Source organism: Ovis aries, chromosome 3 (assembly GCF_016772045.2).
Source record: "Ovis aries strain OAR_USU_Benz2616 breed Rambouillet chromosome 3, ARS-UI_Ramb_v3.0, whole genome shotgun sequence".
NCBI lineage: Eukaryota > Metazoa > Chordata > Mammalia > Artiodactyla > Bovidae > Ovis > Ovis aries.
In genome coordinates this window covers 21,422,244-21,494,332 of record NC_056056.1, presented here as the reverse complement: position 1 = coordinate 21,494,332, position 72,089 = coordinate 21,422,244, and the positions used below count along the sequence as shown (strand labels likewise).

The 72,089-nt window shown below is 42.2% G+C and overlaps 1 long non-coding RNA gene and 1 other non-coding gene across 3 annotated transcripts; both read left to right on the top strand.

Annotated features, from left to right (window-relative positions):
- Positions 1 to 29,987: 29,987 nt before the first annotated feature.
- Positions 29,988 to 54,136, top strand: LOC121819008 (uncharacterized). 2 transcript variants are annotated; one of them, XR_009600124.1, is made up of 3 exons: positions 29,988 to 30,376; positions 48,452 to 48,554; positions 49,301 to 54,136. It is a non-coding gene; the product is annotated as an uncharacterized LOC121819008 (long non-coding RNA). The 2 variants fall into 2 exon arrangements; XR_006059106.2 differs by lacking the exon at positions 29,988 to 30,376 and adding an exon at positions 45,990 to 46,108.
- TRNAG-GCC (transfer RNA glycine (anticodon GCC)) lies at positions 30,927 to 30,997 on the top strand. The gene has a single exon. It is a non-coding gene; the product is annotated as a tRNA-Gly (tRNA).
- Positions 54,137 to 72,089: the final 17,953 nt, after the last annotated feature.

Genomic DNA, 72,089 nt, shown 5'->3' with positions numbered 1-72,089 from the left:
TTTTCTTCTTTCATCTCTGAACATTAGGATTTACTGGGTTTTCTTGGGAACTATAGGTGACTTCACTCAGTGCTGCAAAGTTGGTCCCTGAACACATGGGATTGAAGGGAAGACAAAGATGCAGATTTTATAATAGCTAAAAATTCAGAGAATACAGTTCAATTCAGTTCAGTCGTTCAGTCATGTCCAACTCTTTGCAACCCGATGGACTGCAGCAAGCCAGGCCTCCCTGTCCATCATCAACTCCCGGAATTTACTCAAACACATGTCCATAGAGTTAGTGACGCCATCCAACCATCTCATCCTCTGTTGTTCCCTTCTCCTCCAGCCTTCCATCTTTCCCAGCAACAGGGTCTTTTCAAATGAGTTTTTCGAATCAGGTGGCCAAAGTATTGGAGCTTCAGTTTCGGCATCAGTCTTTGCAATGAATAGTCAGGGTTAATTGCCTTTAGGATTGATGGGTTGGATCTCCTTGCAATCCAAGGGACTCTCAAGAGTCTTCTCCAACACCACAGCTCAAAAGCATCAGTTCTTTGGCATTCAGTTTTCTTTATAGTCCAGCTATCACATCCATACATGACTGCTGTATACAACTGCTGGAAAAACCACAGCTTTGACTGGATGGACCTTTGTTGGCAAAATAATGTCTCTGCTTTTTAATATGCTGTCTAGGTTGGTCACTGCTTTTCTTCCAAGGAGTAAGCGTCTTTTAATTTCATGGCTGCAGTCACCATCTGTAGTGATTTTGGAGCCCAAGAAAATAAAGTCTCTCACTGTTTCCATTATTTCCCCATCTATTTGCCATGAAGTGATGGGACCAGATGCCATGATCTTAGTTTTCTGAATGTTGAGTTTTAAGCCAGCTTTTTCACTCTTCTCTTTCACTTTCATCAGGAGGCTCTTTAGTTCTTCACTTTCTGCCTTAAGGGTGGTATCATCTGCATATCTGAGGTTATTGATATTTCTCCCAGCAATCTTGATTCCAGCTTGTGTTTCATCCAGGCCAACATTTCACATGATGTACTGTACATAGAAGTTAAATAAGCAGGATGACTATATAAAGCCTTGATGTGCTCCTTTCCCTATTAGGAACCAGTCCATTGTTCCATGTCCAGTTCTAACTGTTGCTTCTTGACTTGTGTTCAGATTCCTCGGGAGGCGGTCAAGTGGTCTGGTATTCCCATCTTTTGAAGAATTTTCCACAGTTTATTGTGATCCACACAGTCAAAGGCTTTGGTGTCGTCAATAAAGCAGAAGTAGATGTTTTTCTGGAACTCTGTTGCTTTTCCGATGATCCAAGGGATGTTGGCAATTTGATCCAATAAATGTTGGCAATTCTTTAGCACCACAATTCAAAGTGTCTCTGTGGCGCAATTGGTTAACATATTTGGCTGTTAACCCAGGGATGTTCCTTAACCTTTCCCCCCTCACAGATCACAGCCTTGTCTTGTCATAGTAAAGAGGCTTGCATAACTCAGTGAAGCTATGAGCCATGCCCTACAGGGCCACCCAAGACGGATGGGTCATAGTGAAGAATTCTGACAAAACATGGTCCCCTGGAGGAGAGAATGGCAAACCACTCCAGTAGTCTTGCTACAAGAATCCCATGAACAGAAGGAATCTATGTTCATTTAAACAGTTCCAAATAGAGTTGGCTTGGGAGAAATGAAAAGTGTCATTCATCCATGGGTTACTGGCTATTGGCTGTGATTGCTTCAGAAGGAATTATTTAGAGAAATCCAAGTGATAATAGCTATGACTTTGGTTATGAATTGAGAATTCTTACTGGGGGCATTTCTGAGTAAGACCAGAAAAAGCTGTTTAGCTGAAACCAAAAGTAAGACTACTTTAGCTTACTACTATTTAATTTTTTTCAACAATTTACATTTTTTATAAAGACAGATTCTGGTTTAACACTTTTAAGGATTATTGAATGGATAATTTTTTTTAGTCACATATCTGGGCACTGTTTGTGCTTAATATGAACATGAATCTTTATATAACCTTTGAGGTAAATACTTTCACACTTTATAGATGAAGAATTTGAGGTCCAGTGATAGTTGATAACTGTTCCAGAGTAAAAAGCCTTGGTGAGTACCTTACTAAGCTGGTGCTCAAACTCAGATCTGAGCTTTCTCCAAAATTATCTGATGTCAGCGTTCTTTCCACTGAACAGACTGCCTTGTCTTAGAGTTTATCTCAAGACAAATCCTGTACAGCTCTGAAATTCAGTGCAGAGGGTTCTTCCCCAAGAGAAGCATCTCAAATGTGTACTTGGGCCACTTCTGTGCTACTTAACACAAGCATTGACAAATCATCCATTCATTCACTATCCAGAGTGTCTGCATGTTCCAGACGCTGGGCTAGGTCCCAGAGATTAATCAGAAATGATTTCTATTTTTCAAGGAGCTCAATCCCTTAAGCTAGATTATATCAAGTATTATTCATTTATTCATTCATTCCTCTGCTTCCTGCCCATGAATGTCCAGTTGCTTCAGCACCCTTTATTTATTGAAAAGTATATCCTCTTTCATTGACTTCCTTTTGCACCTTTGTCAAAAATCAGTCAATTCTCTTTGTATGAGTCTATTTCTGGGTTCTTTGTTCTGTTTTATTGATCTCTGTCATTAATTCTGTGCTGCTTTGAGTATTATAGCTATATTGTAATCCTGCCAATTGGAAAAAGTGATTCCTCCACTTTCCTGGTCTCATTCAAGATTGCTCTAACTATCTTGGTGCTTATTCTTTTACATGTAAATTTTAGAGTAAGTTTATCTATATCTACAAAAACTTTGCTGGAATTTTGATAGGAATTATATTAAACTTCTAGATCAGTTTTGGAAAGTTGATGCTTTTACTAAGTTGAATCTTTCAAACATTTATTCAGCTTTTCTTTGATATGCGGTTGGAGATAGAGGGAGACTGGCTAGAGAGGTCTGCTGGAGTCAGCTATGCTTTCCTGAGGATGCTCTGGACACCCCCAGTCCACGAGGAAAGATGTTGGTAGAAGACGAGCTCAAGCTGCCCATCAGGAATTAAACCACATGAGGGCCACTAACAAGGCTTCCCAGACATGTTCTCCCTGCAGTAGGAAAGGTAGGTGCCAATTCACAGAGGTGCACATGCATTCAGAGGAAGAATCTGCTAGGTTGTGTCCAGTCGGATGATGGAGGCCAAGATGTGTGGGCTTTGGGAGACAATGAGGAGACACTGGGGCTGTTATGCAGGGAGGGGCCCAAGGCAGCTCCATTTCACACTGTGCTGTGGAGAAGGGAGAAGAGGTGGTCAGCAACAGGTCTGGAGGCTGGATCATGAGCCAGGGGTTGTGCTGAGTCCAGGGAAGAGATGAAAGGAGCCAGATACAAGGCAGGGGGAGGAGGTCCCTGTTGCAAAAGAATGAGGCCCCATTTTTTTATATAGGTGTTTGTAAATGAATAAAGGAGAGGGTTGGTCTATTGCAGGTTGAAGAGATTGTCTGGGGTTTCTTACATAGTGGGAGGGAGGATTCAAGAGGAATCCATTAAAACACAGGTATCAAAGAAGTTTGGGGCTTCCCAGGTGGTGATGGTAAAGAATCTGCCTGCCAATACAGGAGCCATAGCAGATGCAGGTTCAATCCCTGGGTAGTGAAATCCCCTGGAGAAGGGAATGGCAACCCACTCCAGTATTCTTGCCTAAGAAATCCCATAGACAGAAGAGCCTGGCAGGCTGCAGTCTATGAGGTAGCAAAGAGTCTGAGTGCTAAGTCTGTAGCCCACCAGGCTTCTCTGTCCATGGGATTCTCCAGGCAAGAATACTGGAGTGGGTAGCCATTCCCTTCACCAAAGGATCTTCCTGACCCAGGGATCAAACCAGCATTTCCTGCATTTCAGGTAGATTCTTTACCATCTGAGCTACCGAGAGAGCCCATTTACTAAGAAAGGTCGATACTTAATGACATGATGGGGATCCAGAGTTAAGAGGCCAGGTTTATTTCAGACAAAAAGAGTGTCATCTCTTATTTTGAGATATAGAGGATGCATAGACAATGGAAAAGTAGGCTTGGAAAAGTATGCATCAAAAGGGATTGAGAGTCCAGGAAAATATTCTACTTCGTCCGTTCTTCCAATGGCAGAATCAGCTTCTTCAAAAGTTCTCCAGAATATTCCAGTCCTGGGATACTCTATTCAGAGGAAGGAAAAAAAAAAAAATCACAAGAGAAATGACTCCCAGTAAACAAGGATGGGCAACTGAACTGAACTGAACTGAAATGAGGATGATTCATTTGTTCTTTTTTTTGTGCGTAAATTCAGTTTGGTTCAGTTCAGTCACTCAGTAGTGTCTGACTCTTTGTGACCCCATGAATCGCAGCACACCAGGCCTCCCTACCATCACCAACTCCCGGAGTTCACTCAGACTCACGTCCATCGAGTTGGTGATGCCATCCAGCCATCTCATCCTCTGTCGTCCCCTTCTCCTCCTGCCCTCAATCCCTCCCAGCATCAGAGTCTTTTCCAATGACTCAATTCTTCACATGAGGTGGCCAAAGGACTGGAGTTTCAGCTTTAGCATCATTCCGTCCAAAGAACACTCAGGGCTGATCTCCTTTAGAATGGACTGGTTGGATCCCCTTGCAGTCCAAGGGACTCTCAGGAGTCTTCTCCAACACCACAGTTCAAAAGCATCAGTTCTTTGGCGGTCAGCTTTTTCACAGTCCAACTCTCACATCCATACATGACCACTAGAAAAACCATAGCCTTCACTAGATGGACCTTTGTTGGCAAAGTAATGTCTCTGCTTTTCAATATGCTATCTAGGTTGGTCATAACTTTTCTTCCAAGGATTAAGAGTCTTAATTTCATGGCTGCAGTCACCATCTGCAGTGATTTTAGAGCCCCCCAAAATAAAGTCGGACATTTTCCCACTGTTTCCCCATCTATTTGCCATGAAGTGATGGGACGAGATGCAATGATCTTCGTTTTCTGAATGTTGAGCTTTAAGACAACTTTTTCACTCTCCTCTGAGGCTTTTTAATTCCTCTTCACTTTCTGCCATAAGGGTGGTGTCATCTGCATATCTGAGGTGATTGATATTTCTCCTGGCAATCTTGATTCCAGCTTGTGCTTCTTCCAGCCCAGCGTTTCTCATGAGGTACTCTGCATAGAAGTTAAATAAGCAGGGTGACAATATACAGCCTTGATGTACTCCTTTTCCTATTTGGAACCAGTCTGTTGTTCCATGTCCAGTTCTAACTGTTGCTTCCTGACCTGCATATAGGTTTCTCAAGAGGCAGGTCAGGTAGTCTGGTATTCCCATCTCTTTCAGAATTTTCTACAGTTTATTGTGATCCACACAGTCAAAGGCTTTGGCATAGTCAATAAAGCAGAAATAGATGTTTTTCTGGAACTCTTTTGCTTTTTCCATGATCCAGCGGATGTTGGCAATTTGATCTTTGGTTCCTCTGCCTTTTCTAAAACAAGCTTGAACATCTGGAAGTTTATAAATTAGCTTACAGTTTGTGACATTAAGAAAATCAATGCCATTTCTCATATTTACACAACATTTGCTTAGCTGAACAATTCTCCCTCAGGGAGTTAATTTCTTTGTGATGGGTTTGATGAGAGACATCATTAATTCAGAAAAGCCTTTCTTTACCTGTCTGATCGCCTCCAATTCATAATTTCATCCAATATTGAAGCCAGAATTCAAGTTTCACTGCCTCTTTCAACAGATGAAGAAAACATAGATCAAGATAGAAGGTTTACCAAAGAAAGCAATGGGGCCAGAGTCTGAATTTCCTGGTTACTGCTCTGATTCTCTTTTATGAGTCTTTGAGTCAGTTAAATGGCTTGTAATGACTCCAATTTAATGTAGTCTTGCCCAGATCAGAGTTGTTAATTCCCTTCAGTGAGTAGGTCCCGGAGTTTTTGGGGTCTGGATAAAAAAAAAATTGAACTAACAGAATCACTGTTGATAGACATCAAGGTTCCAAATAAGACAAATGGGGTAGCATCGTTAAATTAGGAAAGCCATTTAGGGAGTGTAGTTGGGGAAAAGGAGGTGAGGAAGATATAGGATGGCATAGCATGGAGTAGGCAAACAGGTATGGGACTTCATATGGCTTGTGTATACTGTCATCCTCTTTTCTTTTTTTGTTAAATTTTTTGTTTTATATTGGAGTATAGCCAATTAACAATGTTATGTTAGCTTCACATGGGCAGCAAAAGGACTCAACCACACATATTCATGTATTCATTCTCCCTCAAACTGCCTCTCATGCATACATTGAGCAAAGTTTCCTGTGTTACACAGTAGGTTCTAGTTGATTATTATTATTTTTATTTTTAAATCAACACGGTAGACCATGCATGCAAGTCCGCATGCTGCTGCTGCTGCTTAGTCGCTTCAGCTGTGTCTGACTCTGCAGCCTTTTGGACTGTAACCCGCCAGGCTCCTCTGTCCATGGAATTCTCCAGGCAAGAATACTGGAGTGGGTTGCCATGCCCTCCTCCAGAGGCCCTTTCCCACTCAGGGATCGAGCCTTGGTCTCCTGCATTGTAGGCAGATTCTTTACCACTGAGGCAGCAAGGAAGCCCACAAGTCCATGTATGTGACTGCCAATTTTGTTAAAGATAAAAGGAAACAGAAAGCTTAACTCTATAATGCATTAAATATTTCACTCTGAAGACCTGATACCCTATTATTGGCTTCATTTTGGCAGATTTGAACCAGTTATGAGCACTCTGAGAAAATGGGACTGGACCTAACTGCCACAGATTCACCAGGTGACCTTAGGTATTTCCTTTTTCTTCTCTCGGTGAAGGAAATGAAGGTATTAAACAGGTCTCTGGGGACAAATTCATCTCTGGAATGCTGCCATTATTTCTGGACCGGATAGATGGTCAGGCTAGGCGTAACCGGTCAATTTCATTTCCTCTTTCACCTCAGTCCCCAAATAGTTCAGCTTCCCTTTGGGGTGAGTTCCAGGTGTCACAAAAATATTCCCCCTTCTCTCATTCTGATGTTCCTCTGGGAGATGCAGCAGCCGGCATTCCTTCTTTAGATGCTCACTCACTCGATCAGTCACTAAATCACATCTGACTCTTTGTGACACTGTGTGCTGTAACCCACCAGGCTCCTTTGTCCATGGGATTTTCCAGGCAAGAATACTGGAGTGGGTTGCTATTTCTTTCTCCAAGGGATCTTCCTAGCCCAGGGACCAAACATGCATCTCCTGTTTTGGCAGGTGGATTCTTTACCCCTGAGCCACCAGGGAAGTCTTCTTTCTAGCTGCTACCAGGACCCATCTTATTTCCCCATGCTGTTAAAATTCTCAGGGCCAGCCTCCTGAGCCGGGATGAGAAGCGGGTGTAGCAAACATCACACAGAGGTAGTGGCTTGTGCCCTCTCTTGCCTCTGTCCAGTTTGCACAAGATGCTCTTGTCTTGACATCACACTATAGTGAGTGACCTCTGAGGTCTCACCATGAAGGGGACAATTGCACAAGTGGAGCAGTTATGCTGATGGAAACAAAAACGTACTGAGATGAGCCTACAGCCTAGAAGAGAGACAAACTAGTGAGTACAGCAGGGAATTCCACACGTTCCACAGTGGACCAAACATCACAGCACAGCACAAACACAGGAAATTTTCCAGCTTATGCAAATTCAGTTTTCTGTCTTACTCCATTGCCTTCTTCCAAGAATACAAATATGGTGATTTTGAGCTTCTGCTGCACATATTTAATTTATACTATAAAATTTAATAATTTAAAACTTATACAAGGTCCTTATATGAGATACATTTCGTACCACTTAATGTAACTGAAAAAAACTTTAAAAAAGAGATTTGTTTAAACATCATCTTCACAATGAGGCATCTGGAAATGAGTCCTAGCCTGGCACTCCTGAGAGAGCGACTCTGGTCAAGTGGCTCTCTCTCTCTGGACTTCCACTCCCAAATTAAGGAATTGATTTTTATCTTTTATTTGTTCATTAAAATACTGTGAAGTGTCACCCAAGTGCTGGGAAAGAAAAATGAAGTTATTGCCTTCAAAGACAAATAGTTATTGTCACTTATTAAATAATAGACATTGAGTGCAAGCTTGTGTGCCTCTTCTCAATTCATGCAATCAAAACATGGATGGTGTTATGATGTTGCTAGGGCCGTGTCATCAGTAGGCACTAAATAGCATGGAAAGAAGAAAGGTTTTGTCTCCTGGAGGGCCTGTGTTCCATCCTGGTCTAGTCTCTACCAGCAGTGTGACCATGGGCACCATACGTGTACGGCAGCATTTTGTTAGTTGCGAAGTGATGGCCAATGTCAGGGATGATCTGTACGGGAAGAACTTGCTTACAGCAGAGAACAAGTTGACATCTAGAAAACGAATCTCTCCTTGATTGCTCAGGTTCAAGATGGACCCAGATTCTGTAACTAGTTAAATCTTTCGTTGAATAATATTTTTAAAGTTTTGTTTGGACTTTGAATGAGTCAGTGACTTTGGACGAGGTAGTCATAGAAACAAACTACAACTTGGTGCAAAATCTGGGCTCCAGGTGTATGTAAGAAATGTCCCTTAAAGTAGTTCTTTGGAATCTCATTGGAAGACAAAGTAGACATAATGGATTCCAGCTGCAACATTTTCTGATGAAGAAAATGGCATCCAGGAGAAAGTTAATGATTATCTTGGAATCACATAGGCATTTGCCACATCTGGCAACTCCCAGGTCTTCTGGTTTCCAGTTTGGCATCTGTTCGATTATTCTACATTTTCCTGTTGTGTAGCCTTTTCTTTTGTTACTCTGGAGTAGATCTAGAGTGGCCTGTTTTTCTTTAAAAGTGGAAAGTGTTTTTCTGCCTAGATAATTCAGTTAATGTTGAACCTACAAGCAGCTGCCATTTATGGAGCAACTGACATGAAGGTGGAATTCTGCAGGTATTGTCTGATTTAATCCTCACAATTGTAAGACTAGAAACAAGTGCAGTGAAACTCAGTCCTTTGGGTGAGCTCAGAGTGGCAGAGCCTGGAGCCCCTCTGGGACTGGACCGCCTACCCCCTGTAACGTGCCAGCCTCTCTTATACTAGGAAAGTAACTAGCTGAACAGACCCATTCAGGTGTCTAAACACTATTCTCCCTGAGGGCAATAAATGAGTGTCCACAGCCTGCCTTTTCAATCTGAGTCCCAGGCCATCTCACTCTAGATGGGGAAAAGGCCTCTGAAAATATTCTGAACTTTTTCCCTCCCATGCACCTTCCATTCTGAGTCATCTGTATATGCAGTATGATTAGACTATTCATCAAATTCTTAATAAAAAAGTTTTCTGAAAGGGTGCACACCATGAATTATGAAATACTTACTTTCACTTGCCTCATTTAAAAACATGGAGTGCCATGATTAAACACCTCTGCAGTGAACATTTGAGCTTTTCAGAAGAGCAGTCCATTGAGATTTACTGAAGTGTTTGGAGAAAGTTCTAATAATATAGTAGAATGTGGAATCTGCAACTCAGTGCACTGAGCTGATGGAAAAACATTCAGAGGTCTGTGGGTTCTGAAGTTGGAAATGAATTTCACATCTGATGAGTCTCCTCCGTTTCGATATGCCTCATTCTCCCTGTGGGGCCCCATGAATGTCAGGGAGGTAACTGGAGACAGGAGAAGAAGGCCACTTTAGACTAAAAATCCATCTTCCCGGCATCTTCTTGGCCTGAGTTAGGGATTGTTGCCCCAGATTGATGCAGCAACAGGTTGCTTGGGTCCGTATTGGTTACCAAGACAGTGGATGAGTGCATGTGAGCCTGAGCGCTGTGCTCTGCAGGAGCTTAAAGAGTAGATTATTCAGAGAAAAAGTACCAGGATTGGGTGGTAACTGGAAACCTAGTTATAGGAGATGCTTTTGAAGAGCAAGATGGTGCGCCTCCAGGGTTCAAGTTCAAGAATCTGAAAGAGGAGACAATCTGCTAAATCACAGGAGGTAAAATGAGGACTGAAAAGCACGAAGGATGCAAGACCACAAAAGGTAAGCATCAGCATCTAGCTTGGTCCCCACAGTTGGACCCAATAAATATTTGTTCAGTGAATAAACAGATGAACATAAATGGAAGAGGCTTTGGTGTGCAGAGATTGGATTTTGAGTCAAGTAGACTGAGCTTTGATCTACCATTTCTTAGCTGTGGATACTTGGTTGAGTTACTTTCATCTCTTTCAGTGGGTGTTTATTCTTTAAAATGAGGGCGATGGAACTTGCTTCCTGATACTGTTATGTGGATTAAGATTAGACAAAATAAAACACTTTTTGAACCCTGGCTTAAAAGGGCTAAAGAGAAATATTATGATCAAATTAGAGCAGATGTGGCCTGTGTAAGAGGTGTGTAGTCAGGGATGCTTCACAAGTATCGAATGGCTGAAACCCTCTCCACCAATGGCAACACAACATAACTCGTGTGTGATGAGGAATCTATGCCATTCAGAAATGTGATAATATGTTTTGTTTTGTTTTTAAGCAAAAAGTAAGACATGTGGAATTTACCAGGGGAGTGTTCTTTAAAAGCTGGGTTTAAATTTTTTAAAATATGCTTCATTTATTCTTCTATTCATGCTTTAGCCCTAAACAAGATAAAAATCAGTTTTTAGGGGATTTCTTCAGTGTAATGGTTCCTTCCTGAAATGAGGAGTAATACCTTAATCCTTCAACTGCTTAATTGGTGTTCACTATGCTTTTATGAGACCAAATACTACTCTATTTGAATAAGCAGTTTCTGCTTCCTGAGTCAGAGAAGGCAATGGCAACCCACTCCAGTACTCTTCCCTGGAAAATCCCATGGACGGAGGAGCCTGGTAGGCTGCAGTCCATGGGGTCGCTAGGAGTCGGACCCGACTGAGCAACTTCACTTTCACTTTTCACTTTCCACCACTGGAGAAGGAAACAGCAACCCGAATCCCAGGGATGGTGGAGCCTAGTGGGCTGCCGTCTATGGGGTTGCACAGAGTCGGACATAACTGAAGTGACTTAGCGGCAGCAGCAGCAGCAGCTTCCTGACTATGAAATTACAGAAATATAGTGTTAATCCTCACTTGAAAGCAATTACAAGACCATTTCATTTTTCCCATCACCAGCATGTTCAAGTTTAACATGGCAGCCACGATTCTCGATGACTCTACCTCCCAGACCCTAAGGCTTTGACCCTAAACCTCAGAAATTTTTGAAGCTTCCCAATTCTCCTTGATGATTCTGGGAAGCCCTTCCTGACTCTGCCAAACTTCCTTCCTTCTTTTTTGTTGTGTTTACTGAATGGTCTGCTCACTTCTGTTACAGCACAAAGTAATAGTGGTTCTCTTTTACTAGCGCCTAGGATGTAGCAGACACCACCTCACAGGCTCTACATATTATATTGACTCATGACATTCTTTCAACGACCTTGACCAAAGATATTATTATTTTCATTTTACATATCTAAAGCTTCTAGGGCTTAGGAAGTATGCTAATAATCCTCTGTTGAAAGACAGAGGCTGAATGGAGATTTGTCTGGATCCAGAGTTGCTTTCTTCTGCGTTTACATGGCATTGTGTCTCTTTCCACTAGGGAAATGTGAACATTTTTCAGGACGGATATGGAGTGTAATTTACTTCTGTGTCTTCACTGCCTTCAACAGAGCTATACTAGGTGCTCAGGAAATGTCTTTAGCATCATGAAAGATGCTTCTGAAACATATGGCTCCCAGGAAGGCACTGAGCTCAGATGACACGTGCATATAGGGAGGCAAACACACATACACACAGACACAAACACACACACATACCCAGGTACACACGCAGAGAACTACACACAAAAGCAGAAACACAGTGATACAAACAGACACACACACATAGCCTATTTAGGAAACTTTTTCTTAAATGACCTAACATAATGAATGGAGAAAGTCCTTGATTGTCCAAAAAGATCTCCAGTGACTCAGTGACCTGGTTTCTGACCTGTTCCACACCTTCGATGGCCTCAAGTCCCAGCACTGACTGACGAAGCTGCCCAGTCAGCCCACTGTGTCCCCGAGGTTTGATTTTATACAGTAACTGGGAGTTTCCCCCTGAACATTGGTGAGTGTGGCTTCCAGCAAGACCAAAATAGTTTGGTTTGGGTTTAAGGTTGTCCACCCGCTTAGCCACCTTCGGGCCCATAGACAAAAACCAGGACACATAGGACTGAGGTGCAGGATGGAGGGGAAGGGAGAGGAGTGCTCTGTTCAAAGCTTAGCCTTGGACTTCCCTGGTGGTCCAGTGGTTAACACTCTGCATTCCCAGTGCAGAGGGTAAGGGTTCGATCTCTGGTTGGGGAAGATTCTGCATGTGATGGGGCCAAAAACGAAACAACATAAAGCTCAGCCTAGGTCAGGCTTGCACTATAGCTCAGACTGAAGTTCTGTTATAGTGATATAGATTGCTATGTTCTTTCTCAACAAGCTCTAATAGTTTATTAGGTTTTTTCTCAGTCTGGGCCACATGTTTCCTTCCTTCATGAAACTAAGAAAATGAGATTGATACTAGTTGAAATATCAGTTTCCCAGGGCTACTGTAACAAATGACCACAAGCTGAGTGTTTTAAAAGACTGGAAATGAATTCGCTCAGAACTCCAGAGGCCAGAGTATAAGATCAGGGAACCAGCAGGACCTTAGGCTGTGGGAATGCTTGAGGGGACACAGTCCTTGTTGCAGGTGGCCCAGGCAGTCCTTGCCTTGTGCTATATCACTCCCATCTCTGCTGTCAAGGTTACATCACATCCTCCTGATCTTGTGTCTTTCAGGATATATGTAGCTGCGTTTAGGGCCCACCCACATAATGCAGGATGAGGTGCAATGATCCTTTCTTCAAATAAGGCAACATTTGTGGGCCAAGGGTTCAGGATACAGACATATCATTTCGAGGACCACCATGAAGTCAACTTCAGTTGATAGCTGCTTCGCCTGAATCACCTGTAAGCGTCTCCAAAAGATGCATCTCTTGACTCAGGTTAGAAGACATGGAGTCTAGGAATCTGAATTTAGCAAGTTCTCCCTGAATGAATCTCACAATTTGGGAAACTCTGCCTCAATCTTAGACCAGTACAACATTAATTTAAGAAATCTCCAGAATAGTCTTTCTAGAACACAGATCAATAGCATGTCCCTTCTCAGGTTCAATCTTCCACTGCTCCACGTCCCTCTTAACCTCCCTCTGGATGCTCCATATGCAGAGGGTGCTATGGCCATGCAGGACCCCTGAGAGGTGCAACACCTTCTCTTATCTCAAATTCACACTGCCCTGCCCTCTATTCAGAATCTTCCCTCCCCACCTTTAGTTTTGCTTACTCCTCTGTGTGTGTCAGCATCTATTTCAGGTGAGTCCTCCCTGATCACAGGCAAAGATTGGTGGTCTTGCTGTTTAATCTCACCAGCTCTGGGTTCACACCCCATCACAGAAACTAGCACACTGGACTGGGATTTCACAATTATCTTGCTCTTTCTCGTTAGATTGTGGGCTCACTGAGGGCCAGAAGTTGTCTTTCTCCCTTATCTTCCTCCAGTACTTCGCAGAGCGCGTGTGACATCAAATAGGGGTTCAGAATATGTTTACCACAAAAAGAAGAGTGCATGATTGCTCCTTATATCAAATTTCCCTCTCTCTCAAAGTCTTTACCAAATTTTCTTAATGTGTTCATTCCAACAAGAATTTTGTTTAAAGAGAAAAAGCCCAGAGTTTCAGATTGCATTGCATTAAAAACAAAAGTCATGGTGTTATTCCCCGCCCCCCCCGCCCCCATTGGTGGCCTCATATCAATTTCATTTGGAAGGGATTATTTACAAAACACATTTACACGTTCATCTCATATACCAGCCAAATGAGGTAGGCAGGGTGGTTATTAGCATCTTCATTTCACAGATGAGAACATTGACCCAATTAGATCAATTGACTTACCCAGGGTCACCCAAGCATTCAGTGGTGAAACCCACATTATCTGACTCAAAGCCAGCAGAATTTGTACTAGCCAAATCTGGAACTTAAGATGCCTGGCAAAAAGTATACTAGGAAAATGTTACTGGAATTGGGCCGTTCTGCGGTGGGTAGAGAATATGCAGTAGCAGAGATCCTTCTGGATGATGCAAAGGGAAGGACTGATGGTGGACTGGGAGCAAAGTCTCCCTGACCCAGCTACCCAGGGGGCAAAGCTCAGTGCTTCTGTCAAGGTGCAGTGTCTGCTCTGCTGGGTACAGCTCTAGTCAGAGCTCAAGTTAACTCTGGCTGAAGATAAACACCTTTAAATCTCAAAAGGTAAGTCTGAATATCTGGAGTTAAAGAAAGAAGGGACAAGGGCATAGGGCTGGTCTATCCTGAGGTCAGTTTCCCCTCCAGCTAGATGTGGACAAAGCAGGAAGAACCACGCCCATGTGTCTGACCTTTGCAGGCACAGTGACCCACCCACTTGCAGATATGACTCAATGCGTGAGCAATTAGATTAGTGCCGCTCCTTGGGGGAAGTGACAGGGAGTGGGGGGTTTGCAGAGCTTCCCCAAGTCACATTGGGTCCCAGTCTGGTGATTCCTTCAGTTGGAGAAGCCAGGACGATGAGGGTAACATGGCAGGTTCTTCTTCACAACCGTGCATTCGGAAATGATGGAATAGGTTAGGAGACTGGGAAGCAGGGGTTTGATTACTTGCTCCTTGGGGCCTCGCAACAAGCAATATCTTGGTTTGTAGAGCCGTAGTCTGGAAAAAAAGGCCATGGTCAGCCAGGTGACGCTCATGATGACCCATTATTAATGGAATGATGATACTGGAACTTTCGCTTACGTTAATCTTGTACCCCCTCCTTTTTGACATTTTTACTCTTTTTTTGTGTGTGTGTGTCAGTTCAATAATGAACAGGACATTTTGAGTGCAGAAAAGGCAAAATGATAGGATACTGAAAGAGGAACTCCCCAGGTCAGTAGGTGCCCAAAATGCTACTGGAGATCAGTGGAGAAATAACTCCAGAAAGAATGAAGGGATGAAGCCAAAGCAAAAACAATACCCAGCTGTGATTGTGACTGGTGATAGAAGCAAGGTCCGATGCTGTAAAGAGCAATATTGCATAGGAACCTGGAATGTCAGGTCCATGAATCAAGGCAAATTGGAAGTGGTCAAACAGGAGATGGCATGAGTGAACATCGACATTCTAGGAATCAGCAAACTAAAATGGACTGGAATGGGTGAATTTAACTCAGTTCAGTTCAGTTCAGTTGCTCAGTCGTGTCTGACTCTTTGCGACCCCATGAATCGCAGCACGCCAGGCCTCCCTGTTCATCACAAACTCCCGGAGTTCAGTCACATTCAATTCCATCGAGTCCGTGATGCCATCCCGCCATCTCATCCTCTGTCGTCCCCTTCTCCTCCTGCCCCCAAACCCTCCCAACATCAGAGTCTTTTCGAATGAGTCAACTCTTCGCATGAGGTGGCCAAAGTACTGGCGCTTCAGCTTTAGCAACATTCCTTCCAAAGAAATCCCAGGGCTGATCTCCTTCAGAATGGACCGGTTGGATCTCCTTGCAGTCCAAGGGACTCTCAAGAGTCTTCTACACCACAGTTCAAAAGCATCAATACTTCGGCCCTCAGCCTTCTTCACAGTCCAACTCTCACATCCATACATGACCACAGGAAAAATCATAGCCTTGACTAGATGGACCTTAGTCGGCAAAGTAATGTCTCTGCTTTTGAATATGCTATCTAGATTGGCATAAGTTTCCTTCCAAGAAGTAAGCGTCTTTTAATTTCATGGCTGCAGTCACCATCTGCAGTGATTTTGGAGGCCAAACAAAGTCTGACACTGTTTCCACTGTTTCCCCATCTATTTCCCATGAAGTGATGGGACCGGATGCCATGATCTTTGTTTCCTGAATGTTGACCTTTAAGCCAGCTTTTTCGCTCTCTTATTTCACTTTCATCAAGAGGCTTTTTAGCTCCTCTTCACTTTCTCCCATAAAGGTGGTGTCATCTGCATATCTGAGGTGATTGATATTTCTCCTGGAAATCTTGATTCCAGCTTGTGTTTCTTCCAGTCCAGCATTTCTCATGAGGTACTCTGCATATAAGTGAAATAAGCAAGGTGAGAATATACAGCCTTGACGCACTCCTTTTCCTATTTGGAACCAGTCTGTTGTTCCATGTCCAGTTCTAACTGTTGCTTCCTGACCTGCATCCAGATTTCTCAAGAGGCAGGTCAGGTGGTCTGTATGCCCATCTCTTTCAGAATTTTCCACAGTTTATTGTGATCCACACAGTCAAAGGCTTTGGCATAGTCAATAAAGCAGAAATAGTTGTGTTTCTGGAACTTCTCTTGCTTTTTCCATGATCCAGTGGATGTTGGCGACTTGATCTCTGGTTCCTTTGCCTTTTCTAAAACCAGCCTGAACATCAAGGAGTTCACGGTTCACATGTTGCTGGAGCCTGGCTTGGAGAATTTTGAGCATTACTTTACTAGCATGTGAGATGAGTGCAATTGTGTGGTAGTTTGAGCATTCTTTGGCATTGCCTTTCTTTGGGATTGGAATGAAAAGTGACCTTTTCTAGTCCTGTGGCCACTGCTGAGTTTTCCAAATTTGCTGGCATATTGAGTGCAGCACTTTCACAGAATCATCTTTCAGGATTTGAAATAGCTCCACTGGAATTCCATCACCTCCACTAGCTTTGTTCATAGTGATGCTTTCTAAGGCCCTCTTGACTTCACTTTCCAAGATGTCTGGCTCTAGATTAGTGATCATATCATCATGATTCTCTGGGTTGTGAAGATCTTTTTGTACAGTTCTTTCATGTATTCTTGCCACCTCTTTTTAATATCTTCTGCTTCTGTTAGGCCCATACAATTTCTGTCCTTTATCGAGCCCATCTTTGCATGAAACATTCTTTGCATGAAGAGAAGATAAGCGAAAAGCAAAGGAGAAAAGGAAAGATATAAGCATCCGAATGCAGAGTTCCAAAGAATAGCAAGAAGAGATAAGAAAGCCTTCTTCAGTGATCAATACAAAGAAGTAGAGGATAACAACAGAATGGGAAAGACTAGAGATCTCTTCAAGAAAATTAGAGATACAAAGGGAACATTTCATGCAAAGATGGGCTCAATAAAGGCCAGAAATTTAAATCAGATGACCATTATATTTACTACTGCGGGCAGGAATCCCTTAGAAGAAATGGAGTAGCCATCATGGTCAACAGAAGAGTCTGAAATGCAATACTTGGATGCAGTCTCAAAAATGACAGAATGATCTCTGTTCATCTCCAAAGCAAACCATTCAATATCACAGTTATCCAAGTCTATGCCCCAACTAGTAACGCTGAAGAAGCTGAAGTTGAACGGTTTTATGAAGACCTACAAGACCTTTTAGAAATAATACCCCCAAAAGATGTCCTTTTTATTTTAGGGGACTGGAATGCAAACATAGGAAGTAAAGAAACACTTGGAGTAACAGGCAAATTTGGCCTTGGAATGTGGAATGAAGCAGGGCAAAGACTAATAGAGTTTTGCCAAGAAAATGCACTGGTCATAGCAAACACCCTCTTCCAACAACACAAGAGAAGACTCTACACATGGACATCACCAGATGGTCAACACCAAAATCAGATTGATTATATTCTTTTCAGCCAAAGATGGAGAAGCTCTATACCGTCAACAAAAGCAAGACCAGGATCTGACTACGGCTCAGATTATGAACTCCTTATTACCAAATTGAGACTTAAATTGAAGAAAGTAGGAAAACCGCTAGACCATTCAGGTATGACCTAAATCAAATTCCTTATGATTATACAGTAGAAGTGAGAAATAGATTTAAGGGACTAGATCTGATAGATAGAGTGCCTGATGAACTATGGAATGGGGTTTGTGACATTGTACAGGAGACAGGGATCAAGACCATCCCCATGGAAAAGAAATATAAAAAAGCAAAATGGCTGTCTGGGGAGGCCTTACAAATAGCTGTGTAAAGAAGAGAGGTGAAAAGCAAAGGAGAAAAGGAAAGAGAAGCATCTGAATGCAGAGTTCCAGAGAATAGCAAGAAAAGATAAGAAAGCCTTCCTCAGCCACCAATACAAAGAAATAGAGGAAAAGAACAGAATGGGAAAGACTAGAGGTCTCTTCAAGAAAATTAGAGATACTAAGGGAACATTTCATGCAAAGATGGGCTCGATAAAGGACAGAAATGGTCTGGACCTAACAGAAGTAGAAGATATTAAGAAGAGGTGGCAAAAATACACAGAAGAACTGTACAAAAAAGATCTTCACAACCCAGATAATCATGATGGTGGGATCATTAATCTAGAGCCAGACATCCTGGAAAGTGAAGTCAAGTGGGCCTTGGAAAGCATCACTACAAACAAAGCTAGTAGAGGTGATGGAATTCCAGTGGAGCTATTTCAAATCCTGAAAGATGATGCTGTGAAAGTGCTGCACTCAATATGCCAGCAAATTTAGAAAACTCAGCAGTGGCCACAGGACTGGAAGAGTCACTTTTCATTCCAATCCCAAAGAAAGGCAATGCCAAAGAATGCTCAAACTACCACACAATTGCACTCATCTCACACGCTAGTAAAGTAATGCTCAAAATTCTCCAAGCCAGGCTTCAGCAATACATGAACCATGAACTTCCTGATGTTCAAGCTGGTTTTATAAAAGGCAGAGGAACCAGAGATCAAGTCGCCAACATCCACTGGATCATGGAAAAAGCGAGAGAGTTCCAGAAAAACATCTATTTCTGCTTTATCAACTATGCCAAAGCCTTTGACTGTGTGGATCACAATAAACTGTGGAAAATTCTGAGAGAGATGGGAACACCAGACCACCTGACCTGCCTCTTGAGAAATCTGGATGCAGGTCAGGAAGCAGCAGTTAGAACTAGACATGGAACAACAGACTGGTTCCAAATAGGAAAAGGAGTGCGTCAAGGCTGTATATTCTCACCTTGCTTATTTCACTTATATGCAGAGTACATCATGAGAAATGCTGGACTGGAAGAAACACAAGCTGGAATCAAGATTTCCAGGAGAAATATCAATCACCTCAGATATGCAGATGACACCACCCTTATGGCAGAAAGTGAAGAGGAAGTCAAAAGCTTCTTGATGAACGTGAAAGTGGAGAGTGAAAAAGTTGTCTTAAAGCTCAGCATTCAGGAAACGAAGATCACGGCATCTGGTCCTATCACTTCATGGGAAATAGATGGGGAAACAGTGTCAACTTTATTTGTTTGGGCTCCAAAATCACTGCAGATGGTGACTGCAGCCATGAAATTAAAAGACGCTTACTCCTTGGAAGGAAAGTTATGACCAACCTAGATAGCGTATTCAATAGCAGAGACATTACTTTGCTGACTAAGGTCCATCTAGTCAAGGCTATGGTTTTTCCTGTTATCATGTATGGATGTGAGAGTTGGACTGTGAAGAAGGCTGAGCGCTGAAGAATTGATGCTTTTGAACTGTGGTGTTGGAGGAGACTCTTGAGAGTCCCTTGGACTGCAAGGAGATCCAACCAGTCCGTTCTGAAAGAGATCAACCGTGGGATTTCTTTGGAAGGAATGATGCTAAAGCTGAAGCTCCAGTACTTTGGCCACCTCATGCGAAGAGTTGACTCATTCAAAAAGACTGTGATGCTGGGAGGGATTGGGGGCAGGAGGAGAAGGCGACAACAGAGGATGAGATGGCTGGATGGCATCACCGACTCGATGGACGTGAGTCTGAGTGATCTCCGGGAGTTGGTGATGGACAGGGAGGCCTGGCGTGCTGTGATTCATGGGGTCACAAAGAGTCAGACACGACTGAGCGACTGAACTGAACTGAATTTAGAAACAAATATATGTATTAAAGTGGTAAAAATAAGATCATTTATATATTTCTAGTCTTGAGATACAAATCCAGTCTACCGCATATTCTAAGCCAGGGTGGATTACTCTAATCCAGTGACTCTCAAACAACTTTCTATGAATCTGCTTTGATTTGGCTTTGTGAGAATGAATATTCAGAACACAAAATTTCAGTTGCCGCTTCTGGAAAGTCCTTAAGCTCAGAGTGAACAGCCTAGAGTGCTTGTTTCTGGGTGTTAGTTCTCCAGCTGCACAACAGTGAAATTGGGCACAAAAGAGTGTAAAGCCATTTCTCTCCTTGACACTTGACACTTTGTGATTCTTTCAATTTATTTGGTATAGAGGAAAGGGCATGGCAGCTGGAATTGGATAGCCTGATGCTAATTTCTGCATTTTCATTAATTGACCTTCTGACATTGCCTCTGGGCATCTCAGTTTCCCTATCTGTAGAATAGAAACAGTAGTTAACATTTACTTAGTGCTTACTAAAGCTGGGCATTCTAACCATTGAATGTCTAGTAACTCATCTAATACATCAACTTTATGAGGGCAATTATGTTTATTTTCACTATTTTGTAGATGAGGATATTGGGGCAGAAAAGATGAAGTAGTTCACCAAAGGACACACAGCAGCTAAGTGTTATGGCCAGATTATAAACCCTGTCAATGGTCCCTAGAGCCTACACTCTTAAAACACAGGGTATTAGCAACATGTAATAAATGAGCCTTTAGGAAAAAGCCACACCAAGGGCTAGAATCCATCGGTTCAAGAATTCCGTGATTCCAAACTAAAGGGAAGCAGGGAAGTGCTATAGTCCTTTGAGATTTGCTGAGTCAGATTCATCTAGAGGCCTGAATGCAGTGTTGTAGGGAGGATTCAGAGCTGGACATCAGGGATCTGGGATCTGGCCCTGCCCTGGGATCTGGCCCTCCTTAAAATCAAGGAGCTGATCGCTCCCTGCTTCAGATTCCCCATTTGTATGACATGCTATGGTGCCTTCTGGCACTAAGGATTTATTCTGTGTCTATTGCCTATAGGGAGAAATGTTGAAAAATGTGTGTATTTTTGATGGAAACAGTGACATTGCCAGTCACAGCTGAGGGTGCCTTGCTGGAAGGATCTGAAATGACTGAGTAAACCCACAACGGAGGCCAAGACAGCCCACATCTGAAGCCTTGCCCATTTGGATCCTTTGCATCATCAGCTCCCACGCTGTCAGTTTCCATGGAGCCATGGGGACGAGAGGACTTGAGGCAAGTTCAGCTAGTGAAGCTCTGGGTCTGTTGGGAGACCCAGAAGGAGCCTGACAGGTGTCAGCCAGGTAGCCCCAGAGCCTGCAATCCTGGGCACAGCTGCCAGTGGCTTGACAGTGATCTTGCTTTAAAGTCCTCCCTCTATTTAACAAAACTCTCTCCTCTTATTGTTTTAAAAATGCCAAAGGGAGCTTGAAACCTGTATGAGGGGTGAGGGAGAATCACAAAAACAATGTCGTGACTTTGAAGACAGAGATGTTCTGAATAGGACCCCTAATCTACTCAGAGAACTTGGACAGGTGTTTTTTTTTGTTTGTTTTTTTTTTTTTTTTTTTTTTTCTGGACTCCTAGCCCTTTAGAATTAGTGCTTGCTAAGTTGCTTCAGTAGTGTCTGACTCTGCAACCCCATGGACTGTGGCCCACCAGGCTCCTCTGTCCATGGGATTCTCCAGGCAAGACTACTGGAGTGGGTTGCTATGTCCTTCTCCAGGTGTGAGTTAGTAGCCTCTTTTAAATAAATGAACAACTGACCACTCCCCCTCTGTCATACCTGTCAGGCAGGTGTTAGGATGCACATTACTAAGGACCAAAGGAATCCCCTGGAGGTTAATGACTTAGCCCAGGTCACCCAGCATGTAGGCAGAGAGCTGGCCTTCCCAGATTGTCTCTGGGGCCTCATCGACCGCCTTCTGGCTGCCTCCCTGGAGCTGGATAACTCCATTAGGCTGTAACCGTGCATTAAGCCCATCCTCCTTCTCAGGGTCTGAGGGGGCTGATGTGTCACTTGACACAAAGAGCTCTTTCATCAGCTGCCCCCACTGAGGACCACCCAGGACAAAGTCAGTTTCAGCCGCAGCTGGACAAATTTAGGTCAGATCTGCAGAAGAATTTCCTGGCACGACAGTTAGACAATAGGACACGTTCCTGAGCAAAGTTGTAATTTTCATCTTTGGAGGATGAGAAAATCACAGCCAGTTTCTTCTGTGCCAAAGAAGCTGAGGCTTTAACTTTGCAGTCTCTTCAGGTCCCATTATACCACATGGATGCTTAAGGCCCAGGAGACAAAAATCTTGCTGCAAGAAGAAAAGAGATCTCCTGGAGCAGAAAACAGAGGTGGTCGATCTTTGAGGATTTATCAGACCTTTGTAGTGTATCTCACCTGATCGAGGCACCCGGGTTAGCAACAAATGATCTGGAGTCTTCCTCCAGATAGAGATTTGATTCCCGTGATGGGAGATAAACCCCTAAGTGAATAAGGTGATACTGCATACGGATGAGACCAGGAAATTAAAGCAGGAGGAGAAGGGGATGACAGAGGACAAGATGGTTGCATGGCATCACCGATTCAATGAACAGGAGTTTGAGCAAGCTCCAGGAGATGGTGAAGGATGGGGACGTGTGGTGTGCTGCTGTCCGTGGGGTTGCAAAAAGTCAGACATGACTGAGTGACTGAGCAACCTGGAAGGAGAAACTTGGCTTTGCCTTAGCAGGTTGGTCCAGGTCCACATTCTCCACTTCTGAGGAAGTATCTTTGCAATTGTGTCCTGGAGGATAAGAATTAGCAACTGGGTAGATGTACAGAGAAAGAATATTGTCAGCAAAAGAACCAATAAAAATTCAGAGGTTGGAAGTCAAGCAGATCTGGTACAGTGTATTACACTTACTAGCTGACTGCCTCGAGAGCTTGAATTTCTTCATCTGTAAAATGGGACAGTATCAGCACCTATCCATTGGTTTGCTGACAAGATTAAAAGAAAGGAAAAAAAGAAAAAAAAAAGATGCTGAAAAATAAAACAAGACATAGCCCCCACCCTTTGGGAGCTCACAGTACAGATAATGAGGAGATGTGAGCAACTCAATTTAGAAAAAACATTTATGAAATATATGATCAATAATAACCAACATCTGCAGAAAGAAATGGCAACTCACTCCAGTATTCTGGAGAATTCCATGGACAGAGGAGCCTGGTGGACTGTAGTCCACGGGGTTGCAGAGTCAGACACGACTGAGAAACTAACTCACACACACAATAATCAACACCATCAAAGTCCAAAGTGCTGGTCCCTTCAAACATACAGACCTACTGTTATTATAATCTATTGTCCAAATCATAAACCCTTAAGGAGAGTGAACCAATCTCTGCTGGAAAAGCTTTCTTCCCTCTGGAGCCAGTGTTTATATATATTGATAACATACCCCAGTGTCCCCTCCCCTGGTGCAACCCACTCCAATATTCTTTTTTTTTTAATTTTTATTTTTACTTTATTTTACTTTTACAATACTGTATTGGTTTTGCCATACATTGACATGAATCCACCACGGGTGTACGTGCAATCCCAAACATGAACCCCCCTCCCACCTCCCTCCCCACAACATCCCTCTGGGTCATCCCCGTGCACCAGCCCCAAGCATGCTGTATCCTGCATCAGACATAGACTGGTGATTCGATTCTTACATGATAGTATACATGTTTCAATGCCATTCTCCCAAATCATCCCACCCTTTCCCTCTCCCTCTGAGTCCAAAAGTCCGCTATACACATCTGTGTCTCTTTTGCTGCCTTGCATACAGGGTCCTCATTGCCATCTTTCTAAATTCCATATATATGTGTTAGTATACTGTACTGGTGTTTTTCTTTCTGGCTTACTTCACTCTGTATAATCAGCTCCAGTTTCATCCATCTCATCAGAACTGATTCAAATGTATTGTTTTTAACAGCTGAGTCATACTCCATTGTGTATATGTACCACAGCTTTCTTGTCCATTCATCTGCTGATGGACATCTATGTTGTTTCCATGTCCTGGCTATTATAAACAGTGCTGCGATGAACATTGGGGTACATGTGTCTCTTTCAATTCTGGTTTCCTCGGTGTGTATGCCCAGCAGTGGGATTGCTGGGTCATATGGCAGTTCTATTTTCAATTTTTTAAGGAATCTCCACACTGTTTTCCATAGTGGTTGTACTAGTTTGCATTCCCACCAACAGTGTAGGAGTGTTCCCTTTCTCCACACCCTCTCCAGCGTTTATTGCTTGCAGATTTTTGGATCGCAGACATTCTGACTGGTGTGAAGTGGTACCTCATTGTGGTTTTGATTTGCATTTCTCTAATAATGAGTGATGTTGAGCATCTTTTCATGTGTCTGTTAGCCATCCATATGTCTTCTTTGGAGAGATGTCTATTTAGTTCTTTGGCTCATTTTTTGATTGGGTCGTTTATTTTTCTGGAATTGAGCTGCATAAGTTGCTTGTATATTTTTGAGATTAGTTGTTTGTCAGTTGCTTCATTTGCTATTATTTTCTCCCATTCAGAAGGCTGTCTTTTCACCTTGCTTATATTTTCCTTTGTTGTGCAGAAGCTTTTAATTTTAATTAGATCCCATTTGTCTATTTTCGCTTTTACTTCCAGAATTCTGGGGGGTGGATCATAGAGGATCCTGCTGTGATTTATGTCTGAGAGTGTTTTGCCTATGTTCTCCTCTAGGAGTTTTATAGTTTCTGGTCTTACATTTAGATCTTTAATCCATTTTGAGTTTATTTTCATGTGCGGTGTTAGAAAGTGATCTAGTTTCATTCTTTTACAAGTAGATGACCAGTTTTCCCAGCACCACTTGTTAAAGAGATTGTCTTTACTCCATTGTATATTCTTGCCTCCTTTGTCAAAGATAAGGTGTCCATATGTGTGTGGATTTATCTCTGGGCTTTCTATTTTGTTCCATTGGTCTATATTTCTGTCTTTGTGCCAGTACCATACTGTCTTGATGACTGTGGCTTTGTAGTAGAGCCTGAAGTCAGGCAAGTTGATTCCTCCAGTTCCATTCTTCTTTCTCAAGATTGCTTTGGCTATTCAAGGTTTTTTGTATTTCCATACAAATCTTGAAATTATTTGTTCTAGTTCTGTGAAAAATATCACTGGTAGCTTGATAGGGATTGCATTGAATTTGTAAATTGCTTTGGGTAGTATACTCATTTTCACTATATTGATTCTTCCAATCCATGAACATGGTATATTTCTCCATCTATTAGTGTCCTCTTTGATTTCTTTCATCAGTGTTTTATAGTTATATATATATAGGTCTTTAGTTTCTTTAGGTAGATATATTCCTAAGTATTTTATTCTTTTTGTTGCAATGGTGAATGGAATTGTTTCCTTAATTTCTTTTTCTACTTTCTCATTATTCGTGTATAGGAATGCAAGGGATTTCTGTGTGTTGATTTTATATCCTGCAACTTTACTATATTCATTGATGAGCTCTAGTAATTTTCTGGTGGAGTCTTTAGGGTTTTCTATGTAGAGGATCATGTCATCTGCAAACAGTGAGAGTTTTACTTCTTCTTTTCCAATTTGGATTCCTTTTATTTCTTTTTCTGCTCTGATTGCTGTGGCCAAAACTTCCAGAACTATATTGAATAGTAGCGGTGAAAGTGGGCACCCTTGTCTTGTTCCTGACTTTAGGGGAAATGCTTTCAAGTTTTCACCATTGAGGATAATGTTTGCTGTGGGTTTGTCATATATAGCTTTTATTATATTGAGGTATATTCCTTGTATTCTAGCTTTCTGGAGAGTTTTTATCATAAATGGATGTTGAATTTTGTCAAAGGCCTTCTCTGCATCTATTGAGATAATCATATGGCTTTTATTTTTCAATTTGTTAATGTGGTGTATTACATTGATTGATTTGTGGATATTGAAGAATCCTTGCATCCCTGGGATAAAGCCCACTTGGTCATGGTGTATGATCTTTTTAATGTGTTGTTGGATTCTGATTGCTAGAATTTTATTGAGGATTTTTGCATCTATGTTCATCAGTGATATTGGCCTGTAGTTTTCTTTTTTTGTAGTATCTTTGTCAGGTTTTGGTATTAGGGTGATCGTGGCCTCATAGAATGAATTTGGAAGTTTACCTTCCTCTGCAACTTTCTGGAAGAGTTTGAGTAGGATAGGTGTTAGCTCTTCTCGAAATTTTTGGTAGAATTCAGCTGTGAAGCCGTCTGTACCTGGGCTTTTGTTTGCTGGAAGATTTCTGATTACAGTTTCAATTTCCATGCTTGTGATGGGTCTGTTAAGATTTTCTATTTCTTCTTGGTTCAGTTTTGGAAAATTGTACTTTTCTAAGAATTTGTCCATTTCTTCCACATTGTCCATTTTATTGGCATATAATTGCTGATAGTGGTCTCTTATGATCATTTGTATTTCTGTGTTGTCTGTTGTGATCTCTCCATTTTCATTTCTAATTTTATTGATTTGATTTTTCTCTCTTTGCTTCTTGATGAGTCTGGCTAATGGTTTGTCAAATTTATTTATCCTTCAAAGAACCAGCTTTTGGGTTTGTTGATTTTTGCTATGGTCTCTTTTGTTTCTTTTGCATTTATTTCTGCCCTAATTGTTAAGATTTCTTTCCTTCTACTAACTCTGGGGTTCTCCAATTCTTCCTTTTCTAGTTGCTTTAGGTGTAGAGTTAGGTTATTTATTTGACTTTTTCTTGTTTCTTGAGGTATGCCTGTAGTGCTATGAACTTTCCTCTTAGCACTGCTTTTATAGTGTCCCACAGGTTTTGGGTTGTTGTGTTTTCATTTCATTAGTTTCTATGCATATTTTGATTTCTTTTTTGATTTCTTCTGTGATTTGTTGGTTATTCAGAAGTGTGTTGTTCAGCCTCCATATGTTGGAATTTTTAATAGTTTTTCTCCTGTAATTGAGATCTAATCTTAATGCATTATGGTCAGAAAAGATGCTTGGAATAATTTCGATTTTTTTAAATTTATCAAGTTTAGATTTATGGCCCAGGATGTGATCTATCCTGGAGAAGGTTCCATGAGCACTTGAGAAAAAGGCGAAATTCATTATTTTGGGGTGAAATGTCCTATAGATATCAATTAGGTCTAACTGGTCTAATGTATCATTTAAAGTTTGCGTTTCTTTGTTAATTTTCTGCTTAGTTGATCTGTCCATAGGTGTGAGTGGTGTATTAAAGTCTCCCGCTATTATTGTGTTATTGTTAATTTCCCTTTCATACTTGTTAGCATTTGTCTTACATATTGTGGTGCTCCTATATTGGGTGCATATATATATATATATATATTATATATATATAATTGTTATATCTTCTTCTTGGATTGATCCTTTGATCATTATGTAGTGGCCTTCTTTATCTCTTTTCACAGCCTTTGTTTTAAAGTCTATTTTATCAGATATGAGTATTGCCGCTCCTGCTTTCTTTTGGTCTCTATTTGCGTGGAATATCTTTTTCCAGCCCTTCACTTTCAGTCTGTATGCGTCCCTTGTTTTGAGGTGGGTCTCTTGTAAGCAGTGTATAGAGGGGTCTTGTTTTTGTATCCATTTGGCCAATCTTTGTCTTTTGGTTGGGCCCACTCCAGTATTCTTGCCTGGAGAATTCCATGGACAGGAGCTTGGCTGGCTACAGACCATGGGGTCGCTAAGAGTTGGATATGACTAAGTGACTATCACTCACTCACTCCAGTGTTCCCTACACCCAGGAAACACCATGACAATTTTTAAGATATCTATCAGCAAGAGTAAACTAAGAGAAGAAAAGAGATATCAGCCATGAACTCTGATGTTTTCTGTCATAAATAATAAGCACGCACATCTCTGTCTTGGGGACTTTGCTTGGGGGACTATGCTCCTATGGATGATAGCAACTATTTAGTGTTTCATTTTAAAGAATGCTTCTAACCTTTCCAGGCAATTAAAGACTATAGTTCCAGCTGACTGTAGGTTTCTTCCGGGGGCTCTATTTTTTTCACTACTCAAAACAGTGCTTATTTCACCTTTAGATACAAATAATAAAGTTTCATTTGATGGCAGTGTCCAAGAGCTTGCTTGCTGTCATTGCCCGGAGGGTTATATACCAGGGAGGACTGTGAAATCAATTGAAGAATAATCTCCTTGGGGAAGTAGTGCTGCTGTAGAAGGTGGTAAAATTGACTGTTCTATAATAAGGAGCAGAGCTCAGGCAGCATCTGGATGGAGATCTTTTAGCCATAACCTGCTGATATGTCTCTGAAATTGGCATTGGTGCTTTGTCCTACTCATGCTGTGTGTCCGCATATTGTATGAAGGTGTGGGACTGCCTCCATGGTGGGCCACATACTGTCCTCTAACTCTACATCACCCGTGACCTTGACAGCAGCCCTTAAAGGGATGCTTTAGATCATTCCTTTGTTGTTGTTTAGTTGCTAAGTCATATCTGACTCTTTGTGACCCCATGAACTGTAGCCCACTAAGCTCCTCTGTCCATGGGATTTCCCAGGCAAGAATCCTGGAGTGGGTTGCTGTTTCCTTTTCCAGGGGATCTTCTTGACCCAGGGATTGAACCGGTGTCTCCTGCATTGCAGGCAGATTCTTTACTGCTGAATGACCAGGGAAGCATCCTCTGGCTCATTCCTGCTGCTGCTGTTGCTGCCAAGTCGCTTCAGTCGTGTCCGAGTCTGTGCGACCCCATAGACGGCAGCACATCAGGCTCCCCCATCCCTGGGATTCTCCAGGCAAGAACACTGGAATGGGTTGCTCCAATGCATGAAAGTGAAAAGTGAAAGTGAAGTTGCTCAGCCGTGTCCGACTCTTAGCGACCCCACGGACTGCAGCCCACCAGGCTCCTCTGTCCATGGGATTTTCCGGGCAAGAGTACTGGAGTACTGAGCAGTAAATAAATGGAGTCAGAGAGGTTAACTAGACCATAATCACGGGGCTGGTAATGGTGGGAAGAATTCCTAGCCTGTGTTCTTTGCTTCCCCTCATGCCATATAGCGCAAAGTGTTTTGGATAAAGTGTAACAATTCAAATCCACGTAAGGATGATGATCACTTAATAGGTACTATGATTGCCCTGATATTTGATCATTACAAAGATAATTCAATCCTTTTCTGAGAATGGAAATCCTTTCTGACATGCTTAACCATAATTGCCTCTTTACAGGAAAGTTTACTGTGCATTTACACATATCATATACTCTGCCTGACATGACCTTTTCCTTCTACCCCTGCCTTCTGGTAAATTCCTGTATCCTTTTAAAAAATTTCCAGGTATAGGTAATCACTCTAACCTCTGCTCCCAAAGAGCCTGCACCTCCCATGACCCTGAACTGTGTAAATCTCTCTCACCATCTACTCTGAATTTCAGTTCCACCTCAACAGCCAGCCTGCTTGGGGGGCAGGACTGGGGATGGTTCATCTTTGTCTCTACAATCACCAGGTCTGCACACAGTAGGGACTCAGTGCATGCAGTACCACTTGTACTTCAGTGCCTATTGAAGCAGAAAGGGATGGCAGAGAGAGAGAGAGAGGTAGCACCACGTGTATGCCCCCTTCACCCATGTAGATTCAGATAACTTGTTGTTTAGTCGCTAAGTCATGTCCGACTCTTTGTGACCGCATGGATTGCAGCACACTAAGCTTCCCTGTCCTTCACCATCTCCTGGAGTTTGCTCAGATTCATGTCCATTGAGTTGGTGATGCCATCCAAACATCTCATCCTCTGTTACCCCCTTCCTCCTGCACTCAATCTTTCCCTGCATCGGGGTCTTTTCCAATGAGTCAGTTCTTTCCATCATGTGGCCCAAATTATTAGAGCTTCAGCTTCAACATCATTCCATCTTTATTTTCTTGACAATAATAAGCCATTTGGCTTTTGTGATTTACATATGTATTCTTTTTTCTTTTAACAAGGAAAATACAATATCAGTCTGAGACTGTCATCAAAACTTTAAGAAAGAAGTGACTTCAAATTGTTCTGTGTTTTGTTTGGGTGGCCCTGAGATGTGGCATGTTTTTGTGGATTGTTGTGATGTTGGGTTTATCTCTACTCAGCTGCCACCAGGACAGGAAGTGGGAGGTCCCCTGAGGGCTCTGCCCAAGCTTTAGATATAATCTCATCAATGTTAGTGTTGGAAGGTCCCCTTAGAGATTGACTTCATTTCATAGGTGAGGGAGGTTTCCCAGGTGGCGAAGTGATAAAGAATCTGCCTGCAATGCAGGAGATGTGGGTTCAGTCCCTGGGTCAGAGAAGATTCCCTGGAGGAGGAAATGGTAACCCACTCTAGTATTCTTGCCTGGAAAATCATTTGGACAGAGGAGCCTGGCGGGCTACAGTTCACAGGGCTGCCAAGAGTCAGATGCGACTGAGCATGCACACAGGCACACACACATAGGTGTGGAAACAGCTCTGGAGAAATAACTGGCCTGAGATACTTCAGTGAAAATTTTTGGATCCAATCTCAGCATTTCCTATTGAGGAAACTGAGGCCCAAGGAAAATGGATACAGCTTCCAGGTAAGTTCTGGTTAGCACAATGCAATTTGCTTGGTCATCTAAATTGTTAAATATCATTGGAATTTAGTGTGCTGGAGTAAGAATTTCCCATGTCAGTTTCTGAACTATTGGGTCCAGATAAATATAATGTATCTATGAAATTTCATTCAAAACTTTTTTATCGATTCAGAACTAATCCACTCACAAATACAAAAAGCAGCCATGGTAAGAGCTTTTATGGCTGCAACGTGCCGTGTGTTATTGGTGCTATGTGTGATATTCTGGGGCGGGGAGAGGGAGGTGCTTTTGGATAATTTTCTTGAAACTTTGATATGTTCATACTTTTTCCTCAGGGTAAATATACTCTGAAAAAAAATACGTACAGTTTGAAATGATCATGGATTATGGGGCTAGACAATTCTAGATATATGGACTCTAGTAGAACTATTGCCAGAAAAGTCTTATTCCTGGAGCGCTCTTGTCTCATATGTAATGACCACTTACTGAATGGGAGCCATGGGGTTAGATACTGAGCACTGATTTGGAGAAAGATAACAGGAATGGATGGACTTCCCAGGTGGCTCAGTGGTAAAGTATCTGCCTGCCAAGCAGGAGATCCAGGTTTGATCCCTGAGTTGGGAAAATCCCCTGGAGGAGGGCATGACATGGCAACCCACTCTGGTATTCTTGGACAGAGGAGCCTGGGGGGCTATAGTCCATGGAGTCACAAAGAGTTGAATGTGACCTAGCAACTATATAACAACAACAGCCAGGAATGGATACTGCTCAGAGTACTAGAGAGAAGAGAGCATCAGGTGATTGAGACCCACAATGCAACAATACTACAGTAGTAAGTGATGGAAAAACATCAATCTTTTCAGGTTAATTTATAGACTTACAATTTATATTGAAATTCTAGAGTTTTTAAAAGGCAAAGTGTTTCTGAATTTCATCTTTAAAAATTAACAAATAAGAGCAGGGGAGAAATTGGAAAGCAAGGGCAAAATGTAGGATTTTATCATATGCAATAATGTGTTATACAGCTGCAAAATTAAAGAGGAGCTGCACAAAACTGGCTATAAAAGGTAGGGCACAAAAAAGGTATAGCAGTCAAATGACTCCTACTGCATAGAAGATTCTAGTATGTAATCAAGGCTATAATAAACCCAGAAAAGGGATGTGTTATTCAATAAGATAGGCTTAGAAATGTGGCTAAGAATTTTTCTCTAATTACAATGAGTTCTTACCACATGCCATATACTAAAATACATTCCTATTGAATAGTTAGGCCAATGAACATTTATAATTTAATTGATACTGGGCTGGAAAAGAGGAGCCTGGAGGGCTACAGTCCATGGGGTCCAAAGAGTCTGACAGGACTGAGCGACTAAGCGCAGCACAGGACGGGGAAAGAGCTTTTCTATCATCCTTGTTTCGGCTTTGTTTCTCTCCACGTTCACTTTCCTGAAGGCTCAGAGAATCCCAGAACTATCCTCTGAAAAGGAATAGCCTGACTTGGGGTGAAACGAAACACCCATATTCGCAAATAAATGGCATGGGCATTTCCCAGTTGGACATTTTTGTTTTTTAGAAGTTATTCATTACAATTAGCACAAACAGGAAGTACCTCCCCCCGCTGCTCCCCATGTGACTTCCCCCACTTTCAACTACATCTTTCTTCACTTGTGCACATATAAAGAACAAAAGAATTTATGCAGGAAACCAAACACGGACACAATAAGTGACTTCCATCCTCACAGCTCCCCTCCTCCAGCTGGCTGTTGCTATGGGCAACCATTGCCAACAGGTACTCTAGGTTTGGGGCCACATGGTGAGGCTGGCTGCTTGTCACATCATGGCTCCAACAACAGTGTGTGGGCTAAAGAAGGGCACTCACTGTGTGTGTTCTGTGATTAGTCCTTCTCAGTGTGGCCTCTTTGTCAGCCTCAGATCAAAAGAGGATGGCTTTCTTCAGAGAGAGAGGTAAGAATAGCTGAATTCTTAATAAAGCAGAAATTTCATTTCCAGAACTCCCTAAGAGTACCGTCCGTGATTGAGGTGAGGAGGTACCAAACCTAGGATGTCCTGGGCACTGGGCTGAGCAATTAATTGTCTATAGTCATGCCATCATTTCCTCGGGCAAGTTTTGCAAAGCCAGTATGCTTATCCTTGCTCTAGGGGATGGGCCAGTTGCTTACCTAAGAGCCCACAGCAGGGCTGGGACTCAAGGCCTTTCTCTTTTCCAACTCAGAGCTTACTCTTCAGCCAGAGCTCTGTTCCTATGTCTTCAGGGAACAGCTGCAGGGCAGGGTACAGCTGCCTTTGGCTGGAGGGATGCTAAGGGGTTAGCCAGAGGAAGTGCGTCCCTTAGGTGTCTGTGGATGCTCTGCTCTGCCTTTGCTACTCATATGCAGGATGAATCAGGCTCGTTCCTGGACCTCTGTGGCCCTCCAAAGGGGCTGGTTCTAATGAACCTGGCTTTATGGATCTATACAATTCTGCACTGCCCTCTTTCCACCACTTTCCTGGGTGCTTGGTCCCCTGACCCACCTGCATCTCCCACCCCTCACTGCTCATCCAGGGCAGCAATTGAACACTTACGCCAATGTTTCCACTTTCCATTCGTGTAATCATGAGGCAGGAGGGCAGCAGCCTGCCCTTTTACAACCTACTCATCAGTGAAAACAAACAAACAAAACCAGGAAGACTCATATCTCCCAAAGTTGAGCCCAGCTTAAAATAAAATGAGGATAAAATGAGGTCATACCTGTGAATATAATGAGGTGAATGTAAGAACTCAACTCTCGTTGTGTTCTCCACTTTTCTGGGTTCCTTCAAAGTTAAGGCCTATGTTAGGCATATAATATTACAGTATATGTGCATAATGTTCTGTTGAATCAGTAAATGACTAGATGATGTCCACGTGAAACAAAGCCCATTGGCAAACTTAGCTCCCTTTAAGCAGAGCTGGGCGCCCTGGAGCCTGACTCAACAATGTAAATTAGGTCAGTTTTTGTTTCTGTTATTTACAAATGAATTCAATTGTCCTCTCAGTGGATCGTTCTGATTGGTGCCTGCTGAATGGGAAATCAAGTCAGTTAGACACAAAACCTAAGTATTCTGCCCTTCTCAGAATGAGCCACAGATGGAAAAATGATCAAGAACATCCAATGACTGATTGAATGACTTCAACAGAGGACAGGAAGAGCCTGCATATATCTGAGTGGGGGATTTCACATCTCAAAATCTCAGTCTCTTTGTCTGTGAAAGAAGGATGGACTGTAAAAATAATAACAGCAATGCTAAAATAAGTTATAATTTGATGAGTGACTACAAGGTCCTGGACTTTTAACAGAGAATATCATGCTTAAAAATTTTTCTTTTACTTCTTTTTTTCTCCTTTTCCATCTAGAAAGTTATTTTTATATGTCAAATTGGCCCAGATACTTGGTCACATGTTATTCTGGATGTTTCTGTGAAGGATTCTTTTTCTGGATGAGTAACATTTAATTGGAGTAAAGCAGATTGCTCTCTCTCCATAATTAGGTGGGCCTCAACCAATCAGTTGATGGTTTGAATAGCCCAAAGGTCTGATCCCACTGAACAAGAAAAAAAATCCTGCCAAGAAATAGCCTTGGAAATCGAATTCCAGCTCTTCCAAATCTCCAGCCTACTGTCCCACTGCATTAGATTTTGGGCTTTCCAAATCTCCACAGTAGCATAAGCCATTTCCTCAATGTAAATCTCTCTCTCTCTCTCTCTCTCTCTCTCTGCTTTTGGTCTATTTCTCTGGTGAACTCTAATATCCTTTTCTTTATTCTTTATTTTCCAACCCATCTCCTCCCTCCCATACAGATGAGAAAACCGGTTCATGGAAATGATGTAAATTGAGAATGCTCCACTGGCTTGTGAGTAGCCATATGGGGACTGAACTTCAGTTCTGCATGTGTGCTAAGTCATTTCAGTCGTGTCTGACTCTTTGCGACCTTCTGGACTGTAGCCCTCCAGGCTCCTCTGCCCAGGAGATTCTTCAAGCAGAAATATTGGAGTGAATTGCCATGCCCTCCTCCAGGGAATCTTCCTGAGGTCTCCTGCATTTCAGGCGGATTCTTGACTGTCTGAGCCACAGGGAAGCCCGGATTTCAGGTCTATCTCCCTGCAAAGCCTCTACATCTGGCACAACTCCAGTTAGTGAGTCGAGATGTGCTACACAAACAAATGGGTCCTCTTTCAGTGGGTCCTGTGCGCTCAGCACATCTGGCCGTGGTTCTCATCTCTCGTCAAAGCTGCACCTGCAGGAGCCTCCATGAAGCTGTCAAAAGCTCTCACAGATCTCAGAAACCACACAGAGCCTGACAGCAAGTATTTATGCAGATCCTCTGTTGCACTTTGCAAATGAAACAGACATTTTTCTAGTATTCATGAATCATTTCATGGACAAAAGTGCATCCTATGAGTGGATTGAGTCCATATAAGGTGCAGCCAAAGCCTCCTGCCTCTTCAAGCTCTCATCTCTCTCTTTCCTCTCCATCCCCATCTAATTGCCTGAGCTCATCTTTCCATCAACTCTTCCTCTGCTCCTGCCAGCAGTGTGTTGCCTACAAACCATTTTCCACAACATAGACAGGATGCTGTGTTTAAACTGAAAATCTGACTATGTTATTTCCTTCTCCCCCAGGTGAAAACCAACCAACTGTGTGATTTTTCATAGGGTTAAGGACAAGCTTCTTAGTAACCTAAAATCCCCATATCTGTTTTCTGCCCTCATATCATTTCTCACTGACCCCCCCATCTTACCTCATGCTCAAGTCTTTATAGATGGTAGGCATTTCCTCTGTGGTAGTATGTATTATTATTTAAAATATTCAGTGCCACTCCTTATTGGACACCTCTATGTGGGGCATTAAACAAAGCCAGCCCTTGCCCAGGTGGTTTTCTTTGGCCAGTGAAATGAAACAGGAAGTGGCAAGTGGCACTTCTAACCTGTCAAGATGTCCTACAGGCCCTCTTTGTCTTCTGATTCACGTGTTCCAGGCAGGGGTGACTTCTTTAGCCTGGATTCCAGAATAAAGGTGTTGTGTAGAATCAACCCCAAATCAAACTGTGATCATTGTGTGAAGGGGTTTATTGTACACTGTTACAATTTCAGGGTTGCTGGTGATTATCACATAATAGTCTGTGCTGACTAAAGCCTCTCTCATTCCGAATTAGGTGACCCTTGTTTTAGGACTCACTGTGCCATGTACTCTATTTTTATTACCATGCTTATCACATTAAATGGCATTTGATTTTACATACTTGACTTCCCTGTTAGTTTGACAAGCCCTCCAGGGCAAGAGATTGTGTGCTTGTTTACCAGTTTACCTCCAGTGCCCAGAACACAGTGCCATTTGGAACATGTCTAAATGTTTTGAATCAATCTCTTGACCCACAAATCTTGCTTAATACTGATCAGTTGAATTAATAGCCATCGAAGAGATTATTATCAATAACTAAGATCAGAAAGACATGTTGAGTATGCAGTTAAGATCAGAAAGGTAGACATTATAGAAATAAACAGAACTTGGCATTTTCCAGTGGTAATTATGGTGTATAATACTGAGGGAAGAATTCTGTACAGGATATATCAGAGTCAATATGAGACCTTTGGCATTCAGAAGACTTTTCCACTGAACTCCTAAACCATGTGGATTCACTTTTTCTTTACGGTTTCCAAGAAGAAAAGTCATATTCACAACATCCTTGCATTTAAAGGAGGATGAGATTTGATTGTAAGTAAAACATATCATAAAAAGGTATCAATTCTCCTTCAGTTGGGGATTCATAATAACCCCCTGGAAACTTGTCATTCGGCCTTAGCTGTGTCACTCTCTGATATCTGCTGCTAATTCTGTTCTCTTTTTGTACAACTACTTGTTTTAATGTTATCCCAATGCTGGCAGTTTATGTTGCCCATATTGGTAGACAACAGGACATGTAAAATGTGTAAGGAGCATCCACAGGAAGACACACTTTTTGAAACTCAACCCCTACTTAAAATGCAAGAATGGAAAACTGATTCATGAATTCATTAATTGACTTGAAATGAATATTGAGGGGTGCTGGCTGCTGACCAGCTGACCCCATCCCTGTCTCTGGATTCTTTCCATTCTAAGAATTGGCCATTGAAAAGATACCCTGATTTTTTTTTTTTTAACTTGAGTTTTGCCATCTGCTTTCCCATAACAGAAGCCAGTCAGAAACAGGTATATTTTTGAAATTAAGCTCACAAACCTCATTTCACTAGGGTCAAGTCTGCTAAATTGACTCACTCAAGGTCAACAGTGCATTTATCACCAAATCCAGGACTAAGACCAGAGTATCTTCGGTTCTAAGTTTTATTTTCCTCCTTTTCCCCTTCATTTAAAACTATTTTTTGAAGGATTTATTGAAAAGAGTTTCAAGAAGAGTCAAGGAGCTTCTATCAGATTTTTTAGTAGTGGTTGAAATGATTTCTTACTGCCGGCTGAAACAGAATGCACAGAGTGAGAGTTGGGGCAATATGAAGACTGCGGCCACGGAGACAGCACCTCAGATAGTTCTGAGAAACGGTTCCAAAGACGGAGGTAGGGAAGGACAGTACATATGCAATTTTAGAGAAGGGGGAGATCACGAAATAAAGCACATTTTTTAGAAAGTTTCTGTTGGTCTTATGAGCTTTCTGCTAGTCACAAGAAACAGTCATCGCCGTGAAGGATTCTAGTGCTTTTCTACATACGAGCAGATACAAGAACTGGGCTTATAAAATTATTTCCTGAGAATATCCAACTGTCTGAAGACCTGTCCTGACAATTTTCCTGGAGCACAGGGTGCCTCATTTCTGCTCTCCATCTTGAACTCCTTCAGGGGGTGTTGGAGCTCAGCAGCTACAGGAGCACATGGCAAGTCCTTGTAGAGGTAGAGGGCAAGTGCCCATGGCCAGCACCAATTTGTGGCTGACAGTACTAACCTCTAAGTTTATTTGTTTGGATTTCAATACATGGTATATGTACACAACACCAAGAGGTATGGCTCTGGAGCAGTGAGAACCAGACTTGGGCTGATGTCTTGGCTCTCTCTGCATCATTGCATGTTCTCAGATAACTCGCTTAACAAATCAGAGCCTCAGTTTCCAAACCTGCTAAGTGTGTAAAAGCTACCTACCCATTGCGGGGATGAGAAAGCGCCTCTGACACTAACAAGAGACACACAAATGCAAGCTGTTAACAAGTAGAATGCATTTTTATCCACCGGGGGTTCAGATCATTACCATCTTTCTATTCAACTAGGTCAAGTGTAAGCTTAGAATTTCCTGAGTACATTATTTTATTGTTAGGCAAACTGTTAGTATGTGAGCTTTGAAAAAAAATTTTTTTTCTCTCCTCATTAGTTACAGCATGTGATTTCTTAGTAAAAACATTTCCTTTGTGACTTTCATAAAATCACTGTGATATCTTAATAAGGAAATATGTTCAAGTCTACACAAGGCCCCAATTTCCTACCACTTAGGGGTTGCAGAATCTGGTCATAATCACTGGGGCTGTCACCCTAATTGCCCACTCAAGCTTCTGATGGGCAACTCAAAGCCTCTGAAAAATAAAAGAAGACAAAAAGGAGGTTTTGTGAATTTTAGGTTTATATTTATAAAGGCTTTTCCTTCCAATCGACATCATGACAAATTTCAACATAGGCCAGAAAAATATATGGTTGTTTAGACAAAGGTCTAATGCTTTTGTGAAGAAGGAAATGGCAACCCTCTCCAGTATTCTTGCCTAGAGAATCCTCTGAACAGAGGAGCCTGGTGGGCTGCCGTCCATAGGGTCACACAGAGTTGGACACGACTTAAGCGACTTAGCATGCATGCATGCATTGGAGAAGGAAATGGCCACCCACTCCAGTATTCTTGCCTGGAGAATCTCAGGGACAGAGGAGCCTGGTGGGCTGCTGTTTATGGGGTCGCACAGTCAGACACTACTGAAGTGACTCAGCAGCAGCAGCTAGTGCTTTTGACACTTTTGAACGGTGGTGTTGGAGAAGACTCTTGAGAATCCAAGGAACTCTTCAAGGAGATCAAACCAGTTAGTCCTAAAGAAAATCAACCCTGAATATTCATTGGAAGAACTGAGGCTGAAGCTCCAATACTTTGGCCACCTGATGAGCCAATTCACTGGAAAAGTTTCTGATGCTCAGAAAAAATGAAGGCAGGAGGAGAAGGGGACGACAGAGGTTCAGATGGTTGGATGACATCACCAGTTCAATGGGCATGAGTTTGAGCAAGCTCTGGGAGATGGTGGTGGACAGGAAGACCTAATGTGCTGCCGTCCACGTGGTCACAAAGAGTCGGACATGACTGAGCAACTGAACAACAACAACAAGCCAAAGGTCAATTGTGATTGACTGATCGATTCATTCACTCATTTCTTCATTCAGCACACACGTGCCAGATCTGGGATGTACAGATGAACTGGAACGCTTCTGCAATCCAGGTGCTCACAGGATAGTAAGAGGAGGAGATGCACAAGCAAGCGGGTGCAAAGGCGATTCTCTCCTGGAATTCTGTACAAGGACTTGAATAAAATTCTCTCGAGGGGAGGGGAGAAGAAAATAGGTCAAGAAGGCTCCTTAGAAGGCTTTGCAAGCCAAGTAGATGTCTGTGAGACAGGCATACCAGGGCAGAAGCGGGAGTTAGCTGGTCCCCCAGAAAGTAGGACACCTGCCATCGTGGCCATGAGTGTACAGAATAATTGAGGGGATAAGAAACAGATCCTAATGTCTGAGGGGGTGTAGGGTCATAAGGAATGGAAAGGGAGATTAGGCTGGGCAAGAAGAAAAGCTGAAGAAGCAGATGAAGGCCTTCTGGGGAAGTGAAGTGAGAAATGGGAACCCAGAAGGGAGAGTAAGTTGCTTAGGAAGTAAAGTCATGAGACATGTCCCAGGAGAAAGAAGTCCTGGACAACTCTGTAGATGTTCAATTTGACCTACTGTTAGCATAATGGTACTCAGCTGAGAAAGGAAATCCAAGAAGAGACTTTTTGATTTCTATTTTCTTTTGATTCCAAGAAATAAAATCGGTTTCTTATTCATTTATTGGTATGCAAAGACTTTTCTTGGCTGGTAGCTCAGAAGACCATAAAAGAACACTCGACCTTATATAAATTCATTAACAAAAAAAATTGTTGACAGTAGCAGGAAGAAGCATGGGTAAATAGGGGAGAGAGAGAGAAAAAAAAAAAGACAAACATAATCTGTGGAGTTGGATAGACCCAGTTTCAAATCCTAGCTGGACCACAGATGACAATCTAACATCGAGGACAGTTATCTAACGTTTCTCAGTTGTGAGAGCATACCCGGGTTAATGCCATGATAACTCAATATGTTAATAGATACCAATGTGGGAAGTGTTCACGAAACTTTGTGCCTTCTTCCCGCCCTCCCACTCTCCCTTATTCCTGCCATATATGATATATCCCAGATTCCCAAGCTGAAGCTGAAGGATCCTAACTTCCTCCTGCACCTGAGAGCTCTCTCTCCCAGCCTTCCATTAGCAATCCCTGGGGGACAATTGGCATTTACCACCTCCTACAAGATGGGGTTTCCTCTTGCCAGACCTTCCCCAGCTATGTTCTCCCAGGCTGTCTGCACGCTCACTCTCTCTCCAGTTCTCTAATACGTTTAAACTCTGTATTTCCTCTGACTTTTTTTTTTCTTCTTCACCTTATTACACGCTCATATTTCCTCCAATTTAGAAAACACAAATCAAAACAAACCAGCATTTCTAACAGAGGCTTCCGCCTCTCGGCTAGGTTTTTCTCTCTGGCCATTCTGTCTGGAGCAATGCAGCCTTCTTACACGTCCTCCGAGGGTCATCTCACACTCATCCCTAAACTTCTGTAGTGGATTCTTCACTGCACTGAAGATAGATTGGTGTACATCTACCACCTTTCCAGCTCAGACCTGGAAGAAGCATCATCTGGAGTCTTTTAGCCCTGGAGATGGTAAGGAAAGCCATGATACAAAAGGCCAGAAGATAAATTTGAAGGAGCCAGAAGGGGAGGAAGCTGGAGACACCTTCCATGCTAGGCTAAGAAGCCAGGGGAGAATGGACCCAGGAGGATAAAATGGCGACAACTTGGCTCCTACACTTACATGGGAAGTTGGCTAGGATAGTTAACATTTCTGCAATTGGGATGTTTCCTGTAGTATGTTCCGACCCCAGAAAAGATGAGGACCTGTACACTTGAAATAGATGGGGAATTAATCCTCAGTGTATTCATTTAGGTTGTCGACTAAATGATGGTGGCTTAAGAGGAAAGGAATGAAGATGAGACTCGCAGAAAAGCATCTCAGCGTGACTCCCCCGGGGGACACAAAGCACAGGAGAAAGAGGCCCTTCAAGTTTGATTCTAGCCACTCTATGACCCTCACCTATTTTATATCTGAGTAACTTTAGACTCAGAGAAGTTGAGGAACTTTCCCCAGGTCACCCAGCAAGTAAGTGGCAGAGACTGGTGCTTCACCCTCTTTGTCTCTAGGAGACATTTCTCCCCAGCCACGCATCTTCCTTAGAAACTGGGACCTGTTCACACCACATAATCCATGGATTAAATCATTGCCTCTCTTTCTGTGCACCTAAATCATTTCTCCTGATTTTATGAACCATGTTCTTTGTACCATGCCTGAGTTCCCAGGATAAAATTATAAGGAAACATGTCTTGCTCTCCCACCCCAACTCCACCCCATCTGCTGCCCCCAAAGTTACTTGCACACAGTAGGGCTGTAAAACTAAGGACCCACTTCATTTTGTTCTTCTCTCATTTTGGCTGCAGGAACTCTTTTGTGCTGTGAAGTTGGAGGTCTGAGGATGGGTGGTCCAGTCTGTAATCACGGGCTGGGTTCACAGACCTGTGTCAGCTGCCTCCACAAGGCTCATGAGCCCCATAGTCAAAGCCTTTCCCCAACCTCCTCGGGGAGTGAGTTCCTGCCAGTCAGCTCATTTAGACTGTAATAAGAGTCTGTCTGTCTTTTTATCTTGAAAAAAAAAAAAAATGAGTGTCTTTGACAGTCATTCTTCCCTGATGAGATGTCTGATAGGCTGCCTTTCCTAGACAAAAAGTTGCTGTATCACAGTGTTTTACAGATGAGAAGAAAACTGTCAAGATCCAAATAAAGGTGGTGCTCAGACGGTAAAGAATTTGCCTGCAATGTGGGGGAGATCCGAGTTCAATTCCTGCGTCAGGAAGAGCCCCTAAAGAAGGGAATGGAAACCCACTCCAGCATTCTTGCCTGGAGAATTCCACGGACTGAGGAGCCTGGCGGGCTACAGTCCATGGGGTCACAAAGAGTCGGATAGGACTGAGTGACTAACAGTAGTTCTTAGCTCTGCCTCTCTAGTCCTGACATTCCCCTGGAGAGTCCCGCAGAGCGGTATCTCTGGAAAGAAGCAGAGGTGGCTGTAGCCCTCGTGGAGGATGAGAGAACATGCCCACAAGAGCCAGGTAAGGAGGGGCCTTGACTGGGGTAGACCTGCTCCCTAAGACAGAGAAATACAATGCAAAGAGACTACTTCAGTCTCAGACTTGGGTTCAAATCCCGATTCAACTTACTCATTTTGGACACGTCTAAATTTTTCAAGTTTCCCAGGTGGAGCAGTGGTATGAGAGTCAGCCAAGGATACCATGGTTAGAAAGATGCTCTCCCTACTCTCTGAGAGTTTATAGGTAAAGGGAGTTTAAAATACCTGAACTTAAAATCTTGACCCTTTCTTTGTAGAGTATGTTAAATAATGGATTTCCCAGGTTGCCCTGGTGGTAAAGAATCTGCCTGCCAGAGCTGGAGACATAGAAGACATGGTTCAGTCCCTAAGTCGGGAAGATTCCCTGGAGGAGGTCATAGAAACCCACTCCAGCATTCTTGCCTGGAGAAGCCTATGGACAGAAGAGCCTGGAGGGCTACGGTCCACAGAAGTGACTTAGCATGCACGCACTGGGGAGGGTTGGGCTTGGAGGTTGGACTTAGTAGATGCAAGCTATTATATATGGGATGGATAAACAACTAGGCTCTACTGTACAGCACAGGGAATGATACTCAATAGCCTGTGATAAACCGTGAGAGAAAAGAATATAAAAAAGAAGGTGTATATGTGTATAATGAGTCACTTTGCTGTATAGTAGAAATTGACATATCAACTATACTTCAATTTTTTTTTAAATCTGTTTTTATAAATGGGAAACGAAACAATCAATTATGAAGAGCTGACTGTGCCAGGCACACTGGTAGTTCAGTTCAGTTCAGTCACTCAGTCGTGTCCAACTCTTTGCGACCCCATGAATTGCAGCACGCCAGGCCTCCCTGTCTGTCACCAATTCCCAGAGTTCACTCAGACTCGCATTCATCGAGTCAGTGATGCCATCCGGCCATCTCATCCTCGGTCGTCCCCTTCTTCTCCTGCCCCCAATCCCTCCCAGCATCAAAGTCTTTTCCAATGAGTCAACTCTTCCTATGAGTTGGCCAAAGTACTGGAGTTTCAGCTTTAGCATCATTCCTTCCAAAGAAATCCCAGGGTTGATCTCCTTCAGAATGGACTGGTTGGATCTTCTTGCAGTCCAAGGGACTCTCAAGAGTCTTCTCCAACACCACAGTTCAAAAGCATCAATTCTTCAGTGCTCAGCTTTCTTCACAGTCCAACTCTCACATCCATACATGACTACTGGAAAAACCATAGCCTTGACTAGACGGACCTTAGTCAGCAAAGTAATGTCTCTGCTTTTGAATATGCTATCTAGGTTGGTCATAACTTTCCTTCCAAGGAGTAAGCATCTTTTAATTTCATGGCTGCAATCACCATCTGCAGTGATTTTAGAGCCCAAACAAATAAAGTCTGACACTGTTTCCACTGTTTCTCCATCTATTTCCCATGGAGTGATGGGAACAGATGCCATGATCTTCGTTTTCTGAATGTTGAGCTTTAAGACAACTTTTTCACTCTCCTCTTTTACTTTCATCAAGAGGCTTTTTAGTTCCTCTTCACTTTCTGCCATAAGGGTGGTGTCATCTGCATATCTGAGGTGATTGATATTTCTCCCGGAAATCTTGATTCCAGCTTGTGTTTCTTCCAGTCCAGCGTTTCTCATGATGTACTCTGCATAGAAGTTAAATAAGCAGGGTGACAATATACAGCTTTGACATACTCCTTTTCCTATTTGGAACCAGTCTGTTGTTCCATGTCCAGTTCTAACTGCTGCTTCCTAACCTGCATACAGATTTCTCAAGGGGCAGATCAGGTGGTCTGGTATTCCCATCTCTTTCAGAATTTTCCACAGTTTATTGTGATTCACATAGTCAAAGGCTTCGGCATAGTCAATGAAGCAGAAATAGATGTTTTTCTGGAACTTTCTTGCTTTTTCCATGATCCAGCGGATGTTGGCAATTTGATCTCTGGCTCCTCTGCCTTTTCTAAAACCAGCTTGAACATCAGGGAGTTCACTGTTCACGTATTGCTGAAGCGTGGCTTGGAGAATTTTGAGCATTACTTTACCAGCGTGTGAGATGAGTGCAATTGTGCAGTAGTTTGAGCATTCTTTGGCGTTGCCTTTCTTTGGGATTGGAATGAAAAGTGACCTTTTCCAGTCCTGTGGCCACTGCTGAGTTTTCCAAATTTGCTGGTATCCAAATACCACCTCATCTTATCCTTTAAAGCATATTTGTTAGAGATCATTTCCCCTCCTTCTTAGATCATTTATTTTTTAACTACCTTCTACCTCCGTTCTTTTTTCTCCAAGTAGCCTAGAGTTTCACATCCAATATATTTCTATGTTTAATGAATAGGATACATGAAGCCTAAATTTTTTGAGCTCTTCCTAGGGGTCATGTGTTATGTCAGGTATTTCATGTCCTTGAAAGTGGTGAAAAACTCAAAGTCGCTCAGTAGTGTCTGACTCTTTGCAACCCCATGGACTATACAGTTCTTGGAATTCTCCAGGCCAGAATACTGGAGTGGGTAGCCTTTCCCTTCTCCAAGGTTTCTTCCCAACCCAGGGATCAAACCCAGGTCTCCCGCATCACAGGCAGATTCTTTACCAGCTAGCCACAAGGGAAGCCCTTAGCTTATTCTTTAAAAAAACCCCAAACTGTTCTATTCTGCTAAGAACACAACATGAGATCAACCCTCTTAACCTGTTTGTAAATGCACAACACATTGTAGTTGACCGTAGGCTTGAAGTCGTACAGTAGACCTCCAGAGATTCATTTCCCTGAACTGAAACTTCATGCATGTAGGTCAGTAACAGTCACCACACTTTCCCCTCCCCCGCCTCTGACAACCGCCATTCCATTCTTGCATTGTATGTATGTTGCCGTTTCAGACTATTGATATATGTGGAATGATGCCATATCTGTCTCTGTGCAGGTGCACAGGCTCAGTTGTTTAGTCGCATCTGACTCTTTGCGACCCTGCGGACTATAGCCCATTAGGCTTCAGTGTCCTTGGGATTCTCCAGGCGAGAGTATTGGAGTCGGTTGCCATTTCTCCCTTCAGGAGATCTCCCAACCCAGGGATTGAATCTGTATCTCCTGAGTCTCCTGCATTGCAGGCAGATTCTTTACAGCTGAGCCACCAGGGAAGCCCATTTGTCTTCCTACGACTGGCTTATTTCACTTAGTATAATGTCCTCAAGATCCAACCCTCTTGTTGCAAATGGCAGAATTTCCCTCCTTTTAATGGTTGAATCGTATCCCACTGTGTGTGTAAACCACACTTTCTTTATCCTGTCATCCTTTCTTGGGCACTTAGGTTGTTTCCATATCTTGGTTCTTGTGAATAGCGTTGCAATGAATATAGAAGCATTAAAATCTCTCCAAGACCAATTTCTACATCAGGCCTTAAGGCAAATACAGTCTCCACTGGCAGAGGACAAATGCCAGAAAGATTCCGTCTCCAAACTAGAGTTACCCAACCAGCAATGGCCAGGTCAGATTCACACTCAAGTCCGGCTACCTCTGCAGACTTAGCCCTTTACACGAGATCAAGTTATTCCCTTTTATTTTCTTATTGTCTCTTCTGGGACATATAAAGTCTTTAATATTTCATCATTCTTGATTAAAGTTACAATTTTATAAATCACATCAGTCAATCTTTATTAAAATCTTCTGAAAAATTCCAGTTTGTGATACTGAATCAGTATTGAAATTTCCAGCAGTATTTTTTCTTTAATTATGCTAATTGCTATTTCTAAGCATAATTAGCATTTTGAATTATTTAGTGTAATTACATCAAACAACATGTTTAATTTGTCATGTCAAGTACAATAATTAGTAATAATTCTTGAAAGGATGTCATTACAAGTTTGAGGTATTTATAAGGTATAATTATGTCAAATGTGATAATACTCAAAAGTAATACTAAAATTTATAAAGAAATGTTGCTGCAACTATTTGGAAAGTTTAATATTGTGGTCATTTTATATATTTTTGTGCTTCAACAAAATTCAAATCTGTCTCGAATTAGTGATTTGTTTATCAGTTAAGGAAATAAAATTAGATCCTGGATTATATCTGAACTCATATGCAATCCAACAAGTGCCCTTTCTGTGCCCCTCTCCCCCTTTTTTATTTCCAGAGTGAATAGTAATAATTTTGCATATAAATAGTTATACTTAAAAAATGATTCTGGGAAAATAAGGACAATTCAGAAACAAATGAATTTGCTCCAAATATGGAAATTTCAGGCTCAAATAAGAGGTAAGTTAGATTAAATGACCCAACCATTTCATGGTTGTGTGGCTTGCCAAATTACTGACAGATTTAATTTTCAATAACTTTGCTATAAGATGAGGATAATGTGTATTATTGTAGAGGGGAAATGAGATGATGCTAAATTGCTTTGTGGTTATAGTTTGTCAACAAATGCATGCGTTTACATCATTATCTGGATATTCCAGACCCAATCTAGAACAGCAGCAGGGAAATAAAAAAAAGCTATAAGTAGTTCAAATTCTGTCATCAGAGAGGTGAGCTGGGTGGTTCTGTACAAGTCATTTTATCTCTCTGGGTTTTCATTTCCCTATCTAAAAAATAAGGAAAATAATATAAATTTCAGTAAGGGGAAATCAAAAGTATGGTTGGGTTAAGCCAGGGTTGATTGAATGAGTTAATAAATGAATAAGCTTTGGAATGGTATCCAAAATAAGAGTTAGTGAATAGTAATAGAGAATATTCAGGATTTGAACTCAATCAAAAATGATTAAGCTATTCATTCATTTATTAATTCTACCATAATTTATTGATCATTGGCTAAGTACCAGGCCCTTGACTAGGCTCTTGGGGTGTACAAGTGAGCTAATTTAACACAGATATATTTTCCTTGTGCTCTAGTTCAGTATTTCTCAAGATGTGATTGAAAATGCATCCAAATCAGATGGGAATGTTAAAAATGAATATTCACATCATGCATGTTGTAAATGGGTCACACCTCTGACTTGCTAAATTAGATTCTCTGAGTACGGACCTTAATTTTGCCTTTTTTTTTTTTTAACAAATATTTGATTTTTGCAGTGCTTAAAGTTTGAACATTAGTGGAGTCTGTTTAGACCAAGTTACAATCCAAGTGTGTGAACTTGGAATAGTTACTCAACATCTCTGAACCTCAGTTTCCTCATCTGTTAAATGGGTCCAGTACTGTACATCACAGAACTTAATGATGAGAATTACAAATCGTCTCTTTAAGGTGCCTACTAGGTGCTCAGTTAATGCTTAGTGATTATTTCAAAGGAAATTATTTTACAAGTACCCATGCTCCCAGAAAGGGCATGAATGTGTACATGTGATTCTCTTAAATCAAGTCATATTTTAACTATAACAACAAATGTCTCCATTTAAAATGAACAGCAAGCGTTCCCTCGTGGCCTAATGGTTAGAATTTTGGGCTTTGACTACCTTGGCCCAGGTTCAATTCAAGCTGTGTGGTGCAGTCAAAAAAGGGAAAAAATGACATCTTGTGTCTGTCAGATTTGTCAGCTTAAACCTCATGTGACATAGTTTCAACTGGACAACAATTTATCATGTACCCACTCAAATGTAAGTGTACAGAGACATGGGGTGGGGTTCTTGACTTCCAGCAACTCATAATCATGTTGAGGGTACAGACCTGTAGGTATTAGTCATGATGCAACCAGGGAAACAAACCAGGCCAGCTGTTGCAGGAAACGGCTTATGCAGGATTGGAAGGCAGGGAGTGGAGGGCAATACAGAAATCGGGGACAGCAGGGAAAAGCTCCTACTGCTCAGCAGGATGGACAAAGGAAGGAGGTGGAGTGACCAGAGCCAAGGGGTTGGGGTCCCCTGGAGCAAGCTGGAACCACAAGCTTTCCTGGGGAGACAGAGACAGAGCAGACAGAGCCAGCAGCTGCTGGCCCCTTTGAGGTAAAGGGACAGAAGGGAAGTTCTGGCTTTGCCCTTTTGCTCCCTTTCTCATTGCTTGTCCTTCCCTCACCTTGAGAGAATCCAGGCTGAAGCATCTGCACAAGGACCTGGGAAATGCAGGCTGAATGAGATCAGCTCTCTTGCCACAGAGAGCAGGGCAAGGCGAGGGCAAGATCCAACGTGAAGGCAAATGGCAGGACTGACACATGAGGGAGATTTAATGCAAGAGGCTGCACTAAGTGTTAAGACCAAGTTGTGCAGGGAGAGAGAGGACAGTGATGTCCTGTAGGAGTCCGGCTGGCTGCCCAGGCAGAGCCTTGAAGGGGGACAGAAATGTGATGAGATCACCGTGGTTTGGCATCTTCCCCGAAGATTTTCCAGTTGAGAGTCTGTGTTTGGCCAAAACGCTCAGATTCAGGGGTTTTCAACCTGCCTGTCAAAGCTTCAGGCGATGGAAGTGAAAAATCAGACTTTATTACTGATGTACAAGAAGGAGTATCTTTCCTGGGATCCTCATGTCTAACATGTGCCTAGCCTTTTAGTTTCAGATATTTGGGAAGCTAATGTATAATTAGAAGCAATTTTCATGAGTCTAGAGCCAGGATAAGGAGGAAATCGAAGAATCTTAAAATTGAGTGTAATTCAGCAATGTCTCTTCTGTAGAATCACTGCGTTTCATCTCACTTCAGAAGCCCTCAAATGAAAGAAGAACCACCAAGGAGTAGGAGGAAGAGGAGGAGGAAGACAAGAATGCTGTCATCTCATGGTGATCCATTGCTTTGATACCACTTAAAATTTTTATTTTACACTCATGGAAAGAGCTGTTTTATAGTGTTTTAGATACAGAAATGAAAACGATATGAAAAGCCAAGTCCAAGTTCATGAATGCAGTCAGTGACAACTACAATATATTACTGCCAGTAATTCTAAGACTGTCTTACTTCAGGTACATCTGATTTTAGAATTGATAAATGCTTTAAAATATGCATATTAGACCTGATGGAAAAGGGAAACTTCAAGAGATGGGAACAGCTTTTTCAGATTCCCATCAACTAAGGAGAATTTGTGTTACACTAACTTCACCTTGTTCTTAGATTCTCTCTGAGTCTGACTTCCAGGAAGATCCTTCTCTGTTCTGCCTGTACAGAAGGGAACAATACAAACAGCTGAGTTTCTTTTGGTAAAATCACACTTGCTATCTATGATCAGGCTGGGCATCTCTAACTTCCCTTGCCCTTTACTTACAGAATTAAGTTTGGGCTACAATTAGAGGTGGTTGGTATCAATCGTTACATTTTAAATCTTCTTTATTTCAGTCTTCTTTATTGTGACCAGGAATTTCTGGATGCTTTCCTGTCAACTGCATGAAGTCAGATATATTCAATATTTTTAACTTATAAGTATCTTAGAGCCAAATATAGTTTTTTCCCCTTGTATTTTCTTATTTTGACCCTCATGATAAATCTGTAAGGAAGACAGACACCTAACGCGTTGTTATTATTATTTTTTTAGGCAGATGAGGAAACAGAGCATCCCACTCTTTCTTCTGCCAGCTGCCGTAGCTGTATGACTCTACAACCTGGGTAGAATGCTGTCTCTAAACACAAACTAATGACTTTGTCTTACGGGCAACCAAAAAAGGTAATCTGTAACATTGCTGGGTTGGAAAAGAAAACTACTGCGCTGTGTTGGAGTAAGAAGAATATGTTGGTTTCTGCCATGGCACCTTTTTAAGTGATTTTCAAGGGCAGCTGGACTATATTTCATTTTCCACTTATATTAACTTCATAACCCCAGCTTTTATTATATGTCACCAGAGACACAGACGAGGCCTCCTGCAGTGGATATATTATCTTAGACTCACTTAGTGAGCGCTTAAAACCTCCCAGGCACCACGCCAAGCCCTTCACAGGCATTAACTCCAATCCTTTCAGCAATCCTTTGCACTAGATGTTATTACTCTCACTTGACAAGGAAATGCAGAGAAAGCTACCATCCTGCTAAGCATCCTTAGGAAAGGGCAGAACTGGAATACAAGCTGGATCTGACCTGGTTGCATGATCCATGCCTTTTTTTTTTGTTTGTTTTAATCTCTTTCACACTGATTCCTAGAAGAAGCTAGACTAAGGGGCTGCAGTTTGCCTCATGACTTGATCTGGAATTCATTTTGTAGGCCTCCTAAGAAAATTTCTGCTTGTAGTATGAGAGTTTGGAACTCCTTTGTACAATTCTACATTTCAGCAGGGCAGAAAGATGGGTCAGCAGAAGTAGGAACAAACCGGACAGAATGTTCTTGTCCAGCATACAGTCCTTTTCAGGTCTTCTGCTGAATCTTCTATAATTTCCTTAGAACAAGGGTGATGGAGGACACAGAGTGAGTAGTTATCTATGCTATAAAAACGAGAGTCCCTTGGACTGCAAGGAGATCCAACCAGTCCATCCTAAAGAGAATCAGTCCTGAATATTCATTGGAAGAAATGATGCTGAAGCTGAAACTCCAATACTTTGGCCACCTGATGGGAAGAACGGACTCATTGGAAAAGACCTTGATTCTGGGAAAGATTGAAGGCAGGAGAAGAGGGGATGATAGAGGATGAGATGGTTGGATGGCATCATCAACTTAACGGACATGAGTTTGAGCAAGCTCCGGGAGTTTGTGATGGACAGGGAAGCCTGGTGTGCTGCGATCCATAGGGTCATTAAGAATCGATCACGACTGAGCAACTGAACTGATATGACCATTGCTTTGTGAGTAGCATATATATATATATATATATATATATATATAGGTGCTGGCAAACTTGTGCAGATGTCAAATCTATTACTTCCTGGCACTGCTTGTTGAAAATATTAACTTTTAGATCACCCTGCTTTGTCTGTGACTACATCTAAAGACCAGACTTTGGGCCAAAACCTGCTCTGACTTCAAAGGAGAGGTTTGCCTGTGGATTTCATTTATGTGAGATACTGTTCATCTTCCACACTCTGGAAGGTACAATGGATATGTCAGGCTGACACGTGCACACACCTGCAGGGAGAGACCAGAGGCTCTAATGCGAACACATGGGAGTGTCATGGGGTCACAAAATTAAAGCCACAGTTAGTGATAATTTAGTCAAACTCCCCATTTTCTGGAGAAAAAAATTAATGGCCCTGAGCTAGCAGCTTGCACAAGCCTAGCTCTAGGAAATATTTAACTGGCATCCGCTTTAGCCATAAATTCATCCTCATTCTAACTCTACTGGATTTCTGCTTGGCAATCATAGAAATTTCCCGTTAGCACTATTTGCTTTTTTCACTTGGGTTGCTGCATGGAATGCCCACATTTTTCTGGCCGCCCCCTTACTTGTTGGACTGACAAACACCTCTTCATATGCTCAATAACCTCTTCTGTTCTGACCTCTGCGGGGCAAGCCTGGCTGTCCTTTCCCCAGGCTCCCTCTGTCATTGATTACCTGTGCTCCGCACAAGCATGGATCATTTGCGAAGCATCATTTTCCTTTGACTGCTTTGGTTTCACACTGAGCTGTTCATTCTTCCTTGGCTCACTCTGGTGCCCACCACAGTTCCTGGGACATCGATGCTCTTTAGTACATATTTGCTGGAACAGTTTTTTCACATACTTCATTGATGTATTTCCTGCTTTGTTCAGATATCATTTAAAGCAGATTGAAAGGAAGGAGGAGATTCACGGGAAGAGAGAGAAGGAAACAGCAAAATAGAAGGAGAGTCAGGAAGCAGAATTGAGGAGTCACGAACGATGAAGACAAGGACCCAGTGTCATGGGGTCAGCCTCGGTCACCGCTCCACGAGGCTCTTGCTGCCTGTGCAAGGAGGAGAAGAGCTAGAACAGGAGAGCAGCTAGTACCAGGCCTGGGTTTTTCTGCTGCCATGGGGTGGGGTCGATCTGGTGAGGATTCCAGGCCTCCCAGCCTTTCGCGAACTAAATGTCCCTTCTCGCTGTCTGTCACACCTCGAAGCCCGATCTGCACATTCTACGGGGACCGCAGAATTGCGTAACTTTTCCATCTGCTTTTCTCTGTGTTGACTTTCTGGTTGGGTTTATGGGAGCTTTTCTGTTTTTGCAGCTTCCCGCCCTCTCCGTCTTCCTTCAGGCAAGTTCCTCCCGCGCTTTTCTGGAAGCCAACGGGGCCCAGGAATACACACTAAGCCACTAGAAAGAGCTGCGATTTCCTCCCACTGTAACATAGCTCTGAAGGACCCTGTTAGCTCTGGAGAGGCTTCTTGCCCTGCCGAGTTCTGTTCAGTGAAGCTGTCATTGTTTTTCCTTCAGGCTGTCTAGCCGTTATGCCAACCAGAACTAGCATAACTGTTTAACATTCATATCCTGTGGCTTATTTTGGACAATTTAATCAATATTTCATCAGAAAATTGTTTTTTTTGAGTCTGCTGGAAATGTGATTTTTCAAAGGTGTCTTTTTTTCTTTTTTAAGTAGAATTGTTCTTAGAAACCATACTAATTATTTTTATTTACAAACAAATTAAACATAGTTAAGGGCTTCCCTGGTGGCTCAGATGGTAAATTGCCTGCAATGCAGGAGACCTGGATGTGATCCCTGCGTTGGGAAGAGGGCATGGCAACCCACTCCAATATTCTTGCCTGGAAAATCCCCATGGACAGAGGAGCCTGGTGGGCTACAGTCCATGGGGTCGCAAAAAGTCAGACATGACTAAGTGACTAAGCACACACAGTTAAAACAGGGAATTTGTTGTCATATGTATATATATATACATATATATAATTTGTCGTATTTATATGACAATTTTTTGTCATATGTATATATATACATATATATACTTGTGAAATGATCACCGCAATCAATGAAAATACCTATCCCCTTGAAATTCCCTCTGCCCCTTTGTAATTGCTCCTTCCTGCTGCTCTTTGTCCCCTCCCTCCACCCACACCAGTGTGCTTCCTCTCACTATATATGAACGCACATTTCCTAGGATTTTATCTAAATGCAATCATACAGTCACAGAAGGCAATGGCACCCCACTCCAGTACTCTTGCCTGGAAAATCCCATGGACGGAGGAGCCTGGAAGGCTGCAGTTCACGGGGTCGCTGAGGGTTGGAGATGACTGAGCGACTTCACTTCACTTTTCACTTTCATGCATTGGAGAAGGCAATGGCAACCCACTCCAGTGTTCTTGCCTGGAGAATCCCAGGGACAGGGGAGCCTGGTGGGCTGCCGTCTATGCGGTCGCACAGAGTCGGACACGACTGAAGCGACTTAGCAGCAGCAGCAGCAGCAATCATACAGTGCGTTCTCTGTAGTCGGCCTTCTGTCACTCAGCATAATTATTTTCAGATTCATTCACACTACAGCAATATTGTGGTCCTTCTTATTCCATTGTTTGGGTATACTATGGTCTGTTTATTCATTCACCTGCTATTGGCCTTTGGGTTATTTCCAGGTCTGGTCTATTATATTTAAAACCACTGTGAGCATGTTTGAACAAATATCTTTATGGGCACATGTTTTATTTTCTCTTGACTAGATAAATTAGGGGTAGGATGGGTCATATGGTAGACCCCTGTTTAACTTTTTAAGAACCCAGCTCGTAGAGTGGTTGCACCATTTTATATCACATCAGAAGGGATTTTGAGTTCCATATCCTCACGAGCCCTTGAAAAGGTCATTCTTTTTAATTTTAGCAATTCTCTTACAGTATGCAGTGGTGTCTCATTGTGGTTTTAATTTGTATTTCCTTATTGATTAGTCATAGAGACATTATTTTCATGTTCTTATTTCCCATGTGCTTGAAACTTCATTAGTGATATGCATTTTCAGATAGCTTTCTGTTTTTATTTTGTTGTCGTTTTTTGAGTTTTGTTTTCTTGTTACTGAGTTTTGAAGAGTTGTTTTGTATTCTGGATGCAAGTCTTTTGTCAGATACATGCTTGGTAAATATTTTTCCCTTTTCTTGGGTTTTTATTTTCATTCTTTTATGTCTTTCAAAGAGCAGAAGTTGTTAATTTGGATGAAGTCCAACTTACCAATTTACTTTTTTGTGGATCCTATTTTTAGTGTGTTTTCTTTGCCTAACTCAAACTCACAAAAGTATTCTACAAGAAGTTTCATAGTTTTAGTTTGTATATGTAAATTTATCATCTATTGATATTTTGAGTTATTTTTGTATATGATGCAAAACATGGATTTAAGTTTATTTTTTGCATATGGATATCAAATTGTTGCAACATCATTTATTGAAAATGCTATCCCTTTTCCACTGAGTTGCTTTTGCATCTTTGTTGAAAATCCATTATCTAAATGCATGTGGAAAAAAAAAATAAATGCATATGGGTTGGTTTCTGGACTCTATTCTCTTCTACTGATCTAATTTCTTACACGAATACCACACTGCAGATTTACAGTAACTCAAAATCAGGGTGTGAGAGTCTACCAAGTTTGTTATTCTTTCTTAAATATATTTTGGCTGTTTCAGGTCCTGTATGATTTCACATGGATTTTAGAATCAATGAGTTGATTACTAGTGAAATGCCTGTTGAAATTTTTATTGGTATTTCACTGAACTGATAGGCTAATTTGATTATAATTTATATCTTAACAATGTTGAGTTTTCTGATCCAGGAACAGAGTATATCTCTCTGATTTTTAGGACACCTTTAATTTTCTATACGCTGTATATAGTTTTCAATGTACAAGACTTTCATGCATTTTATCATTGTCATTATGAAATTATTTTCTTTATTCCAAGTAATAATCTTTCCTTTAAATATATATTTTTATATTAATATAGCCAATGTAGTTTTATTTTGAGTAGTGTTAGTATGTTGTATCTTCTTATATCCTTTAACAATTAACCTATTTGTATCTTTGTATTTAAAATGTGTTTCTATAGTCAGCATATAATTGGACAGTTCTTTTTTTGTTAATTATGACAACTTCTATCTTTTAATTGAAGTTTCTAGACTATTTAAATTTAAGGGGTTAAATTTAACACCACTTAAATGTGGTTTAAGTCTATCATCTTGTTATTCAAAATTTAAAAGAATTCCAGCTGTTATTGTTCCCATTTTCTTATTTTTTGTCTTCCCTTTGGGTTAATTGTACATTGTTTCATAATTTCATTTTGTCTTCTCTTTTGGTTTTTCCTAGGTATAGCTCTTTGTTTTCTTATTTTAGTGGTTTTATAGGATTTACAAAGCACATCTTTAACTTTTCACAGTCTACATATAAGTGATATGCCACTTTGCATATGGTGTTAGAACTTTAATACGATATGTTTACATTCCTCCTCTTACAGACTTCATGTTATTGCTGTTATATGTTTTACTTATACATGCTGTTATTTTCATTTACAATCAGTTATTATGGGAAATGATTTCCATAATTTAAAAAAACATCTACTTCTTATGTAGTATCATTTTTATTGCTTTTTATTCTTTTGCCCAGATTCATATTTCCATGTGATATCTTTTTCCTGAAAGTTTCTTTTCCTGAAAGATTGAAAGGAAGCCTGAAAGACTTCCTTTAACATTTTCAGAGAGCTTATCTGTTGGTGATGAGGCTTTCAGCTTTTGTTTTTCCAAAAATGTCTTAATTTCTCTTTTGGTTTTTGAAGATATTTTTGTTGGGTATGGCTCAGATGGTAAAGAATCTTCCTGCAATGCAAGAGACTTAGGGGATGCGGGTTTGATTCCTGGGTTGGGAAGATCCCCTGGAGAAGGGAATGGCAACCCACTCCAGTATTGTTGCCTGGGAAATCCCATGGATAGAGGAGCCTGGTGGGCTATAGTTCATGGGGTTGCAAAGAATTGGACACAACTGAGTGACCAACACTAAAAAAAACTAATAGAATTCAAGGTTTGCATTTTGTTTCTATCAGAACTTTAAAGATGTTCTTGCCCTGTCTGCTTGCTTGCACTGTTTTTGATGTTCCTGTCATCCTTAACTTGTTCCTGCACATAAAATGTATCTTCTTTATTATGATTGCTTTTTAAGAACTTCTGTTTATTGTTGGTTTTGAGCAATTTGATTATTGTGCCATAGTGTAATTTTCTTTATACTTCTTAGATCTGCAGTTTAGAGCTTCATTAAATTAAAAAAGTTTGGGGCCATTTTGTTAAAAAAAAATTTTTTGTGCCCTTTTTTTCTTTAATTCAAGGATGACAAAGTACGTACAGAGATGTTTAAGGTTTTCTACAGCTCACTCATGTTATGCTTCTTTTTCATTTTAAAATTATTATTCTCCCAGTGGTTTGTTTCAGTTGTTTCTATTTCTATGCCTTTAGGTTCATTATCTTTTCTTCTGAAATGTCTAATAGGACATTAATCCTATCCAGTGTTGCATTTTTTCTCTCTAGGAATTCAATTCAGCCTTAAAAAAATTCTTTTATGTCTCTAAACTTCATGAATACTTGAAATGCATTTATAATAACTATTTTAATCTCTCTGTTTGCTGATTCTAACATATGGGTCAGTTCTGGGTCAAAACCTTTGATTGGATACAAGACAACATAGCTATTATCTTGTTAAATTTATATATGTATAAAACATAAATATTCTTGATCTTTAAGGCTTCCCTGGTGGCTCAGTTGGTAAACAATCTGCTTGCAATGCAGGGAATGCAAGTTCAATCCCTGGGTGGGGAAGATCCTTTCGAGAAGGAAATGGCAACCCACTCCAATATTCTTGCCTGGGAAATCCCATGGACAGAGGAGCTGGCCAGACTTCAGTCCATGAGGTTGCAAGAGTCAGGCACAACTAAACCATCAGCACCACCACCACACACTCTGTAATGCAGTTATTTAGAAGAAGTTTGATCCTTCAGAGTCTTATTTTTAATCATTCATTAGGCAGATCAGAGAAATTTAGGGTTTCTCCTCCATCACTGAGCCAAGACTCCTGAGTATTCTACCCAAAGCAGAGGGTACATCGAGTTTTCCATTCTGGCTGGTGGAAACAGGTACTATTTCCAGCCATGTATGAGAGCTGAGCCCTGTTCCCTTTGGATGGTTCTTTTCTCCAGTCTTGGGCAATTTGTTCACATGCTTGTCTGGATCAGTATCTCGGTGGAAACCTAAGGAAGCTCCTTTGTGTTTCTCTGCATATTTACCTCTTTAATACTCTTCCTGCAAATGCTGGCTTCCCTGGTTTTCCTGAGATCTCGTCTTTGTTTCTTTACCCAAGAAGTTCACCACATTCTGCCTAGGATCCCTCTTCTTGCAGCGTGGTCGGTAAACTGTCTCAAGGTGAAACTGGAACAATTGTAGGGCACACCTCAGTTGTTTTCTGTCTGTCATTGATCACTGTCTTTAGTTGCTGTATGTTCAGTGCCTTGAAAACCTCATATGTTTTATTAGTTTGACTTTTTTTTTCAAGTGGGATGCTAAAGCTAGTCCTGTTGTTACAATCTGGCTCAATGTGGGAGATAAATTATATTATGTTTGATACACAGAATTGTATCTCCAATAGTATAATGAAAGTCAAAGGGCAAATATCACTCAATATATATTTATTATGTATATTTATTTATGTGTGTGTATATATATTTCTATTCTAAACATTCCCTTTTTTTAGATGTATCTTTATTTTATTTTTTATTTTAAGGTTTAATTATTTTAGAGTAAATTTTTGTTTGTTTGTTTGCTTTTAATTAATTTATTTTAATTGGAGGCTACTTACTTTACAATATTGTGGTGGTTTTGCCACACATTGACATGAATCAGCCGTGGGTGTACATGTGTGCCCCCAGCCTGAACACCCCCTCCCACCTCCCTTCCCATCCCATCCCTCTGGGTTGTCCCAGTGCACCGGCTTTGAGCGCCCTGTTTTATGCATCAAACTTGGACTGGTCATCTATTTCACATATGGTAATATACATGTTTCAGTGCTCTTCTCCCAAATCATCCCGCCCTCACCTTCTCCCAGAGTCTGAAAGCTGTTCTTTATATCTGTGTCTTTTTTGCTGTCTTGCATATAGGGTCGTTGTTAGCATCTTTCTAAATTTCATATATATGTGTTAATATACTGCATTGGTGGTTTTTTTTTTTTTTCTGACTTACTTCGCTCTGTATAATAGACTCCAGTTTCATCCACCTCATTAGAACTGATTCAAAAGTGCTCTTTTTAATAGCTGAGTAATATTTCATTGTGTATATGTAAATCTCCTTTTTATCTTACCCGAATCCAGCTAAATTATTCTTATGATTGTCCTGAGAACAAAGCATTATCGACTTGTGGTAGGGTATGTAAAGGATTAATTTTGTATCATATTCATTTCTAATAATTATTAAACATGATTCTATTGGGATATTTTGTGTCTCTGGGGAAATGGAATACTTTAACCATACAGAGTCAGAAAAGTCTGAGTGTCTCATACACACTTGGATGTCTCACAGGTCCCCTTCAGGACCATATTAGCAAAAGGTGCTCAACAAATATGGTTGAATGAACAAATAAGGGGAGAAGGTGTGACTATATAATGATGAGGCTGGTTATTTGGTGTGCATGTCTTCATGGATAAAGAAGAAACCTGGTGTGGAGGTAAAAGGACCCAGACTCTGGTTTCCAAGAGAACTGAGGTCTAATTTAGCTTTCCTGTGTTTCAAAAATGTTTGACTCAGAACTGAGATATATGTTGTTGCTGCTGCTGTCGTTTCAGTCATGTCTGACTCTGTGCGACCCCATAGATGGCAGCCCACCAGGCTCCCCCATCCCTGGGATTCTCCAGGCAAGAACACTGGAGTGGGTTGCCATTTCCTTCCCCAATGCATGAAAGTGAAAAGTGAAAGTGAAGTCGCTCAGTCATGTCCGACTCTTCGCGACCCCATGGACTGCAGCTCACCAGGCTCCTCTGTCCATTGGATTTTCTAGGCAAGAGTACTAGAGTGGGTTGCGATTTCCTTCTCCAGACACATCTGTTAGAGTAAGCAAAACAGAGAGACTAAAGCAAGTTAAAATAGCCGTGTTTCAGTCTTTATCTTTAGAGAGAACATTATCTATCTTGCAATATTATTATGAAGAGAAATTCAGATACACCTAACATAGAGAGAGCATGGCACGCAGTAAGCATCCAATTAATGTAAGTTTCTCTCTTGAGAAGCAGCCAGCAGGGAAAGGTAGACCCTGTGCATGGTTGCTCACAATATGCAAAAGATTGATTTAAGAAGTGAAGGAACACGGTACTCTGTGACAACCTAGATGGGTGTGATGGGGGTGGGGGGGGAAGGTGGGAGGTAGGTTCAAGAGGGAGGGGACGTATATATACCTATGGCTTATTCATGTTGATGTATGGCAGAAACCAACACAACAATATAAAGCAATTATCCTCCAATTGAAAATAAATAAATTTTAAAGGAATGAAAAAAACAAAAGTGGAGGAACAAACTTAGAGATTTCTTCACTGATGTCAGATCTTTGAATTTTGAGAAAACGTTTGATTTTTATAAAGAGCCAAAAAGCACTCAGAGACAGGCAAGGAAATAAATGGAGTGACTTATCAATGGAGATAAAAGTAACTACGTACAAAAGGATGTGATTAAAATCGTGTCATACAAAGCCAAGTGTTTCATAAGCAAGCACTCTATCAACTTCCAGTTTGGGAGTCAAAAAGTGTTCCGAGGATTACTATACCATAAGAATAAGCTCTCCACAAACTCTTGGAAGGAAATACATTCATGTAGATATATACTTTCTGCTCTTTCAAAAAAAAAAAAAAAAAAAACTAAAGAAATGAAAAAAGCCCAGCTTTGTTACTATCTGATCACACTTTTTATAATTCTTCACTTCAGTTGGTAATGTGCTTTTATGTATGCTCATTTGTAACCTGGGGAAACAGAGATTCAGATTTTAGTTTTAAGTGATGTGCCCGAGATGACGCAATTGGTAATTCATAGAGCTGGATCTGGAACCCAAATCATGCTCTTCCCATCACGCTACCTATCTTTTCTTTGTACTCTGGTCTGCAAATATCTTGTTTTCAGAACAAAGTTACTGTAGTCCATCAACTGATAGCAACAGGGAACCTTTTTGGGGAGGTAAGTAATGCTACAAATTATTACTATTCTTCTTATTATTAATTTTTATTCCCAGTGTCTCTAGCTGGAGATAAACTTAATCTGTAAACATTCTTAAAGAGTGACTTCAGTTTTGTGTAGCCGGGTCTTGGCAGTTGGGAAAACACATGCAGTGACTTGAATGAGACGCTGAGCCCTTATCTCAGGGGTCTCCGGTGGCCTGTGGGCTCAGAGCATGGTGGGAACTGCTTTTCCCACTCCTCTTTCTCAAGCTTGCAAGCACAGAGCACTGGGATGGTCCAGCTGCATCCAATTAGACTCCTCAGACAGGAAGGGAGAGGAGCCACAGAAAACACTGGAACGCACAGTCTCACTTGCATGAATGCTTCAGCCTCCTTACTCGGGCACGCTGAGCCCTGTGGTGGAGGAAGCCCAGGCTCTGGAATGCAGCGATCTTCACAAGGGGGACATTGTTCTCTGGAGCGGACAGTTCTCTGCGCGTTAAGAGTGCCCACACTGTGAGTCAGCGGGGACTGGGCTCCAAACCAACTTCGCTCTGCCTTGCCCGACACAGATGCAGAAAAGTCTGGTTTTAAAGGCCCTGCACCTTTTAAGATCAAATCAGGGCTGTCCCTATCCCTAAATATCCTTGCTTCTTACTTTGGGATTCCCTTGTGGCTCAGCAGTAAGGAATCCACTTGCAATGCAGGAGTCACAGTTGATGAGGGTTCTTTCCCTGGGTTGGGAAGATCCTCTGTTGGAGGAAATGGCAACCCACTCCAGTATTCTTACCTGGGAAATCCCATGGACAGAGGGGCCTGGTGGGCTACAGTCCTTAGAATAGCAAAGAGTCAGACACAACTGAGCAGGCACACAAAGACCAGACTGAGATGAAATATGGAGATCTCAGAAAAAAAGATGTCATGAAGCAGCCAGACCCATGTGAGGAGACCTGCAGTAAGTTAGAGCAGGGAACACCAGACCACTGGGCTTTTCCAGTTTTCAATGGACCTCAGCAGAAGAAGCAACTCTTAGTTGGAAATGGAATTATTGAATGCTTTTTCCTGCTGTGCCAGATCCCATATGTCTCACCAAAACACCGTATGGGTTCACTGTGTGGCATTTTTTGTTGATCTCAGCTCAAGGAGAAGATGTGCATGGAAAGACATGCCAGGTGAATTATTCTCAAGGCTCAGTTTTATTTTTGATCTTTCTTTTATTCGTTTTTTTAAATTATGAAAACATGATAATACATTTACAGGAGACTTGGAAAGTATGGGACAAAATTATATATAGTCTCCCTATATGTTCCAATCATTTAAGCAGGTAAATTAAGATTTTTCATTGATGTTATAACATCTAACTCTCAAAGATGAATAGAATGAACGTAGAAGTCGAGAAGGAGAAGAATATAGCAGACCTGAAAAGCGTTATGAACCAATTCGATATAATTAAGATTTATACAATTTCCACACAGCAGTAGGATATAAATTCTGTTCAAGTTCCCATAGACTGGAAACTAGGAGACACAGGAACATATCCAGAGACATAAGACCAGGTGCAGAAATTCAAGGTCTAAATGTATTGAAATCATACACAGTCTGTTCTCTTATTCTTGTAAAATTATGTTAGGGATCAGTCAAAAGATATTTGATTTTTTTTTTTTTACTTTATAATACTGTATTGGTTTTGCCATACATAAACAACAAAAAAAAAAAGGGGAAAAAAAGATATTTGAAAATAACCCACATATTTTCAAATGCAGTGTGACAGTTACCAAGGGAGATCTTTGACTTAGTCAAGGCTCAATTTTAGAAGGATAATCTTATTTTTCCACTGGAGCAAAAGTTCTATTGAATTAGATTGTTCAAGCTTAGAGATATTCAAATGTGATGATTCCAAGTGTATCTCATCAAAATCAACACAAAGGTAACATGTCGTTTTGGGCTAGAGCCCAATACTTGGGTGCTTTCTTCACTCCCTAGTTGACCTGTGGGAGAAGGAAATGACAACCCACTCCGGTATTCTTGCCTGGAGAATCCTGTGGACAGAGGAGCCTGGAGGGCTGCTGTCCATATGGCTGTACAGAGTCAGACATGACTGAAGCGACTTAGCATGCATGCATGCATTGGAGAAGGAAATGGCAACCCACTCCAGTATTCTTGCCTGGAGAATCCCAGGGACAGAGAAGCCTAGTGGGCTGCCGTCTATGGGGTCGCACAGAGTCAGACACGACTGAAGCGACTTAGCAGCAGCAGCAGCAGTTGACCTTAAAAATAGTGAGACCAAGCTAGCAAATGTAACCTATTGGGAAAAATTTCAATGTTTAATCTAAAAAATTCACAAGTTAGGTATTATTATCCCTATTACAATATGAGGAAACTACTATTCAAGGGTACCAGGCATGGTTTATAATTATAAGAACAGCTCAAGAACATTAAAGCTTAAACTTAAATTGGGGTTCCTCGGAGAAGGCAATGGCACCCCACTCCAGTACTCTTGCCTGGAAAATCCCACGGATGGAGGAGCCTGGTAGGCTGCAGTCCATGGGGTCGCAAACAGTCGGACACGACTGAGGGACTTCACTTTCACCTTTCATTTTCATGCATTGGAGAAGGAAATGGCAACCCACCCCAGTGTTCTTGCCTAGAGAATCCCAGGAATGGGGGAGCCTGGTGGGCTACCATCTATGGGGTCACACAAAGTTGGACACAACTGAAGTGACTTAGCAGCAGCAGTAGCAGCAGCAGTAGCAGCAGCAGCAGCATTTAGTAAATCACTTTTTACATCCTTGGACAAACCAACAAATATCCCTTAATAAGGTCAAGGTCAACACTTGAATCAGAGTAGACTGCCCTCCCAGTCCTGGAAATGTATTAGTCTATAGATGTATCCATGTTTTTATACAAGCAGGGGATAGTGACCAGAAGTGATCTAGACAGACCCTATTCACCATTGATTGGTTAGGCTAGCATAGTCAAAGTAGAAAACAAAACCTTGGCAAAATTTTTATGGGGATTGAGTAGGAAAGTGTATGTCAATTGCCTTCATGTTGCTTATATGTGTTAAGATCTGAATTTTAGATCATGCAAAGATTTCAGAAGGACTCCGATCTTAGGGAAGTCCTCATTCTTTGGGAACCTTTTCAAAAATGTGTTTCTTTATTTCAACTGTGCCGGGTCTTTGTTGCTTCCCAGGTTTTTCTTGAGTCGCCATGAGCAGGGGCTGCTCTCTAGTTGCAATCCATGCGCTTCTCACTGTGGTGGCTTCTCTTGCTGTGGAGCACAGGCTCTAGGGGTGCACGCTCCAGTATTTGTGGCATCTGGGATCAGAAGCTGTGGCTCCCAGGTTTTAGAACACAGGCTCAGTCATTGCGGTGCACAGGCTTAGCGGCTCTAAGGCAAGTGGGGTTTTCCTGGATCAGGAATTGAACCACCATCTCCTGCACCAGCAGGTGGATTCTTTACCCCTGAACCACCAAGGAGGCTTGTTTGGGAGCCCTTTTTGTGAACTTTCATCTGAGATATGTGGAGATCAAGCTTCATCAGGGACCTGTGTCTCTTGCAGCCATGCATGGGGAAACTGAATTGCAAAGACCTAGAGACTGTCAGAGTAAAGTAAGTCAGAAAGAGAAACAAATATCATATCTTAGCGCAGATATATGGAATCTAGCAAAATAATACAGATGAACCTAAGAAACAGAGACACAGACATAGAGAACAAACATATGGATACTGACATGGGATGAAATGGGAGATTGGGATCGATACAAGTTTAACACTACCATGTATAAAACAGATAAGTAATGAGAACCTTCCGGATAGCACAGGGAACTCTACTCAGTGATCTGTGGTGACCTAAATGGAAAGGAAATCCCCAAAAGAGGGGATATGTGTTTATGTAAGGGCTTCCCTGATGGCTCAGATGGTACAGGATCCACCTGCAGTGCACGAGACCTGGGTTTGACCCCTGGGTCAGGAAGATCCCCTGGAGAAGGACATAGCAACCCACTCCAGTATTCTTGCTGGGACAATTCTGTGGATAGAGGAGCGTGGTGGGCTATCATCCATGAGGTCAGAAAGAGTCAGCGCAACTGAGTGACTAACACGTTTACATTTATGCTCTGATGCTGGGAGGGATGGGGGGCAGGAGGAGAAGGGGACAACAGAGGATGAGATGGCTGGATGGCATCACTGACTCAATGGACGTGAACTCCAGGAGATGGTGATGGACAGGGAGGCCTGGCGTGCTGCGATTCATGGAGTCGCAAAGAGTCGGACACGACTGAGCGACTGAACTGAACGGAACTGATACATATGGCTGATTCTCTTTGCTGCACAGTAGAAATGAATACAATGTAAAGCAACTATACTGCAATAAACATTAAAAAAAAAAAAAAAAAAAGCAGCCTTGTGCCTTTCCTAGTAAGTGGCTATCTCTTCTACCGAAAGGACTCAGAAGACGTTGCCTGAGCCGCCTTCCCTGTTCTTGTCCAGAGCCACACATCCAGGACTAAACAGGACAGCTTCTCCACAGAGTGCAGGAGGGCAACCAACCAGAGCCTTGGGGAGCCCCCACTGCTGGTCTGACTTCTGTCATGTTTGGCAATATCTAGGCCATGACGTAAGACTGAATTGTTTGCTTGACCTTTTGGTGAGATCAGTATCTAAGTCCCTGCTTGTATCTTTCTCTGGCCCCTGACGTCTCTGCTGCCGGTCTATCTCTCCTCTCTCTAGAGTCAGCTACATGTTGTGGAATGCTCCTATATAAGTTCCCCGCACCCCCTCCCCACTGCCTACTCCCTTGCCATACCCCTTCATTGCTCACCCCTGCCCACACATCTAGATTTGTAGGATAGGAAAAGCCCTCACTGATGAAAAGTGGCATGTTCCTAGCCAACTGACTTGTCCCACATCACAGCTAACTCGGAGGACAATGACCCTGGAATGGCAAGACGCTGGAGTGGGGTAGGTGTGTCTGAGAGTTGTCATCTGACAGAGAGCAAGATAGGTGTGACAGTGAGTACTCTCAGGTTTCCAGAGTTTTCAGTGACCTGGTTACTGCCCTTCTTCTAGAGAGAAGATTCATTTCTTGCCTTGAATAGAAGTGGTGTGCATAAGAATTAACATGCAGTGATCTCCAAGGCAGAACTAGCTGAGTTCCAGGCATTTTCAGCTAATCAGCTGCTCTGAATTCTATCTGGATGCTTCATGGACATCTCAAAATCAACAAGTCTAAAGGTGAATTTATCACCATCCCATCAAACCAGCCTCAAATGTCATACTCTCTACAGCCTGAGATTAGACCCATGATCTGCCCAGTCACCAAAGCCAAAACCTCCCCTTGCCTCACTGCTTACCCAACCTGTCCCTAATTTTCACTGAATTATATGTATCTTGCCTATCTCTTCCCTACAGTCATCTCCTCTGTATATCCTAACTGTCATCATGCCAGTACTTCCCTTCATCATTTCTCAGACTACTAGAGCATGCCAATTCACAAGGAAAGTTTTATAATCATAACAACTTCTGAGTCCCATTTCTGATCAGTAAGAATTACTGGGAGAGGGGTGGAGTCTGGGCACTAGTGTGTGTGTGTGTGTGTGTGTGTATATATATATATATATATACACACATATATATACACATATATATATACATATATATATACACAGTTTATATATATATACAAAGTTTTATGATGATCTCCATTAGTTAGCATTTCCCTCAGAGCTATCTATATTCTTTGAACTTATTCCTTACCTGGAAGCATTTATTTTGCTCTGCCATTGAGCTACTTCCAGCTCAGATTTTATCACGACTAGTCACTTTTGTCTGTTTTCTAGAAGACAGAGTCTGGTACAAATCAGTTTAGTTTGATAAATGGGTTAAAGGCTTCATGGTGAGTGAGGGAAAAAGAGAGAGGGATAACAAAATTCTTAAACTTCCAGGAGGTACCCATGGGGCTGAGACAAAAGGTACAGGAGACTCAGAGTCTTCCACGTCCTTCAAACATGTGACCATCAGCACCACCTCTGGTCCTGATAATAAACACTTCAGCTCTTCTGGGGCTCCCAATCACAGAGGGCACATTTGGACACTGGCTGGATCCTTTGGGCTTTCTACTCTGATGCCTGCTGGACCTAGCCCATGCCACTTTGTTTCCAGTTTGAGGAACCAGGTCTTTGCAAATAGAGTCCTGAGCCATCAGCGTATTTTTACAAAATGGCATTCTAGTGATGACTTGTGTCATTTAATTAGAAACAGATGGTTCATATTCTTTCATATATACACGTCTAAAAACTAGAGGAAGGAATATCAGACATAAGCTCATGAAGGATCTCAATATTTTAAGGATTAGGGTACCAGTGTGTCATATTTAGTTGAATCCAAAGACCCAAACACATTTAACAGTCAGTCTTCTCACCTGTAGAGGTGAGATAAGCTCCTAGTATTCTAACAGATCTTCCCAGGTGGTACAGCAGTAAAGAATCTGCCTGCCAATGCAGGAGAGACACAAGAGACACAAGTTCAATTCCTGGGTCAGGAAGATTCCCTGGAATAGGAAGTGGCAACACTCTGCAGTACTCTTGCTAGGAATATTCCATGGATAGAGAAGCCTGGAAGACCACAGTTCAGAGGGTCTCAAAGAGTTGAACATGACTGTGCGATTGAGCAAGCACACACATTCTGACAGATCAGCATTCTCAACCTTGGCTATACATTGGAATGACCTGGAAAGCTGTGAAAATGCAAGTAAGCCTTTGGTTCATCTCCCCAAAATTCTATGGAATTGGTCTGTGGTGGATCCTGGGCATCAGGTTTTATTTAACACCTTTCAGGTGATTCCAATGAGCGGCGAAAGTTGACCGATGGAGGACTTCAAGGAGCCCAGGATTTTCAAAAGGAAAAAGCATTTTTCTTCAAATTCTCTAAATGAATCAGAAGGAAACTTAAGTTGATATGCTGTGTCTATGAGGGCTAGAATCATAGGGGGAAATGGGCGCTTCAAGATGTTCATGGACAGTTTTCCTGGCAAAGTAGTGAGCTTTCATTGCTTAGTGCAAAGGTAGGCACAGAGGGGTCATACATGGGATTCTAGCATCAGTTGGAAAATAAGTGTTAAGGGTTTATTGCATCCTCTGAAAACTCAAATACTGAAAATCTAGCTCGTGGTACCTCAGAATGTGATTTTATTTGCAGATAGGTTGTGTTTTGTTTGTTTGTTTTTTTTTTTTGCAGAGTAATAAATTAAGATGATGTCATTAGGGTGAGCCCCAATCCAATATCACTGGTTTCTTTATGGAAAAGAGAAAGTTTGGACAAACAGGCATGTGCACAAAGAGAACACGATGTGAAGATGAAACCTGAGATTTGGGCGATGCTTCTGCAAGCCAAAGAATAATAGAGATTGCAGCAAACAACCAGCAGCTAAGAGAAAGGCATTCTATTACCCAGGTTCTCTGGAGAAGCAGAACCAATAGGAAATGTGTGTAAGTCCTCTGCACACACACATATATACACATTTACAGATATATGTTTAGTAAAGAAGATTTATTATAAGCAATTGGCTCATGCAATTATAGAGGCTGAGAAATCCCACCATCTGCAAGCTGGAGACCCAGGAAGAGCCTGGGGACTGTCATTTCAGTCTGAGTCTGCAGGGCTGAACACCAGGAGAGTCAACAATGTAAATCCACGTCGGAGGGCAGGAGAAAAAGAGATGAGATGTCCCAGCTCCACAGTGAGGCAGAAGAAAAACATGGGAAAGAATTCCTCCTTCCTCCGCCTGTTGTTCCATTCCGGCCACCCACACGGGGAGGACAATCTGTTTTCCTGAGTCCACTGACTCAAATGCTAATCTGGTCCCAAACACCCTCGCAGACACACCCAGAAATTGTGTTTAATTCAGGCACCTCTGGGACCAGGCAGGTGGACACCACACTGATTGTCACCTGCATGGAAAAGATTCTCCCTTATGGACCTTAAAAGGAACCAATCCAACCGACACCTTGACCTGGAACTTCTGACCTCTAGACAACACATTCTGTTGTTGAAGCCAGCCAGTCTGTGATGCTCTGTTATAGGAGTGCTACAAGCAACTATGATAAGCTTGATGGTACTCAAGATTCCCTTCCCACAGAGACTCCCAGAGGAGATGGGATTAAAATGGGAACGAAATCAGCATTAGCTGAGCACATACTATGTGTCCAGGACTCTGTTAAGAGCTTTGTAAGTGAAAGTGAAAGTGAAATTGAAGTCACTCAGTCATGTCTGACTCTTTGCAACCCTATGGACTATAGCCCACAAGGATCCTCTGTTCATGGGATTCTCCAGGCAAGAATCCTGGAGCGGGTAGCCATACCCTCCTTCAGGGGATCTCAACCCAGGGACCAAACTTGCATCTCTTATGTGTCCTACATTGACAGTTGGGCTCTTTACCACTGGCACCACCTGGGAAGCCCAATGACTGGTGCAATCGTCTTTAATTACAGATGAGAAAACTTAAGTGAAGATCACTTAGCTAGAGGTACCGTCATAAGCAAGGAGAAAGAAAGGAAGAGGGCATAAGCCCTGGAGCCGGGCAATCGAAGCCAACTGTTAGGATAGAGCTGCTGGCTTTCCATCTGTAAAGTGGGAATGATGTCATGATGACAGTAATAATAACGCTTAGACCATATGATGGGCGAGAGCATTCACTTCCTCTGAAGAAACTGATGTTATGCCCAGAGTCCGAGTCCCCAAAACTGAGAGACGTCCACAGCAATGCAAAAGCATGAAGGGGTTTTATTTCTAGCTCAAGCTAGGGCTCCCGCCACATCCAACGCAGTGGAGTGGAGCAAGGTGCCCCGAGCCCAGATTTACAACAGTATTTATAGGTTTTAGAACAGAGAGTTGGCAAGGGCTGATTGGCTGCAGGAGTTTCCTAGTATTTACTAATTGGCTAATCTTTATTGGCTGCAGGGGGATGTCTTTTAAGTCCTGATAAACTCAAACCAGGTTACGGGGAGTATGCTGATTAGACAAGCCCTGGCATCTGCAGGGTGACCTCACTGGGCAATGACTCAGCCTTTCCTGTGAGTCCTACCTTAGTCCCTGAAGCCTATCATGGCGTTTGTTAGGTCCCAACACTGACATAAGCAGGAAGATAGTAAAAGTCAGCCTTGGCCTTTCCCCTCAAAGCCAGGCAGTGAGTCAGGGAGCAGAGAACTGCAGCCTGGGAGACAGTGTTGACTGGCGGCTCCCTGATGCCTTAAGCAGGCACAGCCATACTGGAGAGGGCTTCATATAGTTAAAAATAAATAAATTCAGTAGAGTCTGCAGTGGAGAAGGCAATGGCACCCCACTCCGGTACTCTTGCCTGGAGAATCCCATGGACGGAGGAGCCTGGTGGGCTGCAGTCCATGGGTCACAAAGAGTCAGACACAACTGAGTGACTTCACTTTCACTTTTCACTTTCATGCGTTGGAGAAGGAAATGGCAACCCACTCCAGTGTTCTTGCCTGGAGAATCCCAGGGATGGGGGAGCCTGGTGGGCTGCCGTCTATGGGGTCACACAGAGTCGGGCACGACTGAAGCGACTTAGCAGCAGAGTCTGCAGTGAAAGACAGGGCAGCAAGGAGAGGGAGAGCTGCCCTGTACCAGCCACAAATACTGTTGCCTTTGAATTCTGAACACATTTTTATTTATTTATTTTTCCAGAAGAAAGAAGAGGCAGGAAATCAAAGAAAAACAGCTCTACAGACCCTTCAGCCTTCTCTTGGGGGACCATAATCCAAAGCCAGCCAGCCCACCGTCAAGGGAATGGTTAGTTCATGCCTGGGACTGGGTCTGGAGGCAGTCCTGGAGTCCTTGGCTGTCATTTTCCAGCACAAATGCAACCAAGCACGTTGCCCAGGAGAGACCTGGCAAGGCTGGACGGAGGAGCCATACTGCATCCCGACCTGTAGACGCAGACACTCATGCTGTCTGAGTGTGTTGCACAAGACTTACTTTCATTTCCTTTGGCCTCTTCTGCTGACTGGTCAGTGGCGAGTGAAAGGAGGAGGTATCACCTGGCACTTACTAAAAGGAAAATTAAAATCACCCCAAGCAGATGGAAGGATCTGCTTCGCACAGGACGGTGGCCTTGACCACCTTGAGAACCATGGGAAACTGGGGCGAGAGAGGATTGCTCACTGCTCCATTTTATGGCTGGAAAGTGGGGCTCAGAGAAGGAAAATCCATCCACTTAGCTACACATAGAGAACTTCAAACTGTTGGAAGGGGGGTTATCCAAGGCTCTCAGTGCGGGGATTGTCCCAGTTCCTCCGAGTCATATGTTTACCTCCCAGACCTGTGTCCCCAGGGCCCTTCTATCTAGAATGCCTCTCCCCTAGTGCGATGATGTGACTTAAAGCCTCAGCTCAATCCTTATCCCCTCCAAGAAGTCTTCCCTGACCCTCACACTAGCTCCAGGTTGAGCAACAGATCCATTCTCTGGGCCCTTGCAGCACTCATCTCACTATCCTGTAATCGTGGTCCCATATTCTCCTCCATCCTCTGAAAGGCAGGGTCCAGGGTGCTGTGAAGCACAGTACGGGGTCCATGTCTGACTGTGTGTGTTGAACTCTATGATGTGACCCCAAGAATCCTGGATCCGTTTACCCACCTGCCAGACAAATTCTCTGGAACTTTGGGAATGCCGTGGTCAACTAGGATTTACCTCTAAAGATAAATGAATCCTTCATTAATTCCAAAGAAAAATTAATTCAAAAGTTCAGGAGTGAGCTTCAGTTAACAATCAGATGATGCTTTTCTAAGGGATGTTTGTATTCTGGTTTCGATTGGCTTGAACTCGATGACAGCACAAAGATTCCCATGTAGTCTTCTTTGCGTGTGGGTGTGCTAAGTTGCTTCAGTCATGTCCGACTCTATACGACCCCATGGACTGTAGCCCACCAGGCTCCTCTTTCCATGGGATTCTCCAGGCAAGAATACTGGAGTGGGCTGCTACGCCCTTCTCCAGGGGATCTTCCTAACCCAGAGATCAAACCTGTGTCTCCTGTAGCTCCTGCATTACAGGCAGATTCTTTACCACTAAGCCACTGGGAAAGCCCCAAATTGTTCTGAATACTATTATTTAGAAGCCTTCAAAAGGCCCCTTAGATCTTCTGTGATTTCTGTTGTTGTTAAGTCAGCAATGCATGCTCACTCACTCACGTCCGACACTTTGCAACCCTATGAACTGTAGCCCACCTGGCTCCTCTGTCCATGGGATTTTCCAGGCAAGAACACTGGAGTGGGTTGCCAGTTCCTCCCCAGGGGTGTCTTTCTGACCTAGGGACAGAACCTGTATCTCCTGTGGCTCCTGCATTAGCAGACTGGTTCTTTTCTATTTGAACCACCAGGGAAGCCCAGAAGGCATCTAAGTCCCTTTTTAAATAGAAGTGCTCTCTGAGCTGGGGAATTCAGAGTTAGTGCCCTGGGCTGAATTAGCATGCACCATTAGCAGGTATAAGAAGCTGAGTGAAGGGAACACTGAATGTCAAGTAGTAAAAGTCAATGAAACTGAGAGGGAAAGCTGACACCACATGATTCATCCTTGACATTGTGCAAATGGGTCTTATGGAAGATGAGAGAATTCTCCAAGTCATTGATTTCAAACTTGCCTGTCTGTTAGAGTCACTTGTGAAGATTTTAAAAAATGCGAATGCCTGGGATGCACCCTAGACATTGAAGTAGACTTTGGGGGTGAAACCAAAGCATCAAGTATTTGTTAAAATTGCTCCAAATTAATGTTCAGGCCAGGGAGAGAACCAATGATGGGAAACCTCAATTTGGTGAGGATGGGAAGACCCACCTACTTTTCAGTGGAAGCTTAGGGCTTCCCTAGTGGTGCAGAAGTTAAAGCGTCTGCCTGCAATGTGGGAGACCTGGGTTCGAACCCTGGGTCAGGAAGATCCCATGGAGAAGGAAATGGCAACCCACTCCAATCTTCTTGCCTGGAGAATCCCATGGACAGAGGAGCCTGGTGGACTACAGTCCACGGGTTGCAAAGAGTCGGATACGACTGAGCGACTTCACTTTCACCTAGGATCATTTGGGCTTCCCTGGTGGCTCAGCTGGTAAAGAATCCGCCTGCAATGTGGGAGACCTGGGTTCGATCCCTGGGTTGGGAAGATCTCCTGCAGAAGGGAAAGGCTACCCACTCCAGTATTCTGGCCTGGAGAATTCCATGGACTATACAGTCCATGGGGTTGCAAAGTTTCTTTTTTAGGATCATTTACTGCTATTGTGGAGAAACAATATGAG